Raw genomic sequence first — 63,429 nt, 5'->3', positions numbered from 1 at the left:
TCAATTTCGATTTGATCTTCACGGATCTACGAGTAACGAGCCTAACGCCCCAACAATTACAAATTTAGGATTATTGAACTTAATAAGTTATTAATGTTCGGCTCTGCTGTATTTAGCTGAACAAGTGCATTCTGAACAAATCTCACTTCGTCATCTTCCAGACTAAAGTTTAAACTTTCAGAATGTTGTCCAGGCACGTCAAAAATTACGCGCATTTTTTCTTCTTACGAAGAGGTCAAGAATTATGTTTTCTCTCTCTTTCTTGCTGTAGCCGAGCAAGTGCATCCTGAACGAGCCTCACTTGGTCATCCTCAGGGCCAAAGTTCTTGATATAAATCGCCGATGCATGATCATAACACTCCTTCGCTTCTTGCATGACACCGCCATTATTGTGCACAGCGCCCAGGTTTTTGTACATATGTGGTGCCTTCACCATAATCACTAAAAATTTACAAAAGTTATGTTGAAAGACTTAAAAATCAAAAAGTGCATTAAAATGTCTGATAAAACTCTAAGAAAAGCTAAGGAGATATACGCTTCGTTTAGCAACGATGATAACAACAAAAATGATGATAATACAATTACTTGTATGTGCTACCCTGACGTGTTTCAGACCAAGCGCTTTTAAGTGAAAAGCCAGCGCTTTCTCATAGTAGTCTTTTTCAGCTTAACTTCCAGCGCTCGGTGGTGACAGTCTTTTGCCTGCTTTAGTTCACCCAGCTGCGAGTGGATAACACCCAAGTTATTGTAAGACGTTGCGACATCAACATGCTCAGGTCCGAGCTTTTTCCACTTAACACCCAGCACTCTCTCGTGGCAGTCTTTGCCCTCTCTAGGTCACCCAGCTTCCCGTAGACAACACCCAGGTTATAGTAAGACGTTGGGACATAAATATGGTCAGGTCCAAGCTTTTCAAGCTTAATACCCAGCGCTGTCTCGTGGCAGTCTTTTGCCTGGTTTAGGTCACCCAGCTGCGAGTGGACAACACCCAGGTTATCGTAAGACGTTGCGACATAAACATGGTCAGGTCCGAGCTTTTCCAGCTTAAGACCCAGCGCTGTCTCATGGCAGTCTTTTGCCTGCTTTAGGTCACCCAGCTGCAGGTGGACACTACCCAGGTTATCGTAAGACGTTGCGACAGCAACATGCTCAGGTCCGAGCTTTTTCATCTGAACATCCAGTGCTCGGTCGTAAAAGTCTTTTGCCTGCTTTAGGTCACCCAGCTGTTGGTGGACAAGGCCCAGGTTATTGTGAGACGTTGCGACATCAACATGCTCAGGTCCGAGCTTTTCCAGCCTAACACCCAGCGCTCTCTCGTGGCAGTCTTTTGCCTGCTTTAGGTCACCCAGCTGCAATTGGACAACACCCAGGTTATCGTGAGACCTTGCGACATCCACATGCTCAAGTCCGAGCTTTTTCATCTGGACATCCAGTGCTCGGACGTGAAAGTCTTTTGCCAGCTTTAGGTCACCCAGCTGTCGGTGGACAACACCCAGGCTGTTGCAACACGTTGCAACGTAAACATGGTTAGGTCCGAGCTTTTTTATCTGAGCATCCAGTGCTCGGTCGTGAAACTCTTTTGCCAGCTTTAGGTCACCCAGTATCATGTGCACAACGCCCAGGTTATAGAGAGACATTGCGAAATCAATTTGCTCAGATCCGAGCCTATTTTGCCAAATATCTAGCGCTTTCTCGTGACAGTCTTTTGCCTGCTTTAGGTCACCCAGCTGAAAGTGGACAAGGCCCAGGCTAGTGTAAGACATTGCGACATCAACATGCTCAGGTCCGAGCTTTTTCAGCCGAATATCCATCGCTTGCTGGTGAAAGCCTTTTGCCTTCTTTACGTCACCCAGCCGCCAGTGGACAAGACCCAGGTTGTTGTAAGACGTTGCAACATCAACGTGGTCAGGTCCGAGCTTTTTCAGCCGAACATCCAGCGCTCGCTCGTGGCAGTCTTTTGCCTGCTTTTGGTCACCCAGCTGTTCGTAGACAAGGCCCAGTTGACCATAGATATCTGTTTTTCGTAATTCATTACTTGGGTCTCTTGACTTGATAATGGCTAGGACTGCAGTAAAGTAGCTTCTTGGAGCTGGATATTGAGAATGCTTGCGGCACATTCTTCCGAGGGTTGTAAAGACGTTAGAATAGTCCTGCAAAGTCAATGCAACAATTTCAGCGACTTGAAATATTCCTTCTTTAGAAAACAAATATTCGACGTCTGTAATCACTTTTGCCAAATGAGGAACGATTTTCGTGCCAATGACTAGAGAGTCTTGATCCTCAAATCTGGAGAAGGATGAAACAACCCCTAGTATGGATCTGATTTGCTCATCTTTTGCAGATTTCTTAGTTATTGAATTGCTTAAAACGTAATGGACGACATTATGCACTCGAATGTAGATACCGCTCTCCTCCTCGTCAAACAGCAAAAGCGGGCATCGACTTATTTTTACACCAATCGTGTCTTTATCTTCTAGTTTCTTTTCCATTTCCATAATGCAGTCGACGACAACATCTTTTAGTAATGGTTGTTTCGCACAAAGAGAGAGAAAAGTGAACAAGTGATTGAAAGCTCTGTCGGAACTCATTGCCTTTTCTAAGGTGGCTGTTATTACTGTGGTCATTGTTTTTGGGTAGCTTGGGTTTGTATTGGCTAGAATTTCCTGAGTTGTGTGTAGCTTTCCTTTTTCTAGTTTCTCTAGAAAGTCGGTCCAACCGAAATTTGAAGCTATTTCACCTTCCCGAACTTGTCTTACAAAGACGGCGGCGCTGGCCAAAGCAAGCGGCTGGTGGTCCAATGAATGCCCAACTTTTTCTTCCATCTTGTCATCAGTGACACCAGAAAGGAGCCCCAGCAAAGAGCTGGCATCATCAGGAAGCATCCCTTTGCTTACTGAGACGTGCTGAATGGAGGAGCTTGTTAGAGGAATAAACTCGGTGTCTTGTGTTGTTATTAGCAACTGCCCACCCATCCATTGTTGGTTTCCTGGATCTGCCAAATAAGTGCGTACATGAGGCAAACTAGTGACATTATCAACAACCAATAACCACGATGTGTAAAGCCTAATCTTTGAACTGATTAGTGCTTTGATATTTGCAATTTTCTCGTCTGTGCTCAAATCTTTGTAATTACGAGTGTCTTTAACTGAGGAATCCGGACATTTACAATGTCGAGCGAAGGACGCATACGATTCCAAAAGTGTTTCTAAACTTTCGGCATTAATTGTCATGACAAATGAAATCGCAGACGGAGCTTCTTTGCTCTCTTCGAAAAATCGCTTGCCTGCTAGATGGGCCAGCTGAGATTTTCCACTTCTAGGGTTTCCGGATAAATACAAAGTGCTAAGCTGTCTTTGTTGGCATTCTTGAGTTCTATGAGGTGTTGTGTGATTTTATCAACCTCCGATCTGCGAGGGAAGACGTCATGTGTAGGTTTAGGAGGGAGAATACAAAATGCGAAGACTTCGTTTAGCAACTGTTCTTCAAGGGTCTGTACTTTTATTAGAACTTTTCTCAACTCTTTCGTCGTGAAACTTGTCTGAGTTTGAATTGCACAGATTGGTAGAGTCGGAAGACCGAGTGCGTCAAATGCAGTATTCACCTTTAATATCGCATTTTGAAAATCTTTGCTGGAAAGGTAGCCTCGTAACTTATGTGCAAATACTTTATTGCGAAATATCCTGAGGTCATTCACATTTGATTCTACAGTTGGACTGAGATCGCTGATGCAATCGGAATAAAGAATGGCATAAAACAGCATGGTAAAATCTCATTCCGCTCTGTCACCATTGGTCATAGTTTTCAAGAGACGGGCGTTTCTACTTCTGTTTCGTGGGGATTCATGGCTCGGAAAGTCATTTCCATTTTTCGGTTCATCTTTCCATTCTCCCAGCGTTACCTGGTAGCGATTATCCCATTCTCGTTTGGAGATTGTTCGAAGGCCTTCAGCTAGTACATCGGTGACAATGTAACAGATCCTGTAGTAATTCAATTGCTCTTCAGTATATTCCATTGGAGCAGCCATTTTCAATCAGACCCTTTACAAAAGCAGTGTCTCCGTTAGTCAAGTCGGTTAGTTGTAACAGGTTTTACTACGATTATACGTTGAGTAAGACACGGAGAAAGTTTTGGGACGGGGATCTGACCCTTGAGTAGTCACTGGCTGTTTTCTTCGTTTGGTAACTAAAAATCAAGACTTCTGCGTCGTCAACCGTCAAATTTGGAAGGCCTTCAAAGGAAGGCAAGCGACACTTCGCCAGTGGAAACGGAGCTGGTTTTTCGATTTTAATCTCAAAACTTGGTCGCCAGGCTTTCATCGCTTCTCACTCGACTGAAAATTGTAGTATGTATTTGTTAACTGGTAAGTTTGTGTTCACCATGGAGGTAGAGAAAAAGGGATAATAAATATTTACTTTTGAGAAGGGTGCGGTCTCACGAAGTTTTTCCACAACCCTTGCGAGGACAAGAAGACGCCCAAAAACATCTCACAGCGAGATGTTCAGACTGAGAGGAAGCACTGCGGTCACATCTAGTGGCATGGACCACACTTGAGATGCTAAACCAGGACTGTGCGTGGTGGAGAAGGGAGATTATTAATGGCTCATATTCCCGGAGGAGCCTGGACCAAAGTAACGGATCAATTTCAGTATCTGAGCAATTGCACACCCACCCCTCTCTTAACACAACAACAGTCAAATGACAACGAGTTAGGGTTAACGTTGGTTTAAGGGAGGAGAAGCTTAGCAGTTGCTCAGATACTCACATTGATCCAAACAAACGCGATATCTACAGATGATTTAGACTAAGTTGGAAATATCATTTACATACTTATACTTTGTGAAACATCAGAATTTGAATTTACCGTGAAGAAATTTATTTTTTGAGTAGTCTTAGGGAGCAGTCTCACTCATCGCCTGGGAAAGGGAGAGGTGAAGGGTTTTTGGGATCACATGTTTTTTGGGAGGTGTAGTGGGGGATCAATCATCTCCGAAAGAGTATAGAAGGGGGACTACAGAAGACTGACTGCTAGTTAATCGCTAATGAAGCAGGAGAGATCATAGGAATATTATAGAGCTTTATATGTGCACGATCCTTCGCAGTAAAGCACTATTTGAGCAATAGTGAAAATCAGACCTGAAAAAAATTTCAGGCCTGTACGGGATTCGAATTTTTTTCGGGTCTGATTTTCACTATTGCTCAAATAGTGCTTTACTGCGAAGGATCGTGCACATATACGTTTCATAACCGCAGTTCATACATATGTTTCATATGTTTGTTGTTGTTTGATTTATCATCTACGGGTTTATGTCGAATTAACTTGATGGCCTGCTCCCAGTTGGCTTGTTAGCTCAATTGGTAGAGCGCTGCACTAGTATCGCAGAGGTCAGTGGTTCGAATCCCGTACAGGCCTGAAATTTTTTTCAGGTTTGATTCTCACTATTGCATAAATTAGTCATGGCGTGCAGACATGTTTTTGCAGTCGTGCTTCTATTGACTATTTTCAGCGTTTTACTTGGCCAATTTACTTCAATTACACCTGAATTCGATCGCTCTACAGTCAGACTCTTCATTGGGAAGGAAATATCTGCTCCACCTACATTCAACTGTAAGTCAAAGCCTTCGAAATGCACACCTTGCGAATTGAATTTGAAGCTCCACGCGTTGTTGCGGTTCGTCAAGCTTGGCCAATTTTGTCTGTGTATTCTTCTATCTGGCGATATTGCCGTCACTCCAGGACCTAATAACCTTCAACCTCCTGTAGGCTTCAGAGGTTTATCAGTCTGCCACTGGAACATCCAACGACTGACTGACACCAAATTGGAAGAACTATCGCTAATGCTCACCTCGAACAACAACAGTGCTGCTAAACTCGACGTCTTAATTCTGACTGAGACGTTCGGATCAAGTAAAATTCCAGACAGCTATTACATGATACCCGGCTACACATTACACAGAAAAGATCGAATCGGGAAGAAAGGTGGCGGCATAATTGCGTATGTAAATGAGAAAGTTATGGCTTCACGTCGAAGAGATTTGGAACTGGATGATCTTGAAACTCTCTGGCTTCAAATTTGTCCTCATAAATCAAAGAGACCGATTTTGATATCTGGTGTTTACCGTCCACCTTCAGCCAACAAAGATTATAATGAGAGCTTGGGTAAAAATATTGAAAATGCCCATCTCCAAAACAATGAATTGATTATTCTGGGAGACTTCAATTTGGATTATATTGATTTCAACTGTTATTCAAAACATTGTCTCGCAAAGGCACTGAACAGTCTTGGATTAACGCAGATGGTAAATGGAGTAACAAGACCTGCCTCTGATGCGTGCTTAGACCATATTTATTCGAGTCATCCTGCTAGAATTAGAGAAGTATCCATAGGTAAATCTGGACTTTCCGATCACCTTCCGGTCACCATCTTGAGGTGCTACAAAACCATGGATGCACAACGTAAACAACATTCCAAAATCAAATACAGAAATATCGACAAAATTAACAAAGAGTGCTTTCTGCGAGACCTAAGAGAAGCCCCTTGGGATATCTCCTTTGTTTTTCGAGATGCCGATGACATTGTTGAATCTTGGTACAAAATCTTTAATGACATTCTTGATAATCACGCACCTTTAAAGTCCAAGAGTGTGAAGAAAATCAATCAGCCGAAATGGTTCACTAATGATCTATACAACGAAATAAATAAACGCGATAATCTTCTAAAGAGGGCCAGGAGAACACAAAATGAGCAAGATTGGTCTGCTTTTAAACTGGTTAAAAACAAAGTGACGAGGAAACTAAGAAATGCGAAGGAACAGTACTTTAAAACTCAGTTCAGTAAAAATCAAAAATGTCCAAAGAAACTTTGGTCTTTAATTAAAGACCTATCTAAAGATACAAAGAATAACGACGACTCCGTCCCTACTGCTGACGAAAACAACAACTTGATAAAGGATGACCATTCAATCGCTGAACGCTTTAACCGCTTCTTCGTTGATGTATATAAACGTCTCATAAAGGCGGCACCTGAACTTCCTTATGATGCTCTTCCTGGTCCACCAGACAAATCTAACAGTCAAATTGAGAATCTTATTCCGCAAATAACTCCTAGTGAAGTTAACGATTATCTTCTAAGTATACCTACACACAAAGCCACGGGAATCGATGGGCTTGGTGCCAGAGTTCTAAGGATTGCAGCTCCTGAAATATCATGCTCCATAGCTAAAATTATAAATCACTGTATTGAAACTTGTACATTTCCCTCACAATGGAAAATAGCAAAGGTTAAACCTCTATTCAAGAATCAAGGAAACAAGCAAGATATTCAAAACTATCGTCCTATTAGTATTTTGCCTATTCTTTCTAAAGTCTTTGAAAGACACATCTTCAATGCTGTGAACACCTACTTAACAGAAAATTCACTTTTATACCGCTTCCAATCAGGGTTCCGTAAAAACCACTCCACGGATACTGCTTTGTTGTTTCTTCTGGACCAAGTCCTTCTTGACCTTGATAAGAACAATGTCAGCGGCTTAGTTTTTGTGGACTATAGCAAGGCATTCGACTTGATCAATCATGACATTCTCCTGGTAAAGTTAAGATCATATTGATTTCCAGATAATGTTGTAAAGCTATTGCAGAGCTATCTACTCAATCGCAAACAGTGTGTTACTGTAAATAACTCGACTTCGTCACAACTTATGCTAACCAATGGAGTTCCTCAAGGTAGCATATTAGGACCTCTACTATTTTTAATGTTCGTCAATGATCTTCCCGAAGCTGTTGGATCGGACTCAATTCATGCCTACGCGGATGACACCACATTTAAAGCCAGCGCTAATATCGATAATGCACCTTTGGAATTGGAACGACGTCTTCAAGAATACATGGATAAATTAAGTAAATGGTCTAGCGAAAATGGGATGGTCCTAAACGCCGTTAAAACCAAAGCATTACTTATCACCGGAAAGAGGCTACATTCATCATTAGTTGATGGCAATCACCTGTCAGTGACCCTTGATGGGGCCGAAATAGAACAAGTAACCTCTTATAAACTGCTTGGTGTAACACTCGATCAAGATCTTACATTTAGTGACCACATTTCTAGCCTAAAGGCCAAGCTTTCTCAGCGTATTGGTTTATTGAAAAAGATAAAGAGATACCTTCCAATAAAAGAAAGACTCTTATACTATAACGCCTTGATTAAACCCGTCCTTATGTACGGGAGCATGGTTTGGAATATCTGCGACGTTAAAGAACTCCACTGTCTCCTAAGGTTACAGAAAAGGGCTGCCCGAGTAATTCTTGGAGTGGACTCTTATTCTAGAAGTGTTGTAAACTTTAGTAAACTAGGCTGGTTGCCTTTTTTTGATGAAATCAAACTAAATAAGTGTACAATGATTTTTAAGAGCCTTAAAGGCGATGTTCCGATTTACATCAGAGACTTGCTCAAGACGAACAGTTCTGTACACAATAGGTCTACTAGACATGGCAATTTAAATTTAGTGTGTCCCAAATACCTAAGAAATAACGATGGTGGCAAGGCATTCAGTGTTGACGCAGTTAAGTTATGGAACAGCCTTCCCCATGATATCAAAAATAAGCCAAGTATAAAACTATTCAAAACAGCTGTGAAAAAGCATTTTATAAGCTCATATAAAAACCTGGACAACTTTGAAACAATATTAAGCAATAGCACATTATCTAATTTTAATTTTTTATAAATTAATTTTATCTTTCTGAATATTTTTAATATATCCTGCTATTTCTATCATAGAATTTTGTAATTATTTATACATTTATTTATTTATCAGTTTTTTGTAATGCTGTATAATCTAGTTAGAGGGCCACAGGTTTGTCAGCTTTTCAGCTGTTACGTGTCCCCCTCTATAAATAAAGTCCTTACTTACTTACTTACTTACTATTGCTCAAATAGTGCTTTACTGCGAAGGATCGTGCACATATACGTTTCATAACCGCAGTTCATACATATGTTTCATATGTTTGTTGTTGTTTGATTTATCATCTACGGGTTTATGTCGAATTAATTTGATGGCCTGCTCCCAGTTGGCTTGTTAGCTCAATTGGTAGAGCGCTGCACTAGCATCGCAGAGGTCAGTGGTTCGAATCCCGTACAGGCCTGAAATTTTTTTCAGGTCTGATTTTCACTATTGCTCAAATAGTGCTTTACTGCGAAGGATCGTGCACATATACGTTTCATAACCGCAGTTCATACATATGTTTCATATGTTTGTTGTTGTTTTATTATAGAGCTTTATAGGGAATGAGGTAAATTGTACTTTTATAAAATACCGTGGTCATTTTCACATTGTCACACAGATCAAAGATCTCCTCGGCCATCAAGGAGAGAAAAAAGGTCTCCAAACACACAACTTTAAGAATAAAGGCTGATAGTTTCCAAAGAAACTGTTTGGGGCTGCGTCGGTGGGCGGTGGGGGTAACGAAATAATTTGAATATATCAACAAAGTTGAAATGGTAAATTGGCCACCGTTACGCTTATAAAAGCTGACGTTTCGAGCATTAGCCCTTCGTCGGAGCGAAGAGGGGAATTGTGGGTTGTGTGTGGTTTTAAAGGCAGAAAAAGGAGCTACGTGATTGGTGGGAACATGGCAACGAGAAAAACACGAATAAATTAGTGGAATGAAAAGCGTTCGTTGATATCTGTGGGGTTTAGACTGCCGGTTTGAAAGATGAGCTTTTGTTCAAGAGTTTTCCGGCTTTCCGTGCTATCTAAGTGTAAGGAAAGACCGCAGATTGCCATACATTGCTTAGAATGGTTAGGTAAGTCAAAATGTCTAGCGACTGGTTTCGATGTGTCCTTGTCATTCCTCTCCACGTCGCGAAGGTGTTCTCGGAATCGGTCACCTAGTCTTCTGCCTGTTTCGCCGATGTAAATCTTTTTGCAATAAGTGCAAGTTATGCAATAGATTACATTGGCAGAGGAGCACGTGAAGTGATCGGTGATCTAAATGGATCGTTTGGGTCCCGATATTTTCTCAGTGTTGTGAATGAAAGGACCCGTTTGGCATCGTGCACGAGCGCATTTAAAAGTGCCTGGTTGGTCTTTAGTCTGTGCGCGTCGTGTTAGAGTTCTGATAGTTGTGGCTTTGGTTACGATACGTTGACGACACATTCACCGCCGTTCGACACGACGAAATTGACGCATTCTACCACCGCCTTAACGAACAAAACACTGACATACAGTTTACCACAGAAGTCGAAGAAAATGGCAAACTTCCTTTTCTAGACTCCCTGGTAAGCCACAACGACAACTCATTACGGACGACAGTTTACAGGAAACCGACACACACCGACAGAATACTAGACGAGTCATCCTATAACCCTACATCACACAAAGCCACAACTCTCAGAACTCTAACACGACACGCACAACTAGTATGCGACTCGACAGACAGCTTATCCGACGAGAACATTTACTACCGTGTTTTTACGAAGAACAACTACAACAACGACTTCATCCGACGAAACACTCACCGACCCACTATGACTACCGAAACAAACGACACCGCAACCCCTACGAGAACCATACCGTACATAAAGGGCATGTCTGAAAACATCTCGCGCATCTTACTACCCTACAATATCCGCGTCGCCCAGAAACCCATCACCACACTACGTCAGTTACTAACCAACGTTAAAGACAAAGACGAACCGAGGAACAGACAGGGAACGACTTATAAGATCAATTGTTCCGACTGCCAAGCCTCCTACATCAGTGAGACTGGCAGAAACCTCACAACAAGACTGACTGAACACAGACGGGCGACGAGGAAAGGTGATGTCAGCAATCACAGTACTGAACACCATCGACTTACCAACCACAACATTGACTGGGACTCTGTGCAATGCCTAACCTACAGCACTGACTATTTTCAACGACTGACTCTGGAAAGCTGGTTTACTAACTTAGAACAGACTCCCCTAAACAGATGTCAACACTTACCCGCTCCATACAAACGACTCATTCACGATATAAACATCACAAACGACCGAAAAAGAACGACCTAACTTTACCGACAGATCGAAGCAGACCAATCACGACCGACTTACGTCACTTGAGTCTTACAGCCTATAACATCACGGCAAAACCAACCGATCATTTCACACGAACTGGAATGAAAACATTCTACTGACAACAATCATTCACTTGACTCTGATGATGACTTCCGCACAGGTTGTCGAAACGTCAGTCACTACCACCGACAACAGTCCTTCTCAGGACTACACTCACCCGGACGATCAGACTACACCTTCACATGTTACCCCCGGGTTCAAGCCATTTACTGCAAAGGAACCTGATTCTATTATACTGTCTCTTTATTTTTTTTAATTGTTTTTGAATGGTTGTAAAAATAACGAAAAAATTGTGCTTTTGAAAGGGCCTGGTAATCAGTCGAAAGATAGGCTCTCTGTTACTCTGTTTTTATGTATGGAGGGTTGCCGAGAGGAAGGAAATTTCTGTAGATTTGAAGGTATTTAGCGCTAAAACGAAAGATATATGTGACTTTTCATGGGAGGAAATCTTTTTCATATTGTAAATATTTTTCCCGCCAAAAGACTTTCTATAGTATACTTTTTGATGAACACTAAGCACAATTCAAAAGTGCAAACTTCTTTCCAAACGACAATTTTCCCGCCAAAAGACTTTTAAAAGTGCAAGATTTCTAATCATTATTAACCCAACACTGGGCAGACATCGCTCTTCTTGATGCTCTTTCTTTAAAGAGGACACCGATGTGTAAGCGAGACATCTCATAAACTTTATTTTGATCAATAAATTCCTTGAATCTTGTAGCATCATCTTTCAAACCTAAAAGAAAAAAGAAATAATTCAATGGCAATGTCATCGAGGAAAATCTTATCATGGTAATTGCCTCCTGTTCTGCAAAAGATATTTTCTACTCGTTTATACTTTTCACTGTGTTAACCTTCTAACTCCCAAAATCTGATCACTTTCAATTCTCCCCTCCAGCTGCTACACATTTTCTTGTAAATTAGTTACGAGAATTTGGTGTTAGATCAAGGTAAAAACTTCTACCTGATAAGTTTGAGGTTTCTCATTACTTGTTTACTGAATAATGTCTGGGATATTGTATGGAGAAGTTAAATGTTAATCACTACTGGGAGTTCAAGGGTAAATTTATTATCGACCATGTCAAATGAAAATCTGAAATCGGGGGAAACTTTATAATACTGCTGAACACAAGAATGAGAGAACTCAAGCTATGACTTGTATAAATGCAAACAATAAAAAGTATATGTTGTGGCTCAAATTTTACCTTTGGTTTAATTTTTTTTAAACTGGTTTAGAATTTTCAACCTGGTTTAAAACTTTTAAGCGCACAGCTCATAGACCACTTTCATAAACGGCTGCTGGATTAATATTCTTTTGTTTAAATTTAAATTAGCCTTTCTGGCCTCGTTCTCCAGTACAAAATTCAAAAGAAGACATTATCTCAAGCGAGGCAAGAAAGGCTAATTGAAATTTAAACAAAAGAATATTAATCCGGTAGCCATTTTTGAAAGTGGTCAATTCTTATTTATTTTAATGTCTCTGAAGGACCACTACACCAGCCCATGTTGGTGATATAATAGAACATTCATCAGTTCGGCAGAAATAGCTGTAAAAAGCTTGCAACCTTATTCATTAGCAGAATTTGTCGAGAAGAGACATGGTCAAATTTTTTTCCTGCTTATTTCAATTATTTTTTTTAACAAAATCAGTGCATCATGATGTTCTATAAACATTTTGAGTTCCCTTGATACATCATGACAATGCAGGGTTGGAAGCTCAAATTTGCACTTTTTTAAAAATCCTAAGCTAAATATATCCTTCATGGTCTTCACGATGTAAGGTTATTTATTTTGCCTGGTGGAATGGGTGAATGGTTTGGGGGAGGGGGGGGATCACATAGTTTTCAGGTTAAGGACTTAGCAGCACTGGGTTCCCTGTCTACATCGTGACAGTACGGAGTTGGAAGCTCAAATTTGCTCTTTTAAATCCTAAGCTAACTATATGCTTCATGACCTTCACGATGTAAGGTGCGAATCATTATCATCCTATTCCCTAAGGGAAAGGGTTTGGGGGGATCACAAGGTTTTCTGGGGGAATGGAGGGGGAAGTATTAAGGGAGGGGGGACTATAAATGATATACCTGTCAATCAAATTGCTGATGAGAGGGAGGGGAACATAAAAATATTACAGACCCTTGAGATTTTTTCGTGACACTACCAAAACTCGTCGCCAACATAGAACAAAGGGAGGACTATCAAAAGCTAGCTGCCAATTAAGTTCCATTGAGAGGGGGGGAGGGGTCATAAAAATACTGCAGAGCCTGATGGGAGGATCAGATAAGTTTTTCGTGCTACAACTAAAATCCCCTAAACCCCCCCCCCCCTCCAGGCAATAAATAACGACTGGTTCCTGATCATAACCCGTGTTTACATCATATTTTCATTTGTCAATAATTTGAAAAAACTAATTTCAAAGTAATTTGGTCCTCTTGAATTTCCGCAGTCAGGCTTAAAGTGATCCATGTTCTCTTAGAACTATATTTGATTATTTGCCTCAACCATTGAAAAAATTGTGATTGCATAACCCTGCATTTGCTCTCGATATGACTAAAATTAAGGCCAATTTTGCGTTTCTGAGCAGCACAGCGAAGCATAATGGTGGTTGTTTGTATAGGTAGATACCAAACCTTTCGAGAAAAACATGGTTGCCATGGCAATCTAGAGAGAGGTCACACCCTACTAGTGACTAACTCAATTTTTGTTCGAAGCCTCTTAGATTACACAAGGCTTTAAAAAAAAATCTCATGGCGACGAGCTCTCTCAACAAAGAAAAAACATTTGGAAACATTTGTTAAAGGGGTTTTGACGGACTAGGCTAATAAAAAACGAGAAAGAACAGCAAAAGTAGCCGTAGAATGCATGCTTAAAAAGTGTAAAAAAAGTGTTCTGTGTGATATGCTAAGATGGCGTTTGAAGGTTGCTTTTAAGTAAGTGTGAACGTCTTCGCTGAATTTATCCTGCCAAGCACATTTTCACTGAAATATATATTTTTTGCGTTTTATATCGTATTAAGTGTTAATTTTCAATCAAAACCACATGTCCCTAAAAAAAACTTCCCCACTGCGGAATGGGGATATAAACATTATTAGATGTTTTCAAAGGTTCTTTTAGTGAAATAATAGCCGCAGTTTTCTCTTTACTACAAGGTTTCTCAACGTTTCCTTTGATAATAGTTATCTCTGTACCACGATGAGCATAATCAAGAAAAACTCCTGTAAACAGCACAGTTTAAACTCAACTGATTTCTTCATGTTTGGTCCATATTTCCTCAGAATGCCAGAGATATGTATTAAATGTTTCTCTCACCAAAAGAGTTATAAGTGTATGCTCAAACGCATAACAGGGTCTACAAAATTTGCTTAGCCCAATCGAAAAGCTAACTTGTATATAAAAAAAGTTATTTTAAAACAGCTGTTTTTAAGTTACTGGAGTGAATAGATAGAAAAGGGGGAATGGAAGGACCCCTCTTCTGGTTGCCATGGCAAACAGTCATCGCAAGTACAAATTGGGAGTATGGAGAATTTACTGACCATTAGGGTCGTGGGGGGGGGGGGGGGGAGAGGAAACCGGTAAACTGTGACACAACCAAAATCCGCCGACCCACCTATCCAGATGATAAATCATGACCGGTCCTTCAATCAAACTAGAAACTATGCATGTCAATCAAGTGTCCTGAGATAGTTTATTAGATAGATAGTTTATTACCAAATAAAATACATTGCAGCCATAGGCTGAATTGCGTGCTTTTCACAATCTTTGATTATATAAGACTATATGAGACAACCAATTACAAAAATGCTAAGACTTAAATAAAATTACTAATATAACAACTATAACTAATATACAGCAGTGGAAAAGCTAAAAATCTAGGTTAGCACACGCGCACATAGCCGGGATAATTGAAGATTTAAAACGATCAGTGCGAAAGCGCGGCATGTTAAAAACGCGCCGGTGTCTAGTATTGTAAGCTGAAAGATGTCTATCTGGCAGCAAATTATATAATTTGTGAGATGGATTTGAGACAGACAAAAACAGAACAATTAACAATTGGTTCATGCTTTAGCGTGCACTATCGAGTTATGGAGCACGCGGGAAGTTTGGAGAGCACGAAAGAAGCGTAAGAGTTGCCCGAGGCGATAGCCGAGGGAAACTCTAGCTTCTTGAGTGCTCTCCAAACTTCCCACGTGCTCCATAACTCGATAGTGCACAGCTGAAAGCATGAACCAATTGTTTTAGAACATAGCCGGTGGAATTGTGCATCAAATCCGACGCGAAAAACGGACAACAATATCAGTTGAAGCGAATCGTGACGGCGCTGTTTCCGAGTCTCCTTTTCCTTTGTTTTTCTCTCTTTCTGCCTCATTTAAGAGCTCTAGCCCAAGGGAAAAGGTCGAAACATTGTCTTCGTTTTCGGACTAGTAGGCCGAGTTTCTGTTTGTATCCATTATCGTCGCGAAATATATTATTTTTCCCCGCGCTAACAATGGCCGCTCGCGCGAAAAAAAAAGTTCTGGCGAAGTCGGATTTGCTGACGCTATCAGAGTGCACTATCGGGATTTTGAGCACGCTCACGTATAATGAATTTAATTGCGCGACTCTGCTAGCTATGTTCTAATACACAATTTAATGCGTCTGTCATAGAGCGAAGCTAAACCGTGCCTTTCTAAAGAGTCATGGTATAACAGTACTGGTGAAATGATGGATAATGCGCGTCTTTGGACCCTTTCAATGTCATCACTAAGATACGCAGATAACGCATGATGGAATATTTGTGCGCAGTATTCCAGAACAGGACGTATAGTTGTACAATAAAAATTAATTATGTCATCCGCTGGAAGGCTGGCTCTCTTCAGGAGGACTAAAAAGTATAATCGTTTGTTTGCTCTTTTTATAACATCATTGATGTGGTTGTTCCACTTAAGGTTACACGAAATAGTCACGCCTAGGATCCTAGCCGACTCTACCGTCTCTAATTCTTTGCCATCTACCAAGAGGGGAATGAAATGGTGTTTCTGCCTTTTGTAGTCGATGACCATACCTTTGCATTTGTCAGCGTTAAGCTGCATCTTCTGTGCTTTGGACCAATCCTCCACCACTTCAACAGCGGTTTGGGCGTCACCTAAAGCGTTACGCGGGACGATCTCTGCCACCGTCGTGTCATCAACGTACTTCCAAGTTTGAACCTGGGGAATTCTTAGATCGTTTATCATTAGCAAGAAGAGCCATGGCCCCAATTTTGTCCCCTGAGGTACACCAGCTGGTACGGGGCCCCACTCAGAGAAACAATCAGCAGATAATTTTATGCGTTGGTAGCGATGCACTAAGAAGTCGACAACCCAACGTGCTACAACCCGAGGGATATCAAGAATGTAAATTTTATGAGTGAGCAGTTGATGGTCAATGTAGTCAAAAGCTTTGCGGTAGTCAAACAGGACCACCCTGACTGCGGATCCCGTGCCATCAGTTGCGCGCGTCCAGTGATGGAGCATGGACGTCATGGCTAGGGCCGTGGAGGATTTCGGTAAGGGTCCAAACCGGTCGGGATCGATAATTTTCAACACAGCCGGACCGATGAACGCAGATACCACGAAGTCTTCAGCTAATTTGGAAGTTATTGGTGTGAGGGAAATGGGTCGTAAGTGCTTGTTAATGACTTCGACAGGTTTCTGTTTAGGAATGGGTACCACATCCGCCAGCTTCCAAGATGGGGGAAGTTGTTGTTCAGCAAAGCTTCAATTAAGGATGGAAGTCACTGGCTGAGCTATAAAGTCAGCATATTCCCTAAACACCCAACTAGGTATCCCATCGGGACCCGCAGACTTGCGGGGGTACAACTTTCTGATTGCGGTCAAAACATCGACCTCAGAAATGGTTACCACCGCCGAGTTCGCTTCGAACTATCTCATTACTCGAATTTGACACATTCCAAATTCTAAATATCCCTCATTGATTGACCTTGATTGAGTTGCTCCCCTCTGCATAATTTAGTAAATTTGAAATTTTACTCATGTGGCGTTTTGTCGTTTCCCGTTTATGTTTGACTGATTAGCAGAAAATCGATTTAATAACTTCCTGACGAAAATTTCAGTTATACTCCACAGCAAATTTTTTCTATGAAGAAAAGAAACTCATTTAAAGTAAAAAAGAAACAAACAAACAAAATAATCACGAAAATAAAAAGCAGCTAACAAAACTTAAAGAACAAAACGGAAAGCAAAAAGGCGAATCCACAAGATAATTCCCGCAAGATGTTTAAGCTGCACAGTAACCTGCAAAACACACTATAAAATCATAAAATAACCTGAATTAAGAGCATCTTTCTCAATGAACTTGATTTTATAAACTTGTTCATGATCAATAACGTACCATGCCTCTCTTCTTTCTTGATCGTCTGGTGGGTGATACACATGATGAAAATTACAACAATGTAAATGTAACGTTGAAAGAAAGAACGATGCAGATTAGTTCGGGGAGGGGGAATCAGGAGGGGAAGGGGGAAAGGGGGTATGGGGGGATTATGGGGGATCGGAGGGAAGTGGAGAAATATACGGGTTTCTATCACCATATCTTCGATTCGGACTAAAAAACCTTCGAAAATTATTCCAATGTTCTTTGGGTACGACTCAAATCCATTTCCTCTTCGAGAAGTAGTAATTTCCTATAGATGAGTCAGGATAGCTATAGAACACTGAGGGTTTGGTCAAAAACGGAGGATAACGGTACAAAATCAACTGTTTTTTTCCTTTCGTTCATCTATCTTGTACCTCTGTGGGAGTCTCTCTTTCTTCGAGAAAAACTGTTTGAAAGACATGCCAAAGTATTGCATGGAATATCCTTCCAGCGCATAACTGATTCGACACGTAAATAGCACACGCACATCAGCAATTGCGGTTTTTTCAGCACGGTAAACCATTGCCTTTTTTCTCTTTATCGGAATTGAGCAATGTCATTCTTCCCCTGAAATAAATTTAAACTCCAATTCTCGGCGAAGGAAAAGGAACAATTTTCGGAAACGCAAATTTAGCCAGTACTCGTAAATTTAATTGTTATGATATTATAGGAATTATATGAGTACTACAGTTCCTAAACGAGCCCCGGGACCCCTCTCTCCCTCTTTTATTTCAAAATTTCACCCCTTTCTTTATTTCGAAAACTTTCCCCTTTTTTACTTTAAAATTTTCGCTCGTATAAGATAAACAAGCAAAAAGTAAAGTTTCACAAAAATCTCAGAGCAGGTTTCAGAGGAATGAAATCAGGGACCGGCCATTATTTATCGCCTGAGGGGGAGGAGGGAGTCAGAGAATCTTGACTGTCATAATTACATTTACCTGATCCCCGGTAATGCTCTGTAACATTCTTATGCCCCCCCCCCCCACCCCTCCATCATTGACAAATAATTGGCTGGCAGTCCTTTTTCTATAGTTCTCCCCCTTTATACTCAGTCAGCGACGACTAGTTCCCTCTATGTTCTCCCTACAAACCAAATGATCGCGTATAATCCTCCACCCCCTCCCCCTTCAGTCTATAACTGATGACTCTGGTTCCTGAATAAAACAGCATGGTTGAACAACTTGCTAGGAGCTAAGAAAACTGGTATGGTCCATAAATGATACGAAAAATGTAGACAGCCGTGTTTATTCGTCAGTCCTTTGAATTCTAAGTGAAAGTTTCTGACTCAGTATTAAAAAGCTAAAACAGTTCCCTCGCCAAAGCAGGGCCGCCGTACAAGGAAAAATAGTAGGAAATTGAACATGGGGGTAAGAGTTCCATAGAACCCCATACATTAATTATGCATAGAGTGTTGCAAAGAAACCTTTACATTTAGTCTTTATAAAATGGAATGCATAATTAATGATGGGGTTATATGGAACTCTTCCGAACATGGGTTTATAAAAGTGTGAGAAGACAGCAAAGTGCGATTGTTAAAGTAAATTAGATCATAATCCTTGTTCAGGGATCGGTCATTATTTATCAAAAGGGAGGGGGGTTCGGAGTGTTTTGGTTGTGTCACATTAAAACAATTTCTCTCCCCTCCTCCCCACGCCTTTTTTTTATTCTAACGATACCCCCACTAATGGGCGGTCAATTTCCAGTATTTTTTTTTAATTCTATATTGAAGTTTTTGATGCTCTATTATAAGGCTAAAGCAGTTCCTTTGCCAATGCGCAGCTGCCGTACAAGGGAAAAGAGGAGAAAATTAAACCTAGGCTCAAAGTGCGAGAAGATGGCAAGGCGCGATTATTAGAGTAAATAATGTTAGATAACTGATGAGTGGTCCCTTAGAAACCGAAGTTTTAAAGGTTTGCTGATATCATTCGCTGAGGAATAACGTTTTCATGTGCTGGAGATCGATATTTCTCCCGACAAAGCTGATGCATGAAAGGGTTCAGTTGTGGAATCTTTGTGGTGATTAGGTGTCGCTAGATTACCATTATTTTCAAATTTCCCTAATTAGTATTGAATTTCCTCTCGGACAAAAACTTGTGTATGCGAAACGTAGTGAATTAGACTTACGGAATATTGCAGCTTTCAATTTCATTCAGTGTTCACATAAATTATACCCGTGACAAGTTTCCGCACACTGTTTCACCGATGAATTAGAACAAATGAATCATAGGCGAGACAGGCCCATCGATGCATTATATCTTTTAATATTTAGCCAAGGCTCCAGTAAAGGGCTCAAAATTTTTGGTAACATAATTATTGAGTGTAGGAGAATGAAACTAGATAACTTACTTGAGCTCTTGAAAGACATGACCTTCTGTTACTTCACGTCCTACTCAGTTGGTATATGGTTGCTGTCCGGTTACCGGCTGTCCGGCTTTAGAATTACCTGACACATGTTATGAAACTATTTGTCGTACCAAAAAGTCGCAATTTTAAGCCAAATAGGTAATCGAAGCTCGGAGCTCTATGTTCGAAGTTCCAGACAGAATAAAGACAATTATTACTTGATCGAGTGAAAACATATTTGCAATGGAAATCAATCATTCCGCTACCTCACTGTTTGTCATCTAAATGACATTGCGACAAGGATAGGTGTGATTTTTGCTAATGATACTTTTTGCTGCAGTGAACTGTAGTTGTGTCCAGGAAGAGTTACTCATATGTTATACGGAAAAAGACAAAATGACAGGATTCAAAAAGGGAAGGAAACAATGAGAGTAAAGACAAAGATAACTTCTTGAAAACCTTGTAAGTAAGAGAGTAAAAATCTGAAGACCTTTTTCCAAAAGCAAGAAAACCAGAAATGCGACAAGTGCAATGTTCACCTGAAAAAAAGCGCCCAGAATCTAACTCAAACTTAGTGTAGACTGGCATAATATCTTGTTGAGCATGATGTGAATTTCACAAGACACGGTTTTAACATAACTATAGCACCAGCACTCCACTTAATTTCAGACTTTCCAGTAAACAAAGGAACTTAAGCAAAGAAAAAATTAAAAAAATAATAATAACGTGCCACTTTTACTAGGGCAATCTGTAAGGGTCTATACCCTCAAACAAAGGGAAAGGAATACTGTTCGTTACGAAGGAGCTATTAGCTAAAGAACGGCTGCGAAGGAGACGTGGCATTTTCAGGCCAGTGGAGACAAACACCAGACATGCGCGCAGGAGGATGCTGCGAACCACACGCGACAATCGTCTTTCGAGCTCTAACCGACCTCCCATAGTGCCAGGCTCTGTTCACCTCAAACAAAAGCAGATTTGCTTTGTAGAGCATTACACAAATTCTCAAACCATTATCTTGGTTGATTGGGCATCGAATATAACAAAGAGCTTTTGTGATGCTTATGGAAACAAGGGCTTTTTAGGTTGGCAAGTAGTGGCGTAGCGAGGATTTCACACATTCGAATTCTGTGCTCCTTACGTAAACTGGCCCACACTGGTGCTTCATTTTGTATGAAATATAAATATAGAGGCAAGACCGATACAACGTAGATAAGTAAATTTTAAGACGGAGCGCTATATTTCGGCTGGCCAAACCAGCCTTCTTCAGGTGCAGTGGGACTTAGCAGAGAATTGGGGTGATGCTTCATAGAAAGCTGTATGATGTAACAGCGGAAATATGTAAAACTAATTTGATTGACAATGAGATAACAATAAAAATAGAAATAGTTACCAAAAATAGAAATGAAGTAATGTAAATTGGATAAATAACTAGAAATTAATACATTTCTTCGCGAGCGTTAAGGCCATCTGGATAAATAGTGTTGCCTCTTGAAATTAAAAAAGCTTCCCTGGCCTTGCGTATCTAGTCTCTCTTGGAAAACACTTTTTCGATGGCGATTAGCTCCATGTCGTGAGCAGAGTGGTTAGGAGAAGAAATGAAGTGTTCTGCCGCTGTAGTACGTTTAGATTTAGAGTTAGGTTTATCAGTGGTACGGAGGTGTATATTAAAACGGTCTTTTAAACGTCGTTTAGTTTCTCCTATGTATTGTAAGTTACAGCGGTTACACTAAATTAAGGAGATAAGGTTTTTAGTGTCACAGGTCAAGTGAGATTTAATGGGACGTGTTTCGCCGGTAGAAAAAAAAGTATAGTTAGTAAGACCGTCAGAGATGTAGGGGCAAGTAGCGCAGTTTCTACCACAACGGAAAGAGCCGGGGGGGAGTTGAGGATGGGAAGTGGTAGAATTAGAGGGGAGTTTGGCTGTTACTAATGTGTCGCGAAGGTTGGGGGAGCGTCTGAAGGCGACAACTGGCAGCTGAGGAAAAGCTTTTTTGTAGCGGTTAGAAGTCTGCAGTACATGCCAGTGTTTTTTGATGATGTTGGGATGCGAGGAAGCGACGGACTAAAAGTAGTCATAAATGGAATACGGTTAGGTTTTTTTACGTCTTTAGTTTGTAAGGTGAGTGTGCGGGAGATGTCAGCGGCGCGTTGTATTTGTTTGGTGACGAATTTATTGCTTTAACCTCGTTTGAGAACTATGAGGTAAGTTGAGCGGCGCGAGTCTCAAAAGCTTTATCTGTACAACAGATACGTCGTAGGCGGAGTGCTAGACTGAACGGAATAGCTTTTTTGGTATGTAATGGATGGCAAGAAGAGTGCAATAGATACATATGTTTGTCTGTGGGTTTGGTGTAGAGGTCAGTGGAGATATTACCGTCGAAAATTTTTAGGTTATCTAAACCTTCGGTCCAGACCATAAAGATATCGTCGAAGTATCTAAACCAAGTGTGGGATTTACATGGGGCATTTTTCAAAGCGTTAGGTTCCAAAAGACCAAGAAAGAAAGGTTAGCGAAAGAAGGGCCATTTTGGTACTCATGGCTGTGCCGTGAACTTGGAGGTAATGAGCATCATTAAAAGTAAAAGTAAAATTGTTCATGGTAAGAACCATACGAATGAGGTCACAAAGTGTGACGGTAGGAATAGGGGTATTGGAGGAGATATACAGAAAATGGTCACAAGCATTAATACCTTCGTTATGTGGGATATTGGTGTAGAGGGATGAAACATCAAGTGTAACTAGTAAAGAATTAGGGGCAAATTACCAATGTAAAACAGTTTGTTGAGGAAGTCATTGGTGTCTTTGATATAAGATGGTAGTTTGTGAACGAGTGGTTGGAGGTAGTGGTCAACAAACTGGGATATCCGTTCAGTGGGGTGGCTATTGGATGAGACAATAGGGCGTCCTGGATTACCGGGTTTGTGTATTTTGGGTAAGATGTAAAATCGTCCTGGTCTTACGTCAGTCTGCAAGAGGTATTGTTTTGTTGTTTCGTTGATGAGTTGGTCGTTATGCATCCTGTTAACAAAAAAGGTAACACGTTTTTGTATATCAGCAGTGATGTCGTTTGTCAAGCGTTTATACGATATAGTGTCAGAATGTTGTCTGTTGCATTCATAGATGTACCAGGTTGTGTCCATAACAACAATACCAGAACCTTTGTCGGCGGGTTTTATAATTATGTCTTTACGTTCCTTAAGTGAGCGTATGGCTTATCGTTCTATAGGAGTGAGATTGTCCCGGATTCTTTTAGGTTTGTGTATCAACAAGCTCGTGTTCACACCGCGAAAATGACTGATAAATGGAGTATGATTAGAGCCATGCGGATTCTGTGCATTCTCGCGGTTTTTGCCAAACGGAACCATAGGTTTTATCTATTGTTCTATTAGAACATAGCTAGCTGAACCGCGCAATCAAATTCAATATTTGTAAGCGTGCTCAGAATCCCGATAGTGCACGCTGACAGCGTCAGCAAATCGCTTCGCCAGAAATTTTTTTTTCGCGCGAGTGGCCGATTCTTAGCGCGGGAAAAATAATATATTTCGCGACAATAATGGATACAAAAAGAAACTCGGCCTACTAGTCCGAAAACGAAGACAATGTTTCGACCTTTTCCCTTGGGCTAGAGTTCTGAAATGAGGCAGAAAAAGAGAAAAACAAAGGAAAAGGAGACGCGGCATCAGCGCCGTCACGATTCGCTTCAACTGATATTGTTGTCCATTTTTCCCGTCGGATTTGATGCACAATTCTACCGGCTATGTTCTAAAACAATTGGTTCATGCTTTCAGCTGTGCACTATCGAGTTATGGAGCACATGGGAAGTTTGGAGAGCACGAAAGAAGCTAGAGTTGCCCTCGGCTATCGCCTCGGGCAACTCTTACGCTTCTTTCGTGCTCTCCAAACTTCCCGCGTGCTCCATAACTCGATAGTGCACGCTAAAGCATGAACCAATTGTTAAACAACCAATCTTTTCAACCACCAAAACGCAACACCATCGACTACAGAAGTGCCATTACTTAACTCCTTTAATAAGTAACCTACTTAGTTAAAGATTACAATACGTACAGCACGCCAAAAGTTACTATGGCTGTGATGATTTAAACTATGAACAATTTTCAAATTTTAAAGAATTACTTCGATGTCAAAACTAGAAATTAAACTTAATAGGTTCTAGAGGAACCATACTCCGAGAAAAGTCCAACGTTCATTGCAATAAAGTCACAGACGATATTTTAAAATCCTGACAGCCAGTGACAGGGTCTAATTGTATATTACATAGACAAAGTTGAATAACATCTGCGCATGTCACATAGACGCCTATAAATCCATAGCAACAGTATGTATTTAACAATTATTCCACCCGCGCTAGTTAGATATGAGATGATAGATGGCCAACGAGGCGCGTAGTGCCGAGTTAGCTATAATCATCCCATATCCAACAAGCGCGAGTGGAATAATTATTCTTTTATTAAAAACACCCCCACGATATTAGACAAATCTTGTCTTCTCCTCTTTTGAGCTCCCTTTTAATTTTAAGCCGACGCGTACACTTATCATATTTGTAGATTATGGTATATTGGCTCATATATCATAATGGTTAAGTCCATAAAAAGTCTTGAATTGCATTATTCAACGATCCGGTTTTTAATAATAATTGATGTGGCGCAATTTTTAAAAAAAATTGAAAGGATTAATCCTTGATACTTCAAAACCACTTTTTTTAAAGCAAAATATGATAAAACTATCGCTGGGGACCGCCCAGCTGACGTGTCGAGATCAACGTAGTCGAACTTACTCCAAATGCATTTTGACGATCGAACTTCGATGATAGACCGGTTAATATCAGCAAGGGAGAAACTATGGTGTGCAAACGATATTTTGTGCCCGTTTTGAGAGACATTTGAGGTAAAAGTTTGAAGCGTAATTTCTCTACTAGCGTCGTGATCTAGGAGGAAAACCACAGCGCGTTTCAATTTTTTAAATATTCTGCCATTTTTAGTCTAACGTTGCTATGGTTTCAAGAGTGAGCCTCAAAAGCTCTTGAGATTTGAATGGGTTTTTAGCTCTGCCTTTTACAGATCGGTTGCGGCACGTGTCAAACGCAACTGACTGCACTCTAATTGGCTCTTTAACTTGTAATGTTGATCGCTAGAAGTCTGGCTTACAGGAAAATTGTCTTTGGTTTCTTAAATTTTCTACATTACAATGCAACACAATTAGATGTTGCTTGACTTAATCTGTATAAGTATGCTGTAAACTGAAGTCTTGATATCTTTGTTTGAACTCTCAATTCCGATTTGATCTTCGCTGATCTACGAGTAACGAGCCTAACGCTTTAAAGAATTACGAATTTATGATTATTGAACTTTATGTGTTACCAATATTCAGTTCTGCTGTACGTAGCTGAGCAAGTCCATTCTGAACAAATCTCATTTCAATATCTTCAGGGCCAAAGTTCTTGACATAAATCGACAATGCACGACCGTAACACCCTTTTGCTTCTTGGCTGAGACCGAGATAATTGTGCAGAGCGCCCAGGCTTTTGTAAGTATCTGCCACCTTGACGTGTTCCGGAGCAAATATTTTAAGGCGAATATCCAGTGCTCGCTCGCGACAGTCTTTTGCTTGCTCTAGGTCACCCAGCTGCCGGTGGACAATGCCCAGGTTATTGTAAGACTCTGCGACATAAACATGCTCAGGTCCGAGCTTTTTCAGCCAAACATCCAGCGCTCAGTCGTGACAGTCTTTTGCCTGCTTTAGGTCACCCAGTTGCTCGTGGACACGGCCCAGGTTACTATAAGACGTTGCGACATAAACATGCTCAGGTCCGAGCTTCTTCAGCCGAACATCCAGGGCTCGCTCGTGAAAGTCTTTTGCCTGCTTTAGGTCACCCAGCTGCTCGTGGACTAGGCCCAGGTTATTGTAAGACGTTGCGACATCAACATGCTCAGGTCCGAGCTTTTTCAGCTTAACATCCAGCGCTCGCTCGTGACAGTCTTTTGCCTGCTTTAGGTCACCCAGCTGCTTGTGGACTAGGCCCAGGTCATTGTAAGACGTTGCGACATCAACATGCTCAGGTCCGAGCTTTTTCAGCCGAACATCCAGGGCTCGCTTGTGAAAGTCTTTTGCCTGCTTTAGGTCACCCAGTTGCTCGTGGACATGGCCCAGGTTATTGTAAGACGTTGCGACATCAACATGCTCAGGTCCGAGCTTTTTCAGCCAAACATCCAGCACTCCCTCGTGACAGTCTTTTGCCTGCATTAGGTCACCCAGCTGCTTGTGGACTAGGCCCAGGTTATTGTAAGACGTCGCGACATCAACATGCTCAGGTCCGAGCTTTTTCAGCCGAACATCCAGGGCTCGCTTGTGAAAGTCTTTTGCCTGCTTTAAGTCACCCAGTTGCTCGTGGACATGGCCCAGGTTATTGTAAGACGCTGAGACATAAACATGCTCAGGTCCGAGCTTTTTCAGCCAAACATCCAGCGCTCGCTCGTGACAGTCTTTGCCTGCATTAGGTCACCCAGCTGCTTGTGGACTAGGCCCAGGTTATTGTAAGACGTCGCGACATCAACATGCTCAGGTCCGAGCTTTTTCATCTGAACATCCAAGGCTCGCTTGTGAAAGTCTTTTGCCTACTTTAGGTCACCCAGCTGCTCGTGGACATGGCCCAGGTTATTGTAAGACGTTGCGACATGAAACATGCTCAGGTCCGAGCTTTTTCAGCCAAACATCCAGCACTCGCTCGTGACAGTCTTTTGCTTCCTTTAGGTCACCCAGCTGCTCGTGGACTAGGCCCAGGTTATTAAGACGTTGCGACATCAACATGCTCAGGTCCGAGTTTTTTCAGCCGAACATCCAGGGCTCGCTTGTGAAAGTCTTTTGCCTGCTTTAGGTCACCCAGTTGCTCGTGGACAAGGCCCAGGTTATTGTAAGACGTTGCGACATAAACATGCTCAGGTCCGAGCTTTTTCAGCCAAACATCCAGCGCTCGCTCGTGACAGTCTTTTGCCTGCTTTAGGTCACCCAGCTGCTTGTGGACTAGGCCCAGGTTATTGTAACACGTTGCGACATCAACATGCTCAGGTCCGAGCTTTTTCAGCTTAACATCCAGCGCTCGCTCGTGACAGTCTTTTGCCTGCTTTAGGTCACCCAGCTGCTCGTGGACTAGGCCCAGGTTATTGTAAGACGTTGCGACATCAACATGCTCAGGTCCGAGCTTTTTCAGCCAAACATCCAGCGCTCGCTCGTGATAGTCTTTTGCCTGCTTTAGGTCACCCAGCTGCCTGTGGACTAGGCCCAGGTTATTGTAAGACGTTGCGACAGAAACATGATCAGGTCCGAGCTTTTTCAGCCAAACATCCAGCGCTCGCTCGTGATAGTCTTTTGCCTGCTTTAGGTCACCCAGCTGCTTGTGGACTAGGCCCAGGTTATTGTAAGACGTTGCGACAGAAACATGATCAGGTCCGAGCTTTTTCAGCTTAACATCCAGCGCTCGCTCGTGACAGTCTTTTGCCTGCTTTAGGTCACCCAGCTGCTCGTGGACTAGGCCCAGGTTATTGTAAGACGTTGCGACAGAAACATGATCAGGTCCGAGCTTTTTCAGCCAAACATCCAGCGCTCGCTCGTGACAGTTTTTTGCCTGCTTTAGGTCACCCAGCTGCCTGTGGACTGGGCCCAGGTTATTGTAAGACGTTGCGACAGAAACATGATCAGGTCCGAGCTTTTTCAGCCAAACATCCAGCGCTCGCTCGTGACAGTCTTTTGTCTGCTTTAGGTCACCCAGCTGCTCGTGGACTAGGCCCAGGTCATTGTAAGACGTTGCGACATGAACATGCTCAGGTCCGAGCTTTTTCAGCCGAACATCCAGGGCTCGCTTGTGAAAGTCTTTTGCCTGCTTTAGGTCACCCAGTTGCTGGTAGACACGGCCCAGGTTATTGTAAGACGTTGCGACAGAAACATGCTCAGGTCCGAGCTTTTTTAGCTGAACATCCAGGGCTCGCTCGTGAAAGTCTTTTGCCTGCTTTAGGTCACCCAGTTTGTAGTGGACATGGCCCAGGTAACTATGAGACGTTGCGACATCAGCATGCTTAGGTCCGAGCTTTTTCAGCCGAACATCCAGGGCTCGCTCGAGAAAGTCTTTTGCCTGCTTTAGGTCACCCAGTTGCTCGTGGACACGACCCAGGTTATTATAAATAAAGGTTTTTTGTAATTCATTACTTGGGTTTCTTAACTCGGCGATTGCTAGGACTGCTGTAAAGTAGCTTCTTGCAGCTGGATATTGAGAGTGGTCGCAGCACATATTTCCGAGAGTTGTAAAGACGTTAGAATAGTCCTGCAAAGTCGATCCACCAATATGAGCGACTTGCGATATTCCTTCTTTAGAAAAGAAGGGGTTTGCGTCTGTAATCACTTTTGCCAAATGAGGGACAATTCTCGTGCCAATGACTAGAGAATCTTGATCCTCAAATCTGGAGAGGGATAAAGCAGCTCCCAGTATGGATTTGATTTTCTCATCCTTTGTACATTTTTTTGTTACTGAATTAGCAACATAATGGACGACTCCATGCACTCGAATGTACACACCGCTCTCCTCTTCGTCAAACAATAACAATGGGCATCGCTTTATCTTTACGCCAATTGCATCTTTATCTTCATATTCTTTTTCCATTTCCATAATGTACTCGACAGCAATATCTTTTAATATTGGTTGTGGCGCACAAAGAGAGAGAAAAGTGAACAAGTGCTTTATAACTCTGTCGGAACTAATTTCCTTTTCCAAGGCGAGTGTTATTGCTGTGGTCATTGTTTTTGGGTAACTTGGGTTTGTCTCGGCTAGAATGTTCTCAGTTGTGCGTCGCTGTCCTTTTTCAAGTTTTTTTAGATAGTCGGTCCAGCCGAAGTTTGGAGCTATTTTACCTTCCCGAACTTGTCTTACATAGACGGCGGCGCCGGCCAAAGCAAGTGGCAGGTAGTCCAGATACCGTGCAATTTCTTTTTCCATCTTATCATCAGTGACACCAGAAAGGAGCCTTAACAAAGAGCTGGCATCGTCAGGAAGCATCCCTTCACTTACTGATATTTGCTGAATGGAAGAACTTGTCAAAGGAATAGACGCGGTGTCTTGCGTTGTTATCAATAACTGGCCCCTCATCCATTGCTGGTTTGCTAAATCTGTCAAATAAGTATATACCTGGGACAGATTAGTGACATTGTCAACTACCAGTAACCACGAAGTGTAAAGCCCAATTTTTGCGCTTATCAGGGTCTTGAGACTTGCAATTTTCTTTTCTGTGTTCAGATCTTTGGAATTATAAGTGTCTGTAACTGAGTAATCCGGACATTTACAGTTTCGAGCGAAAGAGACATACGACTCCAAAAGTGTCTCTGAATTTTCTGCATTAAGCGTCATAACAAATGAAATCCCAGAGGGAGTTTCTTTGCTTTCGTCGAAAAATTGCTTAGCTACTAGTCGAGCCAGCTGAGATTTTCCACTTCCAGGGTTTCCTGATAAGTACAAGGTGCTTAAGCTGTGATTGTTGGAGCTTTTGAGTGCTTTGAGATGTTGTATGATTTTACCAACATCATATTCGCGAGGGGAGACGTCATGTGCAGGTTCAGGGGGGAGAATGCAAAATGGGGGAACTTTGGTTTGCAGCTGTTCTTCAAGCGTCTGCCGCTGATTCTCTTTTTTTTCAAGTTCCTTGTCTTTTTCTTCAAGTCTTGTTTCTTTTTCAACAAGTTCCTTTTTTTGTTGTTGAATTCTTGTCTCCTTATTTTGAACCTCCTGTTGAAGGTCGTTAACTTTCTTCAAAACATTTCTTAACTCTTTCGTGGGGAAACTTGTCTGAGTTTGGATTGCACGGATTTGTAGAGTGGGGAGACCGAGTGCGTGAAATGCAGTATTCACCTTTAAAATATCATCTTGAAAATCTCTGCTGGATAGGAAGCCTCGTGGTCTATGCGCAAAGTCTTCATTACGAAATTTTCTGAGATCATCCACATTTGACTGAACAGCTGGATGGAGACTGCAGATGGAATCGGAATAAAGAATGGCATAAAACAGCATGGTACAATCCCATTCCGCTCTGTCACCATTGATCATAGTTTTCAAGAGAAGGGCGTTTCTTCTTCTGTTTCGTGGGGATTCATGGCTCTCAAAGTCCATTCCATTTTTTGGTGCATCTTTCCATTCTCCCAGGGTTGCCTTGTAGCGATTATCCCATTCTTGTTTGAAGATTGTTCGAAGGCCCTCAGCTAGTACATCGGTGACAATGCAACAGATCCTGTAGTAATTCAATTGCTCCTCAGTATATTCCATTGGAGCGGCCATATTCAATCAGACCCTTTCAAAAGCAATGTCGCCATTAGTCAAGTCAGTTAGTTATATCACTTTGTTTATCTTTTCTAAGGACTAAGAATTTTTAAACTTGTCTAGACATTTACTACGATTAAGTTGGGTAAGACACGGACAAGGTTTTGGGACGGGGATTTGACCATAAGGTTGTCAGGGGAAATTTTATTCGTTTGGTAACCAAATCTCAAAAGCTGTGGGTCGCCAACTGTCAAACTTGGAAGGGGGTCTCAATGGGGTTAACCGTCAACCGTGAAATGGCCAAAATATTAACCGTCAACCGTCAAAAACTCAATATTTCTATCGTCAACCGTCAAATAAGCAAGCCAATGTTAGCCGTCAAATGTCTCAGATATCCTTAATTAAGAACTAAACGATTGCCTAAACTCGGGTCAACATCTGTTGTTCATACATTTACGTAAGTCTTTTAACTCCGCGACCAAACTGACTTCCGGTGTGGAAACACTTCCGGTGTCGGAAAACGATAGTCATCTCTATCAAATAGGTGCTACAAATTAACAGTTCTAAACAACCACGTCATTATGAAAAATGACAGCCCAATTTGACAGCCCAATTTGCGCGTTTAGTTGGTCTTATAAACGACATTCCAACAAATTACCGTTAACCGATGTATGACCTAAAATTTAATCGTCAACTGTAAAAAGGGCTCCGTTTAAACCGTTAACCGTCAACGTGAGCCCCATCTTGGAAAAAAAGTCAAACGACACTTCGCCTATATCAAAAACAACAACAACAAAAATAATATTTTAACCTCAAAACTTGGTCGCCAAACTTTCGTCGCTTCTCACTCAACTGAAAATGGTAGTACGCATTTGTTAACTGGGAAGTTTGTGCTCTCCCTTTATACTCTTTCGTCTCCGACAGAGTACAAAAGGGGGGAGGGGAGGGAAGTGGGACTGTAGAAAACTCACTGCCAGAGCTTTCTGGGGGGATAAAGTAAATTGTACTGTGATAAAATACGGTCATTTTCACATTCCCACACAGATAAAAGATTTCCCCAACCCATCATGAAAAGAAGAACGGTTTGCAAACACACAATTTCTAAGCGAGTTTACCAAGCTTTTCTGGCTTTGCATCTCATACAACAATGACAAAGATCGAGGCCGCGGAACAACATACCCCTTAAGCGACCTGATACTGGCTCGGCCAATCCCAGCGTTCATTTAGACGCAGTATTAGCCAATTCGTTTATTGGCAACTCGTTACCACTAATTCATTTAATTGATTCAACAGTCTTTAACTGGCGTCAATCGAATACGATTCAAGTTTCCTAGAGTGCTGAAATTCAAATTTAAAAAATCTGAACAAAACTTTTAAAATATTTTAAGGTAAGAAAAAGCTTGTAAGAGCAATTTAAGTCGTCACATAGAACGAGGTAGTGGTTCATAGTTCTTTTCTTCCGTTTCCGCATTAGTGATCATACTGAGGTCGTTATCATCAATATGTAATCTGCGAAATCGTCTTGAAAAACGACAAATAATAACCGACACTATAGCTGGCGAGAAACCTTTCTCTCACAAAAAGATAACATCACATATTAAGGGTCATGTTTAGACACCAAACTTTTTACGAGAAATATTAAATATTGTTATATACCTAGACTTGCACTCAAGAAAACGAGCACTGTGTGTCCCTCCCGCTTCCTAGACTTTTAACCGTTACTATGTTGTAAATTGACATATCAGCTCGTGGCTATGGGCCACGTGCTCGTGTAGCACTCTTTGCACATAAAATAATTAACAATCCAACAGGCATCCCGGAAAGTTTTTTCTTGAACTCTACCTCTAGCTTCTAACTTCGATAGCCATTACACTAGATTTGTATCTAACCTTAACTTCCGTAGGCCTCTAACACATAACAATTAGGGAGCTTCTACTTTTACTTTCATTGCACCGAAAATATGAGAGGCTATTCCACTGCATCTAAAAAAATTATGTTATTATCGCTTCTCCAAATAATTCAAGCTATATCTTCGAAATTCGCAATCTGCTTCTTAGAATGCATTGACTCAGTTTACTTTAGTTTCTTTGTTCTTAGTCTCTGTTTTTTTGATTCATTAAAATTCGCGTATCTACCAATACTTGTTACTTTGGCACCTTTACTATCAGTACTTATACAACTGCAATGTAAAAAAAATTATTTCTCCTTCTTTTAAACTTAATTTAATTTTTATTCATTTATTTACTTGTTTACTCATTTCTCTTTTCTCTTGGTTTATAATATTAACTTTGTATAAATACCTTGGTTAGTGTAAATATAGAATTAAAGTAAAGTAAGTCATGTGTAAATGTTAAGATACACCAGTTAATTACACGTGACAGTGGCCAACTCGAAAGCTATGTTACTTTGGTCACTGTGCACATTTTACTTTTGATTATTGATGTAATTTACTGTTTCTTATATATTCTGACTTTTGTAATCTGTAGTAACCTCTTGAAAAAGTGCGAATAAAGACTTTGTTGTTGTTGTTGTTGTTGTTGTTGTAGCAAGAGATAAAAACAAGTTGAGTTGGGAGCAACGTGAGCGGTGTTGTTACGAATGAAAATTATTTAAATATCGAATCAACCGAGTACAGTTGTCGTCCGGCAACGACACTGTGATTGGTTGATTCTTGGTCAACGTGCCCCTGATCAAATACATATATCTTATTAACCAAGCGCGAGGGCTGAACTGGAAGAATAAAGGCCCGAGGTTTTGACAGTACGGGCTGAGCGTAGCGGGGTCCGTACAAAAAAGACCGAGGGCCGATATTCTTCCAGTAAGGTCCCGTGCAAACTTGGTTAATAAGAGATTTATCATACGACTGAAGATCAAAGGGAGACAAGTGCGGTATCATTCGGGACCATTCGGGACAGTGCCTGGTCCAATACTGAGAGACTATTGACCGGCAATAGAGCCTTTTGATTGGTTGATTTTAGTTATCGGCCCTCTGACTGCCCGAGTCGTGTAATAAAAATGTATCCCGACCGGGATACAATTTGTATTTGTATGTTTTTGCCATATGGGAAAGTCTAAATATATAACATAACAATTATGTATGGTCCCTCGGGAAACTAGTTAGTTTTTTCACCTAGCTGACTGTTTCCCTGTTTCCCTAGTTTTGTATACCTAAGTAACTGTTTCTCTCGGGACAATACAGTAAGTGTGTAATGTAGGCCTTTTTATGCAGGCGCCGATATTAAGTAATGTCCCAAAGCAGTTCTCTCAACAGTTCCTGGAAAACTGCTTCCTAAATCCTTAAAGTGTATATGACATGAAATTTTTTTTTTTGTTTTCTGCTAGTTCGATATATATAACAAACGGTTCGAGAGTTAAAAATCGTTGAAAATAATTATAAGTACATAGTTTTCGTTTAAACTACGCGCTAAGTTGGCTTGAAATTTGTCCCCTCGAACGCGCGGCCAAAAGGTCACGTGAACTTTACCTGTGACGTCAGGTTGTTTGACTCAGTAGACCACTTTCATAAATGGCTGCCGCATTACAATTCTTTTGTATACATATAAATTTGACAGGGTGGCCTCGTTCTTCAGTACAAAATTCACAAGAATACATTATCTCAAGCGAGGCCACTCGGGAAAATTTAAGTTTAAACAAAAGAATATTAATCCGGCAGCCATTTATGAAAGTGGTCTATGGCGGAAAAGAATAGGCCAGTACGGAAAGGTGGACGTTATTGTGTGGCTGGGGCGCCCAACAATAGAAGCTGTACGAGTACCAGCTACACACCAGGTATTTCGATGCACCAGTTTCCTGTAAATCCAACAGTGAGAGCCCAATGGGTGAAATTCGTGCAGCGGCACCGAGTTGATTTCGGCGAACCTGTTGCCAAACATGCCTCGTTGTGTTCGGCTCACTTTGAGCAAAGTTGTTACGAGGGCAGCTTGGCATTTTCGCTGGACGGTATGACGCAGATAAAACGGAACAAAGTTCTTATCAAGGGCTCTGTTCCAACAAGACATGCAGTTCTACCAGAAGGTCCTGAAGTTCTGACAGATCGCAAAAGGCGACAGGTAAGCGTTTTCTCGTGATCTCCGATCATAAACATTAACATGTGTAAGTTTTTCTGATGTAAATAACCTATTCTTTTGGAAGCATTTATGTGTAAAATGTCCGTGTCTAATTGCGGTTTTGCCGTGCTGAAAGCAAACTGAACTGCTAAAACCTATACCTTAGTGAATCATCAACATGTTCACATTACATCCTCTAATCTCAACAATGTACAATGTAGTGTGTCATTTTAAAATTGTTCAATAATACTTTGGTAGGCACGGCAGCATATGACAAATTGAAATTGCTGTTGACAAAGATCCTTCTGAATGACATAAAAAAACTCTCACCAGATGCCCAGACAAGTTGCCTCGAAGGCTTCCATGCCACCCTAAACACCTGGCATCCCAAGTTGATTTGTTACTCTTGGTTAGGTTCTTTTTGTAGCTATGTATATGTTGTATTACAGTGACTCCCACCTAAATATGTTGCAAACAATATTTTATCCTTTTCCTTTTACACTCTGCAGATGTAGTATTCCTGGAAGTTTTATGGCCAAAGTAGTGTTTTGTATTGCACTTTTAGCTCAAAACTGTCATTTTTGAAAATGATTGGGTATGTGACTGCTAAATGTTACACATGATCTATTGACCAGACATCATGCAACATGTCTACAATGTATGCAACTACACAAAACAGTATTTGTTATCATTTATCACATTCCCATCCCCTTAATTCCTTTCCTTGGTTCTTTCCCTTGTGTTCCAACCATTATCATACACAATCTCATTTTCAGATTTTCATGTGTTCGCTCATCTAAAGTAAAATTTTCTAGGCATATACTGGCAAGCTTGCATTTTAATGAAAACCTCAGAAGAGAAACCCAAACATCAAGCGATGGAAAAGAATACATTCGGGTGACTTATCCAAAATTTAAACTGGGAGAAGAGGTTGTTAGAGAGGTGGCATCTCCACCTAGCTATGGTAATTATTGAACATTATGATTTTAAAAGTACAGTGGCTACACTGAACTAAGTGTAGGAAATGTTATGCTCTTTTGTTAAGAGTCAGATCACTCTTTTTACCATGATAAGTACTATTGACCAGCATCTTGTGTAAAGGACTCTGCTTCACCTTGTTTCCTTATATCTGATAAAACACTGTTGCACGTTTTTCAAATGACGTCGACATTTTATATGAATTGGGCTGTGATCTTTTCAGGGTATGTTGACACACTGAAGAATCTTCTCTTCACCTTGCCAAAGGCAGAAATGAAGAAAGTAGATGAGAAGTATGCAGCAAGGGTACCAGAACCCCTCAACCAGCAGTTCCCAGACAGAGTAAATAAAGAGGATGCTGTAAAGTTTTACCAGGCAAGAAAGGCAACGAAGAAAACGTCACTATTTCCACCAGGTTAGTTTGCTTTGACTCTTCAAAGCTCATGAAGCGCAATGTTCAAATATGACATAATGTTCTACGTACCAACTGTCATGCAACCTTGTCCTCAGGGTCTATCTTCTTCCCACCCACTAGAACTGGGGAAAAGATAGACCTTGGGAACAAGTTTGCCATCATGGTAATGCACAATGTGATTGTCTCCACGGAGGATATCTTCTACATGTTTTTTCCATAGTAAAAGGATGCTAAACAAACAAACTAAAAATGCACTAACATAATTAAATAAATTTATTTATTTTACAGAAGCAGAGCAGGCGAAACTACAGATGTCTATCAGTGACAATACCTCAAGCAGCAGTCAACCCACTTCAAGACGACCTTACAATTGCTCAATATGACAAAAACCATTGCGAAGTCACAAAAGCCGTTGCAAAAAATAAAGTGACCAAACTTTTGTCACAGGAATGTTTTCTGCGTGGTACAATTTTCCTTCTTACTTTAAATTTTCCATGCATGCATTGCACTGTACTCATCGACTTACAATATTTGCACTGTACCTACAACAAGTTGAAATTTTAAATTTAGTCAAACTAGTGTGCATGTAGAACCTAAGCTGTTTCTGGTTCACAGTCCATACATTACCAAACAATAGAACAAGAAACAACCACCCATGAAAATCAATTTGAAAATTGTTGTTTACCGAGACAATCAGTGTAGAACAATCATGTCATAGGTTTGATTATGTGTACTATGCTAGTCTCTGTCATGAGCAGCAGCAAAACCTCTGGTATTAATTTTTGTGACTGGTATTTAGTTCTGATATTATGGTAAACACAGGCTGGTAGTGGTCTTCTGTTATCCCAGCCCATGTAGCCACAAAGCCACCTTGTGGTCCATCGGTATGCAACAGCTCTAATGAACCTAGAGTAAAAGCACAATGAAAATTATATAGGAAGGTGTGTAAGAATGCTCTACATTACTACAGGACCCTGCCTTTCACCTCCCCATGACACACACATTCAAATAAAAAATATTTATGTTTAGGAATTGATAATGAACTGCAGGGCATTTCTCAAGCTTACATTTTCCTACAAGCTACTTTGCAAGCAATCTTATTAGTTCCTGTTTTACCTTAGGTCAGTGCATCAGATAAAAGTCCAAGTAAATGCAAAATCTAACTTAACTTGGTCAACTTTTATAGCTTGAGGTGCCTTAATTTACCCTGATTTATCTGAAGCTTAATGTTTTATGCCCAGCAAAGTGATTATGCTAGTTTACACATTGTATGTTTTTATTTATGTTTTTACTAAAAATGTACTGACTCGTTTTCTGACTCCACCTCGGCGACGGTAAGTCCCACCATCCTGGTTTCTCAACAAGGGAGCCACTTGGAGAAGAACTGCGCGGTTCCTAATCGCATCGTAGTCCTCGTGTTGTGTGATGCATTTTATCCGTTCAATGGAACCATCAAAAACCATCTTTGCAGATGAATTTGTTACCTCTCTGCAACATCGAAACTCCAGGGAACCAACTAACGTCCCGGTATTACATTGCTTGCAGCGACACCTGAAGAAGACAGCAAAAATGAATTGTTGTCTAACAAAGATTTGCTACAAGTATATATACAAGGAATTTTAAAGGACCAGTTTTACTAACCAGGAGTCTACGTCTACAGTTCTCTCGTATCTAGCCTCCAGAGTTGACGGGGTAAGTCCATCAACATCGGTTTGTTCGCTCGAAACGCCAGTTTCTTCGTCGTTCTCGTCCGCGAGCGGCTCATCTTGATATGGAGCTATCACACCAGTGATAACTCCCCATTCCTCTTCAGAACTGTCGCTTATTCCACAATCCATACTTTCTATAGAGTCAGACGACTCAATACTCTCGGAATCGCTGGACATTTCGAAGCGTGAAACGATAGAATTGAGCGAGTAATCACAGCGTGTTACAAGGAAAACACTGAAAGTTGTTGACCTTGCCAATCATAGGATCAAACAACCTGACGTCACGAGTCCCAATTCTCGGCCCAGTCTCCGGGAACAATTTTACACATAAATTTAGCGTGTTTCGGGCGCTAAAAATCGACCAAAAAAATTGTTTCATTCATTTTAAACTCTCAAACCGTTTATTATACACATGGAACTAGCTATCAACGAAAAAAAAGATTTCGTGTCATATACACTTTAAAAGAATTGCTTTTGCTTCAGCATCAAAGCATTTCCATCAGAGTCGAAATCAGTTGTTCGAGATTCATGAAAAATTTAGTGAAAAAAATCTTAGGGCGAATTTTAAGTATAGTATATGAACTATTGGAGCCGAGGTATTAGATTCGCTGATAAAAAGGTCGGAGCTCTTAACCGTGTAGAGATCGCTTAATCCTTTCATTCCCAAGATCTCATTTGTAATTCTCCTTACTATCTGCCATACAATTCTTACGATGTCAGTTGAGAGAATTTGGCATTGAATCAACTAATAGTCCCCTAAATGCCTATTACGTGTCTGCTTGATAGTGTATTGATTTTGTATGGAGAAATTCTGTCTTGATCACTCATGGGAGTTAAATGTTTAAAAAGCCCTTTACTCTAATTAGCAAGCACAGAAAGAGAAATATTTAACCTTTAATATTAACGTAAAGTGAAACCGCAGAATCCAATCTGGTGAACGCTTAATTAAGGAACTCTTAGAGAAAAAGTTAGCCCGGGTTTAAATCTCACAATGTTATGAAGTGTAAACGATATTTCGTGCGAGTAACGGAATTACAGAAACTGCACACCCACCCTTCCCAGCAACAGTCAACTCGTAACAAGTAAGGGTGACTGTAAGGTTCATGGGGGGGGGGGGGGAGGGGTAAACTCGAAGTTGCTCACATTGATCGAAACAGATGCGAGATTTAAGGCCCGTTTAAACGGTTTTAACATTTCACTAACATTCGTTCCACAAATGTTGAACGGATGTTGAGCAAATGTTGAACGCAAAAACAAATTTGTGCGGAGGCCTTTCAGAGGCCCTTAAAAGTTCTTCAAATGGTTTAATAAAGGAAAAGTTGAGTCGATATTGAATGAAAGTTTGAACTGATTTAAACTTGATTCAACGCGCTTTTAACAAGGTTTTAACACTTTTTACGTTTTCAACAATGTTGAACGACCTGTTCAAACGCACCGAACATTTGGTTCAACAAAGTGTTAAGTGCATGTCGAAGCAGATGTTGAAACCATGCATTTAATGGGCCTTTACAGATGAATTAGACCAAATTGAAACTATCGTTACATACTTATACTTTAAGAAACACCTAATTGTGACTTTATAGTCACAAAATTTAGTTTTTGAGGGGGGTCCGACAGAGTATAAAGGGAGGGCTATATAAAATTGACTTCCAGTTACTCGCTGATGAGGAGAGTGGGGATCATAAGAAGATTGTAAAGCTTTATGGGGGGATAAGGTAAATTGTATTGTGATACAATACGGTCATTTTCACATTCCCACACAGATCAACGATTTCCTCGGCCCATCACGGAAAGAAGAAAGGTTTGAAAACACACAACTTTAGGAAAATTAAGGAAGCTTTCCTGTCTCTGCATTTCATACAACAAAGATCGAGGCCGCGCGAGACAACATGCCGCTTGAGCGACCTGGTACTGGCTCGGCCGATCCCAGCAATCATTTGGACGCAGTAGTAGCCAAGTCGAGTAATTACTGGCAACTCATTACCATTAATTAATTTAATGGATCGACATTCTTCAAATGACATCAGTTGAATACGATCTACATTTCCTAGAATGTTCAAATTCAAATTAAAAAAAAAATTGCGAACAAAACTTTTAAAATATTTTAATGTAAGAAAAAGTTTTTAAGAGCAATTTAAGTCGTCACATATAACACTGGTTCATCGATCTTTTCTTCCTTTCCGCGCATCAGTGATCATACCGAGGCCATTATCATCAATATCTTATCTGCAAAATTGTCGTGAAAAACAACAAATAACAGCCGGCACTAGTCTGCAGAAATCGTTTCTGAATTTTATTTATCATATCCAGTAACCATCGAGTACTAATTTGAAATTTCTTCTATAAAGTAGCCCTTGGGAGATGTTGTTTGTAATTTGTTTACTTGACCCAGCACAGTATGTAACTTGCATCCGTAATGATGAATAAAGTAACTGTATGTATATATACATCTAACCACTATTCCAGTTACCAATCTACAGTAGTATCCTCGTAATTCGGGGAGACGTAAAAGGATTCGGGTTAGCGAAGGTTCGAGGTATCGGGACAGGAGTTGAATTGCAATTGTTCTATCATAATTAATAACGAATCATGTATACACTTCTTGCACGATCGAGAGTCGTTTCGCACATTTAGTTTGTTCCGTCTAAGAACGTTTACTTTAGAAGGTTTAGCTAAATGTGTCACGTTTTCATAAATGTTACCACGTTCTTATCGATCACGAGTAAAGGTTGGGACGTGTCAATCAGCTCTGTTCAGACACCTACCTAAAGTTAACGTAGCTCCATTTTCTGCCTTTAAAAGCACACAACACACAACCCACAATTCCTCTATTTGCTCCGACGAAGGGCTAACGCTCGAAACGTCAGCTTTAGTAATCGTTACCGTGGCCAATTTACCATTTCAACTTTGTTGATATATCCAAATTATTTTATTACCTAAAGTTAGAGTTATTAGGGTAAATTTGAGCCAAGGGAAAGTATTATCAGTTTGAGTCAACCGAGTTCAAATCGACTATTGAAGTTAATGATACAAAGTATGCCAAAATTGTCGGTGCGTTCCATTCAAATCCTTGAGAAAAGATAAGAATAGACGAGACTTACGGGATCACATGTTTTGGGAACTGACGAATTGAACTCCCAAAATCTCAATTAACAGAAGAAAAGTAGTTGAATTCCGCAATCCTCGGTAGAATCGCGAAGGTAAACCAAATATTTCAAAATCAGCGAGGCGTGTTCATCTCGTGATGTTCATCACAATGCCTCTCTTATTACAACTTTAAGTAATTATCAGGAGATGGTTAACACTATAGACTCACGCTGTAAAAGCCATGCAGATGTACCGGAACACAAGAGAAATTTTATCAGAAAAGAGTTCAAATCCCAGAGCGCCGTCCTGGTTCACTAAGTGGGAGTTAGGGGTAGGACATTTCCTCTGCCCGCTTAGTTCTACGGGTATCTAGCTATGTGAGGGTGGGTTAATCTTGTACCCAGATGCTATGGTGTAAATGTAATGTAAAAGGTCTGTGTACGATATAGCATCTCAATCCTCGTACCCAGACCATTCATGGCCAAGAGGTTACAGCCACACAGTGGGATCTGGGTACCAAATTAAGATAAGGATAACATGTGGCCACCGCTGCAGCAAAACAAAGACAGATCTGAAAATGCCCAATAATTCAACAGACAGTTTACTTTCTCATCAAAGCGACTTATTGCGTAATCAGGAAATTTTAGAAATCTACTCGTTTAATGAAATGAATTTTATAAAGTTACATTTATTTAATGCTATTCTTCGAGAAAACTCAGAAGAGGAGTTTGTTATGTCCAAGAGATTATAAACCTGAATAATCTCTAGTTAAATATGCCTTAAACTGAATCACCGTCTTTAGAAGAAAGACCGAAAGTTGGAAAGCTGTTCAGTTGTTACTTTATGAACTTCAAATCTTCCAATTACTTTTCTAACTATTTAACCACTGAAATTATTTTATGATGAGAACGCCCAGCAAACACTCACACGCGGGAGAATTATGCTAATTTTTGCCCTCGCACCCTTTTGTTCCACCACTGTGGCAAATTTTGCATCGAAATATCTTAAGGAATATAAAAAAAGAAGAAAGAAAAGAAAAGAAAACTCTTGGAAATAAATCCCCGAATTGATAAACGACAGAGTATGGTAACATTATTGTCCGAAGAGAAATATTTTTGCCTCCTTTTTTGTTTTCTTTTTTGAAGAGGGGGGTGAATGCTTTTTAAGGAATGGTCATTATTTGTCGCCTACAAGAATGGGGGGGTGAGGGGGGTTGAAGGATGTTGCTTGTATCACAGTAAAACTTACCTAAGGCCTTGCTAGGGTTCTATGATATTCTTATGGTTCCAATTTTCTGATTTTCTGAACCTCCCTCCCATCCTCTAAATCCTCTATATCTCAAAACCCTAACCCTAACCCTGACCTCTATATCTCAAAACCAGGATTACGGCTAACCAGGCTGGCTCGTTTGACTTGGAATCACAAAGTTGATTACAAACGCGCCAAGATCTCGGTAAAACCGAGCCAGCCCGGCTTATGTAACCAGGCCCTCTGTTAGTGTGTTAGTAATTAAAATGTGTCGATTTGTCGTAGTCTGCTAAAACCAGAACAAAAGCACCAATGATTTTCGTTATTTTTCGTTATTTTTCTTACCTATTCAAGACGTCCTTTACATTACGAGGGCATAGTAAACGACCACGCAATAGGTCAAACATGTTTTTGCGCGCGAAATATCTTTGTGAATCAAAATCAGCCAAATTTTTTATTTTTGTAAATGGGCTGAGTTTACCTCATGCTAGGTGAATACAATATATCAGATCTTCAAAAAGGCTCATAAAATTGGATTAAACCAACACAGTTACATCAAACTCATTTGCAATTAAACTCACTTGCAATTGACATATGTTCTGCGAGAAGAGAGTGTTTTATATCCTTGTGTATATATAAAACAAAGTTACTAAGACAATGTCAGAAGTGCAAGTAGATTAATGAACTATTTATACCAACCTTTGATGAAAATTGTATTGAGAACTTGAATGTTAATATTTAGTCGAAAGTTGAAGTAGCTTTTCTGTGAGCTTATTCTATGCGCTGGTGTTCTCTGCATTTGATGTTCTGAAAATGTGTTTTAAAATTGTCTTCGCTTTGAAATAGGTATTCAGTACCTATGGAATATACAGAACAGTTCTTGTCCTCTGGCGGATCCGAGTTTAATAATATCTCTTCCGAGTGAGAAGAGGGAACAATTAAGAGATATTGTGTGATATGCTGGTGAAGGTCTCTTTAGTAAAAGTGAAAGTCTCTGCCTAATTTATCCTAACATACAATTTTTTAATGAAATATCGATTTTTTTTTGCATTCTACGATATATTTAGCGTTAATCTTCAATCAGAACCATATGTCCCTGAAACAACTTTCCCATTGCGGACTAGGGATATAAAATTATTAGATCTTTTCAAAGGTTCTTTTATTAAAATCATAGCCGCAGTTTTATCATTGCTACAAGGTTTTGTTCCTTTAATAATAGTAATCTCTGTACCACGATCAATTAAGAAAAACTCCTGTAAAACTCATTTATGCCTCTTGCTCGCTTGCCAATAACCAAGTGTTGTACACTGTGCATTGCTAGGGATGAGCACGGTTTGCTGGGAGAATTAAACGGACAACCTTTATTTGCCGTAATTTGGCCACTCAGTTGAGTGGCCGTTTATTATTAATACCAAATCGAATTACAGTGAAACCGGAAATAAAAACCTAATCCCAGCAAAGGTGAGGGCAAACACCCATCGAAAGAGGACTCAACGCACTTCTGAGAATGCTCGAAAACATTGGGCGGGTTAATAGGGTGGGGAATGTTTGCCCTGCACCGAAGCTTAACTAAAAGAGGCCCGAAATCAAATATTCGGATGTTTAAGTATCTCCTATTATAAGTTCCGGATGTAACCCATCCGGGATAATGATAAGTCGCGGCGCAGGCTGCATAAATTAATTTATTCCCTTTGGTAATAAATGTCATTTAAAGTAAATAGGAAAGAAACAAACGAAAAAATCACGAGTATAAAAACCAGCAAACAAAACTTAAAGAACAAATCGGAAAGTAAAAAGGCCAATCCACAAGATAATTCCCGCAAGATGTTTAAGCTGCACAGTAACCTGGACACGCTATAAAGTCATAAACTAACCTGAATTAAAGCATTTTTCTCTATGAACTTGATTTCATAGACTTGTTCATGATCAATAACGTACCATGCCTCTCTACCAGTTAGCTTTGTTTTCTCTCGAGTCCTGATGTTTCCCGAAAAGAGGTCGAGGAAAAAATCAGGACTCTTGGGGAAACAAAATTAACTGTTTTCCTCGGGACCATTCATTAAGTGTATAATCAGTAGGCCTGTTTATACAGGCGCTGATATTAAGTAGTGTTCCAAAGCAGTTCTCTCGACAGTTCCAGGAAAACTGCTTCCTAAATCCTTAAAAGAATTGCTTTTGCTTCAGCACAAAAGCCTTACTTTAGTGGAAAAGAGGCTTGGGGCGAATTTTCAATGAGCATATGAACTATTGGAGCCGAGGTATAAGGTTCGTTGATGAAAAGTTCGGCGCTCTTAACCATGTAGAGATCACTTAATCCTTTTATTCCCAAGATCTCATTAGCAATTCTCTTTACTCTCTGCTGCACAATTCTTACGATGTCAGTTGAGAGAATTTGATATTGGATCAACTAATAGTCCTCTAAATGACTATAACGTGTCTGCTTGATAGTGTATTGGTATGGTAGGGAGAAATTCTGTCTTGATCACTCATGGGAGTTAAATAATTAAGAAGCCCTTTACTCTAACTGAAAAGGACAGAAACATAAAAATTTTACCTTAAATATCCACGAAAAGTGAGACTGCAAAATACAACCAGGTGATCAGCATATACCACAGGTGAAATAAAAAACCAGCGAGGTTGTACGCTTGACAAGAAATTCCTAGAAAGAAATGACCCAGGGTTTTAGATTTTGGGTCAAGATTTCTTACTTTTACAATGTTATGAGGAATAAACAACAATGCACACGAGTGACGGACTGTAGGAAATTGCCAGCGACCAACCCCTGACAAGGGGTCGGGCATATTGCATGAAGCATTGAGTCCTTAATCTGGTTAAACTTTTAATTGTCTTATTGACACTTCTCTAAAGCACTGAACACTACGTAGTTTAACAGTGCAAGATAGCCCTATATTTTTACCAATGAAATTACTGGAACTACCATTTGACTCAATGACGTCACAATATCGATATCGAAGAAAAACGTCCAATACCTTACACGGTAACGTATCGATTCGGAATATCCGTATCGGCCTATCCTAAGTGCCGTGTAGTGAGGCGAAACAACTAAGACGCAAAGCAAGCCAGTGAAGTGATATGGTAGCTCGAACGATAAATTAAACATTTTAAAAACTATTTGCAACTTACAAATAACGTAACACACGTTGAGAGGTCAAAAAAATATTCTCTAGGTGGAAGTAATTTCCGAAGACCAACCGACCTGTAAAAATAACTAGTATGCTATCATAAAGAACATTCTTGCTTAGGTTCAATGATATTGTCAAGAAAGCGCTAAAGAATTTATTTAGGGATATGTAAATAATTATTTTATTCTCTCAGGATCAATGTAGTGGGTGATATTTGTATCTGTTACAAAACTCGTATTCTTCACTTGTGTAATGTGTTGTGTAATTAACCTTTATTGTATATATCAAATTGTTTTCTTCATTCTTTTCTGGCACCTTGCGTCCACATGTATTTAAGAATTCGGGTGGTTACGGTGTGTGTTTTAGCTTAGTAATTACTGGAAACTCATTACGACTGATTCATTTAATGCATCAGCATTCTTCAATTGACGTCAATCCAATACGATTCATATCTCCTAGAATGTTCAAATTCAAATTTGAAAAAAATCCAAACAAAAGTTTAAAATATTCTAAGGTAAGAAAAAGCTTTTAAGAGAAATTGAAGTCGTCACATAAAACACAATGGTTCATCGTTCGTTTCTTCCGTTTCCGCATCAGTGATTATAGCGACGCCGTTATCATCAATATCTAATTTGCGAAATTGTCTTGAAAAACAGCAAACAATAACCGATACTGGCGAGAAACCTTTCTCTCACAAAAAGATAACGTCACATATTAAGGTCATGTTTAGACGCCAAATATATACCTAGACTTTCACTCAACAAAACGAGCACTGTGATTGGTTGATTCTTGGTCAAAGTGCCTCTGACCAAACACAAATGTTTCCCGACCGAGATACAAATGCACAGTTGTTGCTCGCGCGCCGAATACAACAGCATGTTTTTGTCATATGATTTTATAAGGGAAAGTCTAAATATGTAACAAAGCAGTTAATGTATCGTCTCTTGGAAAACTAGTTAGTTTTGTTTTCCCTCGAGTCTTGATGTTTCCCGAGATGAAGTCGAGGGAAACATCAGGACTCTCGGGGAAACAAAGCTACCTGTTTCCCTCGGGACAATACATTAAGTGTATAATGTAGGCCTGTTTATACTGGCGCCGATATTAAGTAGTGTCCCAAAGCAGTTCTCTCAACGATACCAGGAAAACTGCTTTCTAAATCCTTAAAAGAATTGCTTTTGCTTCAGCACAAAAGCCTTTCCATTAGAGTCCAAATCAGGCGTTCGAGAGTCGTGAAAAATTTAGTGAAAAAGAGGCCTGAGGCGAATTTTCAGTACAGCATAAGAACTATTGAAAAAGCTGTTCTTAACCGTGTAGATATCAGTTAATCCTTTCATTCCGAATATCTCATTAGCAGGGAAAATTTGTCATTGAATCAACTAATAGTCCCCTAAATGACCGTAAGGTGTCTGCCTGATAGCGTATTGATATTGTAGGGAATAATTCTGTCTTTGTCACTCATGGGAGTTAAATGGATAAAAAGCCCTTTACTCTAATTGACAAGCACAGAAACAGAAAAAATTTACCTTAAATATCCACTAGAAGTGAAACCGCGAAATCCAACCAGGTGATCAGCATATAACACAGCTGAAATAAAAAGCCAGCGAGGTTGAACGCTTGAAAAGAAATTCCTAGAAAGAAATGACCCAGGGTTTTCAATTTCGAGTCACGATTTCTTACTTTAAAAATGTTATGAGTTGTAAACATTGCACACGAGTAACAGATTGTAGCGAATTGCCAGCGGTCGGGAATTGCAAGGGGTCGGGCATTAAGCATTGAGTATCGAGTCGTTCATCCAGCTTTAAACTTTTAACTGTCTCATTGACACTTGTATAAAGCACTGAACGCTGCATAACTTTAACAGTGCAAGATAGCTCTATATTTTTACCAATCCAACCACCTGAATGACCATTTGACTCAATGATGTCACAGTACTGATATCGGAGAAAAACGTCAATTTCTTACTCGGTATCGTATCGATTCGGAAAATCCGTATCGGCCCATCCTTAGCGTCGTGCATTGAAGGAAAACGACGAAGACACAAAGCAAGCTCATGGAGTGATATTGTGGCACGACTGACAAATTAAGCAACATTTTAAAAATTATCTACAAGTAACAATTAACGCAACAGTTGAGAGGCCAAGAAAATATTTTCTAGGTGGAAGTGATTTCGAAGACCAGCCTTCCTATAAAAATAGCTATTATGCAGAAATAGGGAACATTCTTGCTTGGGTTGGTATTTAAGGACGTGATAATTTAAGAATATTTAAGATTACTTATGGAGGAAAGACACAGAGAACGCAGCAAATAAATCAGCAAAATTAATTAACTTAGGGATCATGAAACCATAAAATTCGTAGATGTGTTGGCCATATCATATGTGTGGGCCATATCATTCCAAAGCGGCTAAATCAGCGTTTAATTTTCCCTTGGGGTACTCCGGTGACAATTTACCTGTCGTGTGCAAACATGCGCTACCTACTCTTCCAAAATAGCTGAATGCACCGATATCACGTTGCCGCCATCTTGGTTTGGTGATGCATCAAAGCGAGGCTGGGCGTGCATAATTTGCAAAATGGCGACTGCCACTAATGTGTCTCTTTCGGCCTGGTCCAAATCATTGAAAAACATTCCTTTAGTAGACAATTCCTTCATAGAAAAGTGGCTGCAGAAGCTAGATAAAGTCCCAAAGAAAGTTAGAACGCGAGGTTACAGTAATTTTTGCGAAGGATATGTCTTTGATGTCGAAGGTAAGATCATCAATTCTTTTCTTCGCTACTTTGGCTATTTGTTGGCATTATTGTATATCAAAAGATAGATTCTCCGGAGTTTTGATGTCTCTTTTAATGCATTTGTAGTTGCTGTCTTTATGTTCAATATTGATCGAAATCAAAGCGAAAAATCATGCGTTTATTGAAGTGTTTTTCCCCTCTAGTTAAAGTAGAACCTTGTAGTGTGACAGTTCGAGCTAGGAGCTACAGATCACAACGAAAAAATGATGAACCGTGGCGACTGCAGGTACGTTCATGCCTTTAACTAATTGAAAATTATTTATTAATGGAAATCATAACTGTTTGATGTATAATTGATACATCCATTAAGAGATTTAGATGTATTTTTTTGCTATAACAGCTGAGATTGAATATGTTTAACGATGTATTTCAATATTCTTGAGTTAATAAACAGACCTCATATGCTATTATATTAAAAACCTTTTTAGCAAAATACTTAGAATTATGTTATCTTTTGCATGAAAGTTAAAATTTTCTTTACCATATTGTTTAGGTTGAATTATCAAGAGAAAAACAGTCAGTTCTTTCCCAGAAATGCAACTGTGAAGGAGGTGCTGGTTTGTGTAACCATGTGATTGGTTTAATGTACCTCATTGCACACTACCAACTCCTAGATTTGCAGAGTGTTCCTCCTGCAATGTCCAAGACTTCATTGCCTCAGACCTGGCATGTACCTCAGAGAACTGTTGGGATCAAACCCAAAGAAATAGATGAGGTGGTGCTACAACAAGTGAAAGTTCCACTTTCACTGCCGCAGCCAAAGAAGAGAATTAGGAGAATTGATGGTGTGAGATCAACCTTGTATAATCCCATCCCAGATTGTTTTGGAAGCAAAGATATAATATCCACATTCAGGGAACATTTTAAAGAGCATGAAGATACACAAGTTAATTCAATATTACGACCAATGGAAGATCTCTCTCTTACCTCATGCAAATTTGGTGATGTAGCAACAGGAAGTGTACTATCATATCAGCAAAAGATAAAGAAAACAAACAATCCAAAAGTTCATGTCAAAGTTGATGGTCCTGAGTTACCCCCCAATTATAGTATGCCTACAATTGACAGCCTCTACCTGTTTGCGCCAAGTGCTGGAGAGCAAAATGTATTAGAGGGTCTGTGTGTCTCATACAACCAGTCATATTTGTATGAGACAGAGACCAGAGAACAGTGTGATACAAGCAAGTGGTTTGACCTGAAAGCCAAACGGCTTTCATCCAGTAAATTTAAAGATGTATGCAGCAGAAAAAAAGACTTTGAGTCCCTTGCAGAAAGACTGTTAAGAAAAACAAAGCAAACAGAGGCAATGCTTCATGGCATAAATACAGAAGAAGAAGCTGCAAGTGCATATGCTGACACTAGAGACTGCAATGTTTTTCCTTCAGGTATTGTGATAAACCCCTCCTGCCCATATCTAGCCACTTCCCCAGACAGAAGAGTTTATGATCCAAGTGAAGCAGACTCTTGGGGACTACTTGAAATAAAGTGTCCCATTAAAGATTCAATAACTGACTTAAATTATCTTAAATGTGTGAATGGGATTTATAGACTTAAGAAGACCCACTCCTACTATTACCAAGTAATGGGTCAGATGTTACTTAGTGGGGCCCCATGGGCTGATTTTTATGTTTACTGTAAACAAGATTATCACCTGGAACATATTGAGTTTGACAATGAATTTTGTGCAGAAATGAAAAGCAAACTTGATCATTTCTATTTTCAATATTTACTTCCACATTTTGTCAAAACTTAACAAAACTTAATCAGTCCATTTTTTTTAAATGATGACATGTCTCATCATAATATATACAGAACATTGTGTTCATGAATTTTAAATATTGCATTGTATCATTTATATATTGTTAAAAGCATTAAAATAATGCCCCTCTAAGATTTGTCATCAGACAACAAACACACCAGATTTGATTAATAGAACCAGCTAGTGATAAGGGAAGGACTTTGTCAAAAATTTGGTACTCTTTAACTCTTCTTATGGCACGTTCAACATGAATTCGCAATCGTGCAATCTGTTGGGTCTCAGAAACTTGCTTTGTACTGAATTGCATTGATTTGGTTTTAGAAAGAAAAGGGGGGATTGTGACTGTAGCCTTTTTACATTGTAATAAATCCTGAATTAAAAAACCTTTATCTACCATGACCTCATCTCCTTCCTCAATTAATGATAATATACCACTGCTTCGGGTAATTTCTTTGTCAGATATGCTACCTTGGTAAAGAGAACTGACAAATGTCACAGGGCCATGGGGTGCGATCCCGATTAAACATTTATAAGTAGTATGGGATTTATATGAAGAATAAAATTCTGAATTAAGAACCTTTGAGCTAGGTCTCTGTACCTTAATCTCTGTACAATCAAGAATTACTCTTGTTTTGGGGTATGTACTCTTAAAACACTCTGGCATACTATTCTGAATTTGAACTTTTGTTGGCCAAATTGGCAACTGACCAAGAAGGATATAAAGAAAATTTGCCCATGTTATTATAATTCTACTGACTGTGGGTTTAGTGATATTAAATCTAACTGCAAGGTCTGTTTCAGCTAGGCCAAGTCTAAGTCTTATCAGGAATAAAATTAGCTGATCATAAAGAGACAAAGAAAAGCTGCCATAACTATTTCTACGTTTGAAGTTCTGCCTACCTCTAGCTCTTTGTATTTGAGACCATTTGGTCATCTTAGTTGCATACGGTTCTACCCATCGATAAAAACTATCAAGTTTTTCCTTTGAATGAAAGCCAGTGTAAAACCTTGTCAATTCTGGACTTCCAGTAATTCTTTCAGAACCAAAAGAAGTTAACAAAAGAGTAGCTATCTGAAGTTCAAGTTCCTTTACTTTTCTTTGTGTTGACGCAAGTTCTTTTAATGCAGTCGTGACTGACTCGGCTTCAGTGTTTATTTCGGCATTAGTTTCAGTGCTAACTTCACCATTTATTTCAGTGCTAACTTCGGCATTTGTTTCAGGGTTTGTTGTGTTGTAAGGTGAGTCAGTCTCCATTGCAGCATCGGTTCTATCGGCTATTCCTTGTTCCATTTCTGTTATATCTCCTGCTGCACTTGGTAGTGATTCCACTTCTATCTTTTGCTTTTTAAACTTTTGCAGGCTATTATCTGGACGTCCTTCATGTTCTTTAGTCCATTTAAAAATCGACGGGACAGCTCCTTGCTTCAGTCGAACCCTTCCTGTCAACGTGTATTCAATGTCACCCGGCTTGAAATGATCAGAACATACCAGTGTCGAATTTTTCTTTATCTAAAAAAGAGCAAAAATAACTATCTATAAACAGTATTTAACACAGCAACAGAAACAGTACTCAGAAACTTCAGACAATCAGAGAAAATTTTCCCGCGAGTTGCCATAATATAAACAAATAGACCGGTCCACGTGTGGTTGGTATGTTTTTTACTTTTTGTCGAAATTACTACATATTTCAGCCCCAATATACATAAAATCAATCGCAATTTCTAATTCCATAATAATCAAACCAAGGAAAAAAGAATAACTCGCGATTTTTCTGTTTTAACAGCGGAATCACAACTACACGTGTGTAGTAGTCATCGCTGAGACTATATTGTACTAACTTACCTTGAATAGCGGCCCAGGATCTCGTTTTATAGCGATAATCCACTCTTTTTTCTTTTCTTTCTTGGAAGGGAAGTTGAAGAAGTATTTATCCTTACCATTTTCATAGCGTTTATCATTCGTACATAAGTTTACACAGCAGTGGTAGTTAGACATATTTACAGAGAAAACACCGTGACCTTATTATCTTTGCACGCCCAGCCTCGTTTTGATGTATCTCAAATCCAACATGGCGGCAACGTGATATCACCGTATTGTGATGCCAAAAATTTTTTTTCCGATTAGTCACGAACTTTTTCGCGTTGCTTCGGCCAAAGTCCCTCAACGCTACAAAGAACAAAAGGACTATTGTTTACTACTTAATGTGTGAAATTGAGCCGGAACAATAGACCATTTCTTTATACGTGGTTCTTCCGCGTTGCGCTTTCGTTTTCAAAGAGAGGCGCAGTCGGCTGTTAAGGCTTGCGACTATCAACACACAAATTCCTTCAGACAATTCTTAAAACTTTAACTCAAACGTTGAAGTTTTCTCAGGCGTCATTCGTGTCCCTGAACTTAAGGAAAGAGTGTTTCATTACCACAAGTCTCACATGAAGACTTCATTCTTTTAAAGCATAGAAAACCTGCCGGGCTACTGAGTTTTTCAACCGTCACTTAACAAACCACGATTCTTTTTAGGGAGCAGAGCACTTTTATCTCGTGATTAAGTAGCGTAACGTCAATTGTAACAAATAACAGATTACACCGGTAGTAAGTACTAGTCGAGTCCCTTCGTGCGTGCAAACATCAGCTTAGAACCAATCAAAACACCCTCTACTCTAGCTGTTAAACATAGAAACAATTGACTAACCTCTCCACCAAAAGAAAAACTACAAAATCCAACCAGATGATCAGCACATACGATGGATGAAATGAAAAACCATCGAGGTTGAACACTAGACAGGAAATTCCTAGAAAGAAATGACACCGGGTTTATATTTCGGATCAAGATTTCCTATTTCTACAGTGTTATGAAGTGATAATGAGTTTTTCCGCTTTTTTTGAAAAATTAGCGGAAAAATATGCTCTCGTCGGTATGAACTATCGATACTAACGTCGAAAAACGGAATCTTCCATTGTAACCGACAGTCAGTTGAGAACAGTGAGCATAATAAGTCCAACGCAAAACAGTATGAACTTAACTTTTGTCCAATACTTTTTTTTTTCCAAAAAGTCAGTATGGTCAGCTGGTAAAGAACAATATGCTTAAGAGTTTTAAGAAAGCAACAAATCTGTTGGCTTTATCATTTGCAGTTCGGATCGAACAGACGAGCAGGAAGACTACCACATTATTATTGGTAAGTTGTCAAAATTGTTCGAATGTTCCCTTAGATGAATTTCTTAACACTTTATGAGAATTCATGAAGTATACCGAGGCCAAGAAGTTTCAAAAACTTATGAGGCAAGCTCCTAATTTGTACTGAACAGAAGAAAAGTGGTTCAGTTCTGAAATCATCGACGGAAACGCGAAGGAGAACCAAATATTTCGAAAGCAGCGAGACGTGTTCATCTCGTGATGTCCTCTACGATGCTTCTATTTCCACAACGTCAAGTAATTAGGAGAAGATGGTTCATACAATAGATCGCTTTAACTCACATGATTACCAGCTACACAAATTTATTGAAACACAAAAGAGAAATCTGCAGCAATGTACGAGCGTAGGTGGATAGGGATGAAATAGGGACACAGCGCGTGTGATGCTAAGTACAAAAAGGGAGCTGGAGCGAGACAAAAAAATTTAAAAATCCCACTAATTCTTGTTTCAAACAAATCCAGATTAGCCTCTCATGAAATGGGTTTGCCAGTTTACGAGAGTAAGCTGTAACATTTCACGTTTCTTTTTACACTAGAATGTTCGAGTTTGAATCGAAAAAGAAAAAAAAGATTTGAACTAAACGTCATTTGCACAAGTTCACGGATAATCTTTATTTGTACTCGCATTCATACTTACTCTAAGCAAAAAAGTTATAAAACTGAAAGAAATCATCAGAAATAAAATTGGAGTACTAGCAGCCTGGAATAACGATAGGGTCTAGCGGAGACGGGCAGCTAGTTAACATCAGCATTAAATAAAAGTTAAAATACAGGTCAGCAAGAAGATTGAAGCACAAATGCACACACACACACAAGAAAAAAGAAAAAAGAAACGAAGTTTATAAGATATGAAGGAAGTCTAAAATAGTTAGAGTTATTTATGAATACTAAACACTAATATATAAGAAGAGCACAATGTCTATGGCAAATAGTAACAGCTATATAATTATAAACCACAAAATAAAGAAGCACTTGAAAAGGTTACAGAAATTAACAGGAGACTAGATTACAGTAAATCGGAAAACAATACACTGCTAATAAGTACATAAGTTGCTAATAAGTACATATTAAGTAGCTAATAGTCTTTAACTAGATCGCATTTTACTGACTCCTTGAAGTTTGAGATTGATAAGGTTTTCAAATTTTTTCTTATCGAGTTCCATACTTTGGGGGTCTTAAACCTTAAATTAAATATTCCATAATTTGTTCTTACTTTAGGTATAGCTGGTAGAACAAATTCGAGGCACTTCTAGTTTTGTAGTTATGTTTTTTATTTACTTGAGTGAAAAATGTATCAAACACAGATGGTAGGCGTCTACTGTAAAATTTATACATAAAGGCTGGGTAAGATAAACAAAGGCTGGGTAGTCGAAGAATATTAGTGTTACCCCACGAGATTAAACCATGGATTAAAAAGGGATGTATTAATTAAAGCATAATATAGTTTAATCAAAATGTCTAAATTCACATAATAACGAAGTTTAGAAAGAACCCCAATATTTCGCTTGATCTTAAAGCAATATAGCTTAGTTGACTTTTCCATGATAAATGAGAATCAATTACAATACCTAGATATTTTATTGAAGACTCTTGGTTTAGGTTCATTCCATTTAAAGACGGAGGTTGACATGAAAGGGTAACTTTGTTTGTGGAGGGAGAAAGATGTTAAAATTTGACTTGTCAATATCAAGTGAAAGTTTGTTAGCACTTAACCAAGTATGAATATTTACTAGTTCATTATTTACTTTGGATTCAAGGATCTTAAGATTTTTATGTTTATAAAATAGATTGGAATCATCTGCAAATACATGAAAATCTAGAATTTCAGAGCAGTTACTAAAATCATTGATAGCGATAAGAAATAATGAGGGGCGCAGAACTGAACCTTGAGGAACACCACAAGAGACAGATTGCAGTTCAGACTTAGTTTGCCCCAAGGAAACATATTGATATCTGTTAGCAAGATGAGAGATGAACCAGTCTTTGGTTACTCCACGAATGCCATATAGTAGTCTAGTTTTTCAATCAAGATATTATAATTTACAGAATCAAAAGTTTTGCTGAAATCCAAGAATATACCACAAGAAAATTCCTGGCAGTCAATTGCATGACAAGTCAGTGATACTTATATAATAGCATGATCAGTTGAGTGATTTGCACAGAAGCCAAACTGCTCGCAATAAATTAATTTATTCTTGTCCAAGAAATCTAATATTCTCTTGTGCATTTGCTTTTCTAGCAGTTTATTGAATATTGAGAGAGTAGAAATGGGATGATAATTATTTAAACTTGCTTGCTCACCCTTTTTGAAAACAGGGGTAACTTTAGCTATTTTAAGTAGATCTGGGACAATCCCAGTGGAATATGAGACATTAAATATAATTTCTAGAGGTGTAGATATAACTTGTTTGGTAATTTTTAAAACGGCAACTGGTATGCTGTAAGGTCCTGTAAACTTATTGACATTTAGCCTAGTAATTTCATTTTCAATTTTAACTGTTGGTGTGGGAAACAAAAAGAAACTGTCATTGGGTGGAACTGCAAGATACTGAAGAGGCGATTTGTTTACAGTAGGAATCTTCTTTGTCAGACTACGTCCAATATTAGCAAAAAAACTGTTAAGAGCATCTGTCAATTAGACTTTGAAGCATTAATTTCAACATCTTCAACAAGTAATTTAGTGGGAGTAGAGCCAGATCTGGATTTAAGATTAATAAGTTGTCTTATCCCCTTCCAGACGTTCTTAGAATCAGTTATATTAGTATAGAAATAGTAATTATAATATCTTTTAGATACTTTTCATAGGTGATTAATTTTATTTCTCAGTATAGAGTTTGAATTTAGTGTGATAATAAGCAGACTTATAAATAGTTGAAATGTATTTTTTAAAAAGTTTGTTTTTTATATTGATTGAGACCCTTTAAAAGCGTCTAAAGCAGGGGTTATCCATGGCTTAGATTTCATTCTCAATTCACGTTTAGAGAGTTGTATAAGAGGGATATGAACATCAACTATATCAGAGATGCTGGTGTAGAAAAAATGAAATATATTATTAGGATCGGGATTAGCAGTGGCATGCAGCACACCTTCTCAATCAACTGAATGGATGTCTTGAATTATAGAAGATTTATCAAAATTAGAATAATCTCTTTTGCAGGTCTTAACCTTGTTAGGCAAAGAGGTTAATTTTTTTAATAATAAGGAAACTAGGTAAATGATCATTAAGATCATAAATAATATTTCCACTTAAGGCGAGGTGTTTCCAAGAATTAAAGAAAATGTTGTCAATTAAAGTTTGGAGTGGTCAATGATTCGAGTAGGTTGTGAAATATGTGGTTGATATTTGAAGGACGCCAAAGTATGTAAGAAATTATTTGTATCAGGGGGAGAATCTAGTTTAAGCAGGTCAAGATTAAAGTCTCCTAAGATGATGCAGAATTTATTTTCCCTATCAATCTTTTCAATAATAGAGTTAAGAAAATCCATAAAGTTTTGCATGTTACCATGTGGATGCCGGTAAATCACACCACATTAACATGTTACATGGAGATCCATTTTGCATTTCTACCCAAAGTGACTCAAAATCATTAGTTGAAAATTTAAGATCAGGTCTGGTTGCGAATAATTGATCCTTCTTAAAATAAGCCAACTCCTCCAGCATTTGAAAGACTGGGTAACTGAAAGCAAACTGAATATCCTGGTATTTCAATATCGGATAAAAAACTTTGGTCAACTTTAAGCTTATAATCTCTGTGAGACCCACAATTGAAAAAGGCAAATATAAGTCAGAAAGTATATGTTGTAAATTGTCAAGTTATAGAGTAATTTACTAAGATGACAATTCAAATTTCTAAAAACGCTTAAAGAGAAGAAAAGTTTGTAAGAGCAATTTAACTCGTCACATATAACACAGTGGTTCAATGTTCCTTTCTTCGATTTCTGCATCACTGACCCTATCAAGGCCATAATCAGCGATGGATAATCTGTGAAGAATGTTTTGAGAACCAACAGATATAATAGTCGGCCTCAAACTACATGAATCATTTTTTAATCCGATTGATCATATTTGATAATTATGTATCAGGCGGTAATTTGATATTTCTTTTTATAAATTTGCACTGGTGAGATCTTGTTTACAATTTCTTTGCTCGAATCAGCATAGCATGTAACTTACATCAGTAATGATGAATCAATTATATAACCGCGTGATTTCATACACATATGTCTACCTACTGTTCCAGCTACCAGTCTGCAGTAGAGCTGTGGTAATTCGAGCTCCCAAAAGAAACGAAAAAACGGTTCAAGCTAGAGGAGGTCCGAGTTATCTTTACTCGTGTTGAAATTTCAATCATTCTTTTCATAATTTATGAAGAGTCATGAATTCGAAAATACGATTCGATCGTGCTCAATTTTCGTACATTAAGTTTGTTGAATAGGAACGTTCAAACTAGATAGTTCATCAAGGTGTGTCCCGTTCATATACAAGTTTCTACTTTCACAAAAATCGCGATTACAGGATGGGACGCGTCAATCAGCTATGATCTGACACTTTGACGTTTATCGAACGACGTTATCAGGGTAAATTTGAGCCAAGGAAAAGTAAAATTTGTTGCGTTAACCGACTTCAAATCGAAGGGAAATCGGATCCTGTTCGAGTTAACGATAGTGGGGTTCTACCGTGTTGAGGAAGCAAAACATAGTTTTTCGACTGAATCGAAAAATGGAATCTTCTATATATTTGCAACGCAGTCAGTTGCAACGAGAGAACAGTTAGCATATTTGATTAAAAGCGAAACAACTCGAATTCTACTTTTCTCCAGTCTATTTTTGAGAAAAAATCAGCTTTTGCCCTTTAAATTGACAAAGAACGAGATATGGGATTTTTTTAAAGGATTAATTTTTCAGTTTTAATATTCGAAGTTTGAACAGACAAAGATAAAGGACCACTTTTAACAATGGAAAGTATTTTTCCAAAATCGTCCTAGCGTTCTTTCGTTTTTTTTGAGACCTTATAAAAATTAATGGAACTTACCGCTTTAGAAGTTTAGGACCCTGACGAATCGAGCTTCCAAATTCTCAGTAAACAGAAGAAAAGTTGTCAAGTTCCGCAATCTTCGACAGAAACGCGAAGATTAACCTAACGTTATCCAAATCAGCGAGGCGTGTTCATCTCGTGATGTCCATTACGATGCCTCTATTTTTAAAACATTAAGCAATTATCAGATAATAGATCGCTTTCACTCACGTGATTGCCAACTATTCCAAATTATTGGAAGAAAAGAGAAATTTATATCAGAAAGAGTTCAAATCCCAAAGTGGGGACTCGGTCCACCAAGTGGGATTTAGTGGTAGGACATTTCAGTTCTGCAGGTATCCTACGTGAGTATGTTTGGGTAGTGTTGATCTTGTACCCAGGTCCTTCCTTGTAACTGTAACATGAAAGGTGTTGGGAACGATACTATCTTAATGCTCGTAACAGACCTTTCATGGCTGAGCAGTTGCAGTCACACGGTAGGATCTAAATAATATATGGACACAGCCGGAGCGAGACAAAGACAGATCTAATAATGTTAAAAAATCGAGCCAGGGTGGTGGCTCCTGTAGTTGTGTATTAGTTGTAGTCTGCTAAACCAGAACAAAAGCATCTGTCCAATAATTTCAATTAACTTTCTTGCCTATTTAAGATGTCCTTTACATTACAAAGGCTTTGTAAATGATCACTCAAGCATGTTGTAGTGCGCGAAATATCTGGGTGAATCAAAATTACAGAAGAATTTTTCCTTTTTCTAAATGGGCTAAGTTTACCTAAGGCTAGGTGATTAAAATGTATCATATCTTCAAAAAGGCTTATAAAGCTGGATTAAACAGACGCAGAAGAACACATGAGCAACAAAACTGGTTGGACAAATTGATCGATAATAAAAATAGCGGACTTTGCACGTTGAACTGTACAAATAACAGAAAATAGTGGATTGGTTACAGTCTACTAAACCAGAACAGAAGCCCAATTGATTCAACTTCTATACCTTTAAAAATGCACATTGTTCTTACACGGCTAACACAACTATAAATCGATAATAAACGCACTTATCAATAAAAATGGCTGGCTGTGCACAGAATAAATGATTGTTGATTAGTTGTTATCTGCAAAACTATAACATAAGCACGACCATAATCAAATACTTTACTTTTCATGCAAACGTTTTTGTCAAAAAATTTCTAAAAGTCCAACAAAAAAGGCCTGCTCAGTCTTCACCTCGACTTTTGGTAAGAAAATACCCCGCGTTTGATCTTGTAGTGGTACAGTTATTCTATACAAAAGATGAAAGGCCTCGTCTTTGCCTTGATTCTTCTTGTTAGCGTTTCTTCGGCCGCCAGAGTGCCATTTCTGCATGCAACTGAAGGTATGAATATCTGATTTCAAGGTAGAAAATAGGTAGATCTCAGATCAATTCGTCACCCAGCGTGCATTGTCGGCCGAGTTGGTGCCTTGTGGTCGTTAGACTTATAGCCTGAAAAAAGTGAAGCAGTCCTAAATATTTAGGCATGGTCTGAGGGTTTTCAACAAATATTCTCGGATAATCTTAAAATCCCAAAAAAGAGCAAGTGAATCTTGCATTTTCACTCATTTTTGTTTTTATTCGGGCCGATATTTTGCTTAACATATGCTAAGAATTTTTTGGAGCGCGATAAAATTGGTTGGGGGTTGGGGAGGAATTACTACTACAATCCGTTCTCTTAGCTTAAATTTTGAAGGAGAAGTTTAATGTTTTGGAAATAATGCTAACAATTATCAAAGAGTTTAACTCTTACATTTTTTATTGTTGTTGTTAGTTGAGACGTTTCGCACGCGTGCGCGCGCCCGCAGATCGCCTGGACTTGTGCGCCTTTTTTTCTGTACAGGATTAGGCACACAAAAAAATTCCTAATCGTGTATTACACTCTTCATCTCTTCATACATTGCGCAGTTACCAGACCTGCATAAATGTTTTGAGATGGAAATCATCACCCTTTTATGCCACTTTTGACTTCTCGTTTTTCAAGATGAAATAAGAAGCTTTCTGAAGCAAACGGAAAGGGATATCTCAGGTAAATCAATGCGTTGATGTGAATTGAGCCTATTCTCGTCAATTGAGTATTTTAAGTAGAGCAAAACTCGGAGAAGCGGGAAAACTTCCTTTCAAGGGAAGTTTTGTTCCAAAAGATATACGTATGGATGGTCATTATTAAACGCCTAAGAGGGGTCGGAGGATTTTAGTTGTTTACCCGATTCCCCTGTAAGGCTATGTATATGTATTATTCTTGTGATCCCCTAATGGGCAGATGACTGGCAGTCAATTTTCTATATCCCTCCACCTTGTACACTCCCCTTGTGATCTTCCCAAAATCCTCCACCGTTGCCCTTCAGGAGATGAATTAGGACAACCTCCAAAGTAAGTTTAAGCAAGGCGTCGAAGGAGAAGAATGAACTCTGAATTTTTTCCGTTTTCATATTATTATTCATTCAACGCTCCAGGAATTTAGCAAGAATATATTTTCGTTAACTTTGTAACACAAATACTTTGAATTTGGTGTAACAAGGCTGAAGGTGGACGCTTAGAGGTTCACTTGTTGCCATTTGCCGTAAATATTATCCTCGCACGCGTGAAAGCTCGGTAACTGTCTTCTTAACAAACAATATTTGATTTCCAAGTGGAACAAGCAAAGACTAAGCACAACACTGAAGTGAGATTCAAAATTTTTTCTATTGTCATCATTATCGTCTTTATTATCGTCACTGTTATCATTATCACTATTACATGTATCATTATTATGCTTATTTCATTACTCTCCCACCTTTGTGTGATTTTTTACAGAGTTAAATGAAATTCAACTGAACGAATCTAATTGGAAGCGTGATAACAGTAACTTGGAAAGACTTCTTAAGGTTTTCTTTAGTTTTCAATAACTTTCATAAACTTGGTGATTTGTCTAAAAAATTGGCGCAACCTTATTAAAAATTTACCAGTTAGATGCAAAACTAAACTAGAAACTAACATGAATAGTTCTCTTTCTTTTCCCGCCTCAGAAAATTTGTTCGTATGTTTTTAAAATTTTATTCGGCTGCTTGATTTGACTGGCTGTTGTGAATTTTACGGCTCAATCAATCAATCATCAATCACCTCATTAAGAAATCGATTAGTAAGTCAATCAATCAGTCAGTCAGTCAATCGGTCAGTCAGTCAGTCAGTCAATCGGTCAGTCAGTCAGTCAGTCGGTCAGTCAGTCAGTCAATCGGTCAGTTAGTCAGTCGGTCAGTCAGTCAGTCAGTCAGTCTGTCAGTCAGTCAGTCAGTCACAGTCAGTCAGACAGTCAGTCAGTCAGTTAGTCGGTCAGTCAGTCAGTCAGTCAGTCAGTCAGTCAGTCGGTCAGTCAGTCAGTCAGTCAGTCAGTCTGTCAGTCAGTCAGTCAGTCACAGTCAGTCAGACAGTCAGTCAGTCAGTCGGTCGGTCAGTCAGTCAGTCAGTCAGTCAGTCAGTCACAGTCAGTCAGTCAGTCAGTCAGTCAGTCAGTCAGTCGGTCAGTCAGTTCATCAGTCTCTCAGTCCATTAGAAATTCAATTAACAAGTCAGTCACTAGGCCAGTCAATGAAACGGTCAGTCTGTCAATTAGTCAGTCAGTCCTTCAGTCATTCAGTCGGTCAGCAGATGATTCTGTCATCAAATCAGTAAGTCAGTCAGTCGGTCAGTCAATTAGTCAGTCAGTCTGTCAGTCAGTCAGCTGATCAATGAGTCAGTCAGTCAATCGATACTAATGTCATCAGTCAGCCAGTCGATTAAAATTCAGTCAGTCGACCATTCAGTCAGTTAAACAGTCCGTCAGTTGGTCAGTCAGACAGTCAGATAGTAAGTTATTTAGTCAGACAGTTGGTCGGTCAGTCGGTCAGACAGCCGGGAAGTTCGGCAAGAAGTCAGTCAATCAGGTCAGTCGGTCAGTCAGACAGTCCATCCGTAAGTCGGCCAGTCATTCAGTCGGTCAGTCAGTCAGACTTTCAGTCAATCAGTTAGTCAGTCATTCAGTCGTCAGTCAGTTATTACGTTGCCAGGCGGTGGTTTGGTCAGTCTTCGTCAGTCAATTACAGAAATAAACACTTTGCGAAGTGTTTCAACTCCATTTCAACTATTTGTTCCACATAGTGTTTTCTGTGTTTACTTTACAGTCAGCAGCTGTCCCCAATGCAAAGCGGCGACTTCCGGATGCGATTGTTCATTTAGAAATAGCTGCTATGACTGGCTTTGTTGTACCAGTGGAAAGTAATTGTGTTTAGGGCTGAAATAGGGTAAAGAGCGTTTTCACTCAATCTGTAGTTTTACTAACGAAGTGATAATATCGGACAAGCCTGAGTATGGACTTCTTTTTAGTTCATTTTATCAACCGGGTGAATGATAGCTAACAGTGACATAGCAGTGTGCTCCATCACAACAAGGAGGAAAGTAATTTACTCAAAATTGAATTTTACTAACGAAGTAATATGTTGATTTTAGTCAAAGTCCGAAATTCTCTGGACCCACATTTCTCATTTCCAGACCCCCCCATACCCCCTCCCCCAGATCCTCTACGGATACATTAATCAGCAAACAGTTTATATAATCACAGAAACTTGTCAGCTAAGAAGAGAATGTTATCTTCATCTAATCCTGTATTCTCTTTACGATGTAACAAAGAACTGACATGTTCGTTCCTGAAGAGAGAACTACAAACTACGTCTTAAAATGAATAAAATGGTTAAAAGTTATCAAACGGGGCGTGGCTCGAGCTGTATTTGACCAGTAACAGATACTTTTGTTTATCGTGGTTAAAGTGCTGAATAAATGTTTATTGATCGTCTTTCTCACTGTTTAGGTTCAATCATAGAGTCAAGCTATATAGTGAATATTGACTTTTCGGCTGCCATACTAGAAATCTTCGCTTGGGGAATGGTATTATAATGATAGTCGAGACCTCATAAATGAGAACCGATATACGATGTAACAAAGAAGTAACTAATAACGGATGACTAATAACGGATAACTAATAACGGATAACTAATAACGGATAACTAATAACGGATAACTAATTGTTAGCACAGTAATGACTGAACTGTCTATAATTGTTACTGTTCTTTATTTTGGTATACTCATTTCCCCTTTTTTCCTCCATCAGGTGACGTGCCATTTACGTGGAGGGTTTCAGCCTGATATCAAGTTCTTTCTCAAAGGGAATCGCATTTAGCACCAGCGTGATTGTAGTCGAAATTATATTCGTTTGTTAATGGCCGTATATTTTAGAGATTTTCAACGAAGATAAGGAACATTAAAAGTGTGATATCTCTAACAAGATGATTTTTTAAATTTTTTTTACCCAGGTTTTTTTTGTCTGTAGCACATTTTATCTACTAAGAAGGGACACCTGTCACCTTAGGTTGTTAATAATTTACCAAACTGCACGTTCAGCGTTTTATCAGACACGTATCATGATTCAGGGTGTGGGAAAAAGTTTCCATTAAAAGCACTTTGTGGTTTTGGTAACCATTATAACCCCAAGGACGTAATGAGAACACTATTCACGATCCCCATTAGTTTCCTTCCTGCGAGGGGTAGGGACATTTCCTCTACCCCCTCAGCTTTACAGGCTCGTTAACGAGGGTGGGTAAGGAGGGATAAAATATGGACACAAAGTATGTGACGCTGAATGCAAACAAATGGCTGGAGCGAGACCCTAAATCTCCGAAAAAGCCCATGAATACCTTATTCATATTTCAAAAGCCAGTTTTCTTCGTTCCGCTTTACCACGAAAGGTTACAGAATTTAATACCGGATTGTGATCCGTATTGCTAGTATTCCAAAGGGCTGGACTAGTTAAAAG

The 63,429-nt window shown here is 39.4% G+C and overlaps 3 protein-coding genes, 1 non-coding gene and 2 pseudogenes across 8 annotated transcripts; 3 read left to right on the top strand and 3 right to left on the bottom strand.

The window, feature by feature from the left end:
* The first annotated feature begins 9,063 nt into the window (after positions 1–9,063).
* On the top strand, positions 9,064–9,136 carry Trnaa-agc (transfer RNA alanine (anticodon AGC)). The gene has a single exon. It is a non-coding gene; the product is annotated as a tRNA-Ala (tRNA).
* A 15,328-nt stretch (positions 9,137–24,464) lies between these two features.
* LOC148730161 (uncharacterized) lies at positions 24,465–31,817 on the bottom strand (annotated as a pseudogene).
* A 1,748-nt stretch (positions 31,818–33,565) lies between these two features.
* Positions 33,566–36,066, top strand: LOC148730160 (THAP domain-containing protein 2-like). 4 transcript variants are annotated; one of them, XM_088761240.1, is made up of 5 exons: positions 33,583–34,226; positions 34,733–34,818; positions 35,039–35,187; positions 35,425–35,616; positions 35,905–36,066. In XM_088761240.1, the coding sequence occupies exons 2-5, from the start codon at positions 34,811–34,813 to the stop codon at positions 35,997–35,999; spliced, it is 444 nt and encodes a 147-aa protein (XP_088617366.1). In that variant the 5' UTR covers positions 33,583–34,226; positions 34,733–34,810; the 3' UTR covers positions 36,000–36,066. The 4 variants fall into 4 exon arrangements, with proteins under 4 accessions (XP_088617368.1, XP_088617369.1, XP_088617367.1 ...); XM_088761242.1 differs by lacking the exons at positions 34,733–34,818; positions 35,425–35,616; positions 35,905–36,066 and having other exon boundaries at positions 33,566–34,226; positions 35,000–35,131; XM_088761243.1 differs by lacking the exons at positions 34,733–34,818; positions 35,039–35,187; positions 35,905–36,066 and having other exon boundaries at positions 33,567–34,226; positions 35,425–35,561.
* Positions 35,872–37,775, bottom strand: LOC148730159 (uncharacterized; annotated as a pseudogene). The gene is made up of 3 exons (XR_016001694.1): positions 37,258–37,775; positions 36,924–37,167; positions 35,872–36,522 (listed from the first exon to the last, which is right to left on the bottom strand). The product of XR_016001694.1 is annotated as an uncharacterized LOC148730159 (transcript).
* Positions 37,776–47,311: 9,536 nt separating this feature from the next.
* Positions 47,312–49,745, top strand: LOC148730158 (uncharacterized). The gene is made up of 3 exons (XM_088761579.1): positions 47,312–47,550; positions 47,736–47,818; positions 48,086–49,745. The coding sequence occupies exons 1-3, from the start codon at positions 47,376–47,378 to the stop codon at positions 49,343–49,345; spliced, it is 1,518 nt and encodes a 505-aa protein (XP_088617705.1). The 5' UTR covers positions 47,312–47,375; the 3' UTR covers positions 49,346–49,745.
* On the bottom strand, positions 49,284–51,469 carry LOC148730157 (uncharacterized). Its single transcript, XM_088761578.1, has 2 exons — positions 51,195–51,469; positions 49,284–50,861 (listed from the first exon to the last, which is right to left on the bottom strand). Exons 1-2 carry the CDS (start codon positions 51,345–51,347, stop codon positions 49,464–49,466), a joined length of 1,551 nt encoding a protein of 516 aa, XP_088617704.1. The 5' UTR covers positions 51,348–51,469; the 3' UTR covers positions 49,284–49,463.
* Positions 51,470–63,429: the final 11,960 nt, after the last annotated feature.

This window comes from Stylophora pistillata, chromosome 5 (assembly GCF_964205215.1).
Source record: "Stylophora pistillata chromosome 5, jaStyPist1.2, whole genome shotgun sequence".
Classification (NCBI taxonomy): domain Eukaryota; kingdom Metazoa; phylum Cnidaria; class Anthozoa; order Scleractinia; family Pocilloporidae; genus Stylophora; species Stylophora pistillata.
Note: the sequence above shows the minus strand (reverse complement) of the source record. Positions and strands in the feature narration are given on the sequence as shown.

Coding starts and splice junctions, on each gene's coding strand:
- LOC148730160 (XM_088761240.1), top strand. Junction 35,188..35,424: donor GGCATCTCCACCTAGCTATG/GTAATTATTGAA, acceptor TGATCTTTTCAG/GGTATGTTGACACACTGAAG. Junction 35,617..35,904: donor AACGTCACTATTTCCACCAG/GTTAGTTTGCTT, acceptor TTTATTTTACAG/AAGCAGAGCAGGCGAAACTA.
- LOC148730157 (XM_088761578.1), bottom strand. CDS start 51,347: ATGTCTAACTACCACTGCTGTGTAAACTTATGTACGAATGATAAACGC. Junction 50,862..51,194: donor ATCCTGGGCCGCTATTCAAG/GTAAGTTAGTAC, acceptor GCTCTTTTTTAG/ATAAAGAAAAATTCGACACT.
- LOC148730158 (XM_088761579.1), top strand. CDS start 47,376: ATGGCGACTGCCACTAATGTGTCTCTTTCGGCCTGGTCCAAATCATTG. Junction 47,551..47,735: donor ATATGTCTTTGATGTCGAAG/GTAAGATCATCA, acceptor TTTCCCCTCTAG/TTAAAGTAGAACCTTGTAGT. Junction 47,819..48,085: donor ATGAACCGTGGCGACTGCAG/GTACGTTCATGC, acceptor CATATTGTTTAG/GTTGAATTATCAAGAGAAAA.